At 42.8% G+C, this 72,089-nt stretch overlaps 1 protein-coding gene across 1 annotated transcript; it reads left to right on the forward strand.

Moving 5' to 3' along the window:
- Window positions 1-14,762: 14,762 nt before the first annotated feature.
- LOC126188502 (uncharacterized) lies at window positions 14,763-33,588 on the forward strand. The gene is made up of 3 exons (XM_049930106.1): window positions 14,763-15,122; window positions 25,740-25,900; window positions 31,422-33,588. Exons 1-3 carry the CDS (start codon window positions 14,763-14,765, stop codon window positions 33,586-33,588), a joined length of 2,688 nt encoding a protein of 895 aa, XP_049786063.1.
- Window positions 33,589-72,089: the final 38,501 nt, after the last annotated feature.

Raw genomic sequence — 72,089 nt, forward strand, 5'->3', positions numbered from 1 at the left:
TTCTTCATTGTAGAGCTTGTTATAAAATTGTCTTGACCTACAACAGTGTGACTGTTTTATGTTTCGGGTGCCGAGTTTGTGTTCTAGTACTGTTGCATCAAATGTATTATTCATGTCTTCTGATGTACCATGGTACAAGAGATCTACGACCACAGATGATATTAAATTATAATTCGAAATACGTCTACTTTTTACAGTGTACAATACGGAAACAACATACTATAGGATATAGTTGTAGTGTCTGACTTACATTACAGCTGAAATACGCAATTTCTCACTACATCATATTCACAATAGGGTCTATTTACTACTCAAACACGTGTCAAGGATTTTTAGATACCCTTCGAATTTTTACGGAGAGAGTTTTTGAACAAATTATGTAACTGAACCGTACAGGGTGGATGGAGTTGGAGGAGAGATCAAAGACGTTTTCCTTTAACTATTATGATAGTGTCCATAAGTGGTGTGAAAATATTTACAGAATTTTAAAGGAAATCGTAATTGATACATTTCCTTCTCTAACACATCCTGTACTGTTCAGTTATATGATTTGTTCCAAAACCGACTATCGAGCCTGGAAGGAAGAGATAGCTGAGTGACATCAAATATGCGCCCTACAGCCCATAGTTCTGATTACGCACACTGTTTAGATACTTATTCAGTTGACGTTGTGGAACGGTTCTTTGAATAAGCATTACATCTACACAAGAATGGAAAAACTAAATAAACAAAGGAGCTTTTGTCACAATGTAAAAAAACCGACAGCCCAGGTACAGCACAAAGTAAATCTAACTATGAAAGTGAAAAGCTGTTTGAGGATAAATCTGTCCGTTCAAATCCAGTAACGCTGCTATTCATTTTACTACATAGTGTTATTTAGATTGGATTAGATATGCTTTTTATTCCATAGATACATAATGAGCAGCTAAAACATTTCATAAAACGAGCAAACATACTACGTATGTACAAAAAAATGTCCTAATGTGCTTGCCACATATTGTAAGTGGAATGGTCCTCATGGATTTGGAATAATAGATAAAACTGAAAAAAATTATTTAAGTCGTAATAACAAGCTTGTAACAAAAGATGCAAATGTATAATACATTCCGATGTGTATGATGATTCTTAGGCTATTGTAGCCGCATGTCATCCAACAGAAAATCAGCTGGCAACTTATTTACATTGATCACAGTACTGCACTGAAAATGTGAAGACGCAAGATTTTACGTAATACGTTATTTGATATTTTAGTAATATCTGCATTAACCGATTCTACTAAGGAACTCATCAGTGCAGTGGAAGGAGTTGGACCCAATAAATCTTTTAGGCTCCACTTAAAATAAGCTATATGTACAGTTAAACGTTTTATGGTTGCTGGAAAGTTACTAAAACTGTGTGTTCCTGAAAAATAGGCGCTTTTCTGGACCAAAGTAAGTGATTTTAAATCTTTATGAAGATCATTCTTATTTCCAGTACTGATTTAGTGAAATGAGATTTTGGTTTGGAAAAGAGATACATTATTAACGACAAATTTCTTGTATTCGGAAGCAGTAGTTAGTGTCTCCAGTTCGTTGAACAGGACTCTGCAAGACGTTCTTGAGTTCATACCACAAAATAATTTGTATTACACATTTTTGGAATCATTAAAGTTTTGACTGGTTCTTGTATGACATAGAATGAAAGTAAGCGAAACATGGTAGCTTTTTTTCTTTTTATATCATCTGTATCTGACAACGTCCGCACGGCAAATAAAGATTTGTTCAGGCGCTTCAACAATTCTGTGGTATACTTGTCACAGCTGAATTAGTATCAAGTTGTAATCCCTAGAATTTAACACTGTCGACTTCTTATATCTGCTTCTTATCATATGTTGGGCACTTACAGGGAAGGGGAAACACACCTTCTACAAATGGCTGGTTGCTTTTTTTACTTTTTTTTGGTAAGAATTCACTTGTATTCTTGAACGGACACAGTCTCAAAAAATGTTCAAATGGCTCTGAGTACTATCGGACTTAGCTGCTCAGGTCATCAGTCCCTTAGAACTTAGAACTATTTAAACCTAACTAACCAAGGACATCACACACATCTATGTCCGAGGCAGGACTCGAACCTGCGACCGTAGCGGTCGCGCGAGTCCAGACTGTAGCGCCTAGAATCGCTCGGCCACTGCGGCCGGCGACACAGTCTCACCACGTCAATTTTGGACGAATTAACACGCTATTTAACACTTGTAGTAAATTTTCCGAGACCAGAGAAAGGAAGTGCGTATGCTTGTTAAGCATTTCGCCAGGGGCCAGAGCGCTGCTGCAGCCAAGTGGTGCCGCGTTCGACACCCGGGCGAGACCTGTCCGGGGTGCTCGGCTTTCCCCCGGGCTCGCGGCCGCGGCTCTGCGGTTCCCGTTGCTTACGGTGCCGGCGAGTAGGGGGTGGCCCTATATAAACTGCCCCGGCGCTGCTGATGACCACAGGGACTGCTGCACACAGCAAACGTGAGTATACGCTCGAGCGCGCGCTGCCGCATTCGCACCTTATTCATTCTCCTCCAGTCACCTAAGCACCAATTTGGTGTTTCGTACGATGTCGGCACACTTTTGAAATCGCATAATCTGATACTACCACTGTTCCAAGCCTTCCGACCGTCTTAACGTTCAACGTTTGTTCTGGTGTTCTACGCGAGTTCATATGCAGTTCGTACGGAAATTAAACTAGTAGTGCTACTTGCATGAACAATCATTTTATCTTGAAACTCTTCCATTGGTCCGTATCTGCACAAAAATAACAATGGGGACTGTGGATCTGCCTTGATGCAAAACATTTTTGTTTTATTCGTTTTCTACTCAAACTTGTTGCACCTACAATATCGCCATCATCGATGCCTTTTTTTCCTTTTTTCTAAAACATACAAAATTAGCATCGTTGTAGCGGTACAAAACATTATTACATGTGTACTATTTGGTTCCAAATATTGGTTTCAGTGTATTGTAAAACTACATTCAGAGTATTATAAAACTATGCACTGAATACAGTTTTTGGACCCAAAAAGTTCACATGTAATTACGTTTTCAAATGTTTATAAAGATGCTAATTTCGCATGTTTTGGAATAAAGATGGTGATATTGTCACTGAAACTAGTTTGCGAAGAAAATAAATAAAGGAAAATTGTTTTGCATCAAGGCTGACCCACAATTCCCATTGCTTACTTGACTGAAATTTAGATGGTACGCGTGTCCTGCTTCGAAGCGAAATCTATTTATTTTTTGTATTTTTTGCTGCTTGATAGTTTACGCACTGAACTGAAATGTATACGATATGGTATGACGAAAAGAGAGAAACACGAACCTTACCAATACAGAGCTAAAAAATTTAAACTAGGTCCATGCATAGATTCTGAATAGCAGACGAAAGGATTAAATCATCCACTACAATATATAAAAGACTCTGTCTTCCAAGCTAATCAGCTGTGAATTAAACGCATTGCGGACAACTTCCTGACTGAAAGGGCGCACATCAAAACTACGCAAAATTGTCCATTTGAATTTAGCGCGGCCACAAAACGCAGGTTTTCTCGGCTAATTTCAGTGATGAATTCTTCTTGGGAAATCAGTAGAGTAATATCATCGTGTTCGAGAGACGTTTCGGCAAGTTTTTAACTAGTCATCTTCTGGCAAAGCACGCCACCGTGACAGATTTCTTTCCGGGTATTTTTAATGGTTGTTTATTCTGTTATTTGCAATGGCAGTGTCGTAACGGATGTAGTTAGTTATCAGTTCTTTTTTATTGTGTCTCATCCGGCAGGAAGTTTACCAATGATTTAAACTAACTCACTACTTTAAATATTACGTAAACGCGGGTAGACCGAAGTGGATGTGATACTAGTGTTAGAGTACGTTTTTGCCTAGTTAGAAAATAAATCTTGTGTTATTAGATGACAGAATTAAAGCTCACTCTTAGAATGAGAAAGGTTAGAAAACGAAATAGTTGTGTCCGTGTCAAAGGAACTATACCGCCGTTTGCCTTAAACTGTTTTGGCAAACCACGGAAAACTTAAGTCCAACAGGCCGGACGGGGATTTGTATTGTTATGATTCCGAATGGGAGTCCAGCGTTTGAGCACTGCGCGACCTCCCGCAGTCTCATTGCAATGAATGTCAAATTTTGAATGCAACAGACCTGCACAGACCTACATCTGTGTGACCTGCACAGAATGCAGCGGACAATTTAGTTTACATATTCGATGACGTATAGCAGCCATACCTGCACATAAACTCGTTCGTGGCATTTGTGGTAATTTAGAACATATCTCTGTAAAGTGTTACTTACTTATGCACTCGTATATTATTGCATGTCTTTTTCTTCATTTTCTTTAAAAAGGTACACATTACGAAGTAGCTCGTTCTTACAGCATACTTGGCGCACATGGACACACGGAAGCCGAGAAAAATAATAAAGCAACAGTGCTGATTTGAGCTGATTCTCATAAGCGACTTCTAATCAAATTTCGTGTCAGTGGAGTATCGTCTCAGTTGGTACCACTGGTTTCGTGATTTCCTGTCAAAAAGACCGCAGTTCGTACTCACTGACGGAAAATTATCCAGTAAGGCAGAAGAAATATCTGGTGTTCTCCAAGGAAGTAGTATAGGCCATCTGATGTCCCTGATCTACGTACACGATTTATATTAGAGCAGCCCTCTCAGATTTTTTATAGATGATGCTGTCATTTATCATCTTGTAAACCCACCAGATGATCGAAACGAATTACAAAACGATTTAGACTAGGTATCTGTGTGCTGCGAAAGTGGCAGTTGAATCTAAATAATGAAATGTGTGACGTCATCCACATGAGTACTAAAGTGAATCCGCTAAATTTCGGTTACAAGATAAATCACACAAAAACTAAAGGCTGTAAATTAAGCTAAATGCTTAGAGATTACAGCTACGAATAACTTAAATTGGAACGATCACATAGATAATTTTGTGGGAAAAGCGAACCAAAGCCTGCGATTTATTGGCGGAACACTCAGAGAATGTAAGTACTTCTAGAGGGCTGCTTACACTACGCTTGTCCACCCGGTTCTGGAGTATTGCTGTGCGGTCTGGGATTCGCATCAGATAGAACTGATGGAGGCCATCGAAAATTTTCAAAGAAGGGAAGCTCCTCTTGTATTACCGCGAAATAGGGGAAAGAGTCCCACGGATATGATACATGAATTGCTGTGGAAGTCATTAAACAAAGGCGTTTTTCATTGCGCTAGGGCCTTCTCGTGAAATTTCAGTCACCGTCTTTCGTTGACGGTCAACTACATAGAGAGAAATAATCATAATTTTAATAAGAGAAATCAGAGCTCGCACGGAAAGATTTATGTGTTCGTTTTTGCCATCCGCTGTTCGACAATGGAACGGTAGAGAAGTGACTTGAACGTGGTTCGACGAACCCTCTGTCAGGTACTTAACTGCGAATTTTAGAGTAATCATGTAGATCTGGATGTAGATGTAGATTTTAAGGACGCTGTAGGACTTGTTAAAACAGAGTACATCCAAATAGTTCTTCAACCATAACTAGTGGTTCAACAATTCCAATATATTTTAGTCATGTGCAGAGTAATAGTTACGGGAGCAGGCTGAAAAAAAGTGAGATTTTAAGCAGAATATGGCAGAATCTATTTAGAAGTAAACACCCAGCTGAACTAAATACTTGACTTTGATAAAACATGGGCTATTGTCTGCGGTTGTAAATTTATTAATTCTGTTTCATTTATGATTGCGTTGAACTGACTGATTAATCTGCTTTCTATGAGAACCGAATAAGTGAGCTGAGTTAAGGAATCATCGATTTCCTGGTCGAAATTGCGGTCAGGTTCGTTTTTTCATTCCTGTAACTGCATAATTCTGCAACATCAATATTCAGTTTCTATTTCCAAATTATGACAATAGCTAAATGTCTAGCAACAAGTTTTATTACCTTTTCTTTGATTGTTAAAAGTGTCATGATTTTATTTCTTCTGCATGTGCCTGATACATCTTACAGTATATGTGTGTGTGTGAAGTATGTGTAAGGAGAACTGTATTAATGGGGGTTTCAGACTATTCGCAAAACTATTTTGTTCTATGTAGAACGTGGAAAAATGGTGATAATTTAGTATCGTTTACTTGCTGGCTAGTAAACTTATGGAAATTACATAGTGAATCCTTAATATGTATTTCTTACTTTGCTTTGATGCCACTGTGAATTGTTTGCAGTCACTATGTGTGGAAAGACAACAACACTTTTTCTACGATATCAACGAAACATGTCCCTCTGTTTGTAATTAGTACGACTCTTAATTATTACAGTTCGTAAAGCTATTTCCACATCTTCATTGCCGGCCGGGGTGGCCTAGCGGTTCTAGGCGCTACAGTCTGGAACCGAGTGACCGCTACGGTCGCAGGTTCGAATCCTGCCTCGGGCATGGATGTGTGTCATGTCCTTAGTTTAGTTGGGTTTAAGTAGTTATAAGTTCTAGGGGACTGATGACCTCAGATGGTAAGTCCCATAGTGCTCAGAACTTTTGAACCATTTTTTGAACATCTTCATTTCCAGATTTTTTCTGTCCCTTAACGTATTTATAAGACAAATTCATACGAGAGCAGAGAACGCAAAGACCTAAAGACTTCTGTCACTTTAGTGTACATGGGGTTAAGATTATTTGGGACGCTGTGGGCTCTACATAAGCCATTAGCTTGAAGTAAAGTAGGAAAACCGCAGATATACGATGGGCGATTTTCTGTACAGCTATGCAGTGTGATTCCATAATGATGTTACAAATTTTCAGGGATGATGGAAAGGCGTAAACGTATCAATTTGAGGCAAGGGACCCAGATCCGGAAAGGACAGACTGAAAAGTTATAAGCGAAAAGAGCTCTTGTTCGTCTTCGCTACTGTGAAATATCTTCTACTGAACAAGTCCTCACGGCTCTCGAGGCATGCATTTTAGTGCACATGTTTACTAGCCATTTTTTTGGTTTGCTCCATACTACTTCCTCGATAAATGGAAGGCAAAGAGCTTGGAGCAGATGAGGTCCATTGTAAGAGGTATCAGAACTATTTTCTTGTATAGCTTTAGGCTCGGTTGTTTCCGGACCAGAGTCCCTCACCTCAGACTAATACATTTACGCTTCTCCATCATCCCTGAAAGTTCGTAACACCATCACGGTATCAATGGACAGAAAATCATCCATCGTATGTCTGCGGTTTCCTCACTTTACTTGAAGCCCGTTACGGCCGTAGCGCGCACTACTGCACTAGGCTCGCTCCACAGTGTCCCAACCAATCAGAACCACAAATACACTGAGGTGACAAAAGTCATGGGAACCTCCTGATGTGGTGTTGGACCTCCTTTTGCCCTGTGTAGTTCTGCAACTCGACGTGGCTTAGACTCAACAAGTCGTTGGACGTCCCCTGCAGAAATGCTGAGCCGTGCTGCCTCTATAGCCGCCCACAATTACGAAAGTGTTGTCGGTGCAGGATTTTGAGCACGAACTATCCTGTCGATTACCTTCCGTGAATGTTCGATAGGATTCATGTCGGGTGATATGGATGTCAACCCACTTGTTCGGACTGTCCAGAATGTTTTTCAAACCAATCGCGACAAATTGTGGCCCTGTGACATGGCGCGTTGTCATGCATAAAAATTCCATCCTTGTTTGGGAACATGAAGTCCATGAATGGATAAGAAATGGTCTCCAAGTTGCCGAACATAGCCATTTGCAGTCAATGGTCAGCTTAGGAACCACACCATTCCAGGTAAACACAGACCACAGACGATTATGGAGCCATCACCAGCTTGCACAGTGCCTTGTTGAAAGTCTGGTTCCATGGCTTAGTGTGGTCGGCGCCACACTCGAATGCTAGTATCAGCTCTTACCAACTGAAATCGGGATTCATCTGATAAGGCCAGTCGTCTAGGATTCAACCGATATGGTCACGAGCCCAGGACAGGCGCTGCAGGCGGCGACGTGCTGTTAGAAAAGGCACTCGCGTCGTTCGTCTGCTGCCACGAGCCATTAACGCCAAATTTCACCTCACTGTCATGACGGGTACGTCCCACATGGATTTCTGCGGTTATTTCACGCAATGTTGCTTGTCTGTCAGCACTGTAAATTCTATGCAAACGCCTTTGCTCTCCGCCGTTAAGTTAAGTCCGTCGGCCAGTGCGTTGTCCGTGATGATAGGTAAAGTCTGAAATTTGGTATTGTCGGCACACTCCTGACACTGTCTCAACAATGCCCGACGTACGATACAAAACATGACTTTTCTACCAGCTGGATGCAATATCAGCAAAGCCAACAAACAGTTTCTTACTCCGAGAAGAGTTGCCCACAGATGTTGTAAGACATGAGTGAATGAAAATGAAAAGTAAGTCAACTTTTTTACGTTTTCATCTTCAAAATCTTAGACGTTTGAGAATGACTGTAACATGTAACTTCCAGTTCGCGTTATTATCAGAGTAAACACCTAAGAATTTAGAATGTTGTGTTTTATTTACTGATTATTTCTAACAGTGTGGTCAGGACTTTCGCAGTAAAGAATTGCGCGAACTGTGTTCTAATTAAATTTAGCGACATCCATTTGCAGATAATCTGTTATTAACTTTCAATAAAATTCTGTTTACATTTTCAAGTGTTGAAGTTCTTCCTTTGGTCCTTATAGAGTACTGAATAGCCTTTGGTCCCAAAATCTTTTCATTAATTTTATTACTGGTTTCGATTTATACCATCATTATCGCCGCGCGGTCTTGGGCGCCTAGCCACGGTTCGCGCGGCTCCCCTTCCCCCTCCCCTCTCCCCCGCCGGAGGTTTGACACCACCCTTGGGCATGGGTGTGTATGTTGTCCTTACCTTAAGTTTGTTTAAGTTACATTAACTAGTGTGTAAGCCAAGGGACCGGTGACCTCAGCAGTTTGGTCCCAGAGGATCTTACCACAAATTTCCAATTTCCATCATCATGAAACATATTTTTCATTCTAAACTATTACATAAAACATCACCGTCAACAGATATAATGACAGACTAAAATAGTAATAAATTGATAATGAGTCTATTTATTTATTGACAGTGCCTATTTTGACTATACTGCTTTTTATGTTTGCTGTTATAGTTTAGAATGAAAGACATACCTGATGATGATAGTATAGATCGAAACCGATAATAAAATAAAGGAAAAAAAAATGAGGCCAAAGACTGTGTCGCTTTTGTCCTTCAGTGTGATGAAGTCACATTTAATAATTTCTCCGTTAGGCTTATAATAGTTGTTTCATCAGCAAAGCGAACTATTTCTGCTACTTGGATGTATGATGGAAGATCATTTATACATAATACAAGAACAAGAGCGGACCCACTATCGATGCCTGTGGTATATTTGTAGTGATTATTCGCCATTCTGAAGGTGCTGTTTAGTTGCGTAAACTCTCTGGGTTTTGTAACGTGGCACTCTACATCCTTTTATTTAGACAGGTATATAAAAAGAACAATAGCGGTTCTAACATCGATCACTGTGACTCACTTGTAGCGATTATTCCCATTCTGAAGATACCGCTTTTTGGTGTACACTCCCTGGGTTTCATAATGCGATACACTGAATCCTTTTAGTGAAATAAGATGTAAACCAGTTACCAGCAAGGTAATCAATATTTGAGCTTTTCTAGAAGAACGGTGTGAACTGCAGAATCCAATGCTTCTGAGAAGTGAGAGAAAATATTTCGTCTAATCATTAATATCTGCAGGTACGTTTGCATAACTACTCTGCAGTTCAAGTGACTGGCTGCGGATTCATCGAACCACTTTCAGTTCCACTCTCGAAAAGTACGTCGAAGAAACGTTCATTTAAATCTTACCGTGCAAACTCTTATTTCTCTTATTTTATCACAGTAGTAATTCCTCCCTATGTAAGTAGGAGTCAACAAAATATTTACACATTCGGAGGAGAAAGTTGGATGAAATTTCGTAAAAAGATCTCACGACAACGAAAAACGCCTTTGTTTTAATAACCAGCACCCCTACTCGCGTATGATGTCCGACAATCTCTTCCCTTTTTCACGAAAACACAAAACAAGCTGCCTTTCTTTGAACATTTTCGATGTGCTCCATCAGTTCCATTTGGTGAAGATCCCAGACGCGCAGTTGTGGTCCAGAAGAAGACGTACAAGCGAAGTGTAAACAGTCTCTTTAGCAGATTTGTTTCATCTTTGAAGTGTTCTTCAAATTGTACGTAGTATTTGGCTTGCCTTCCCCAGAACATTTTCTATGTGAACGTTGCACTTTAAGTTGTTCGTAATTGTAATCCGTAAGTATTTAGTTGAACCGATAACCTTCATATTTGTGAAATTTATCCAGTAGTCTAAATTTAACGGATCCCTTTTAGCACTTATGTGGGCGACTTCACATTTTTTATTGTTTCGAGGAGTTCTCACTTTTCGCGCGCTACAGATATCTTGAGTAAACCATTTTGTAATCAGTACTGATATTCTGATGACTTTATTATACGGTAAATGAGAGCATCGTCTGGAAACAATGTGCTCTTGAGACAGCAGAGGGCCTATAACACTTTCTTGGGAAATGTCAGGTATCACTTCTGTTTCACTCGATGACTATCCGTCGATTACTACGTACAATGACCTTCTTGACAGGCCATCACGAATCCAATCCCACAACTGAAACGATACTCCATAGACACGCAATTTGATTATTTATAAATGTAGAAATACGGTATCAGTTTGAGACCCCGTCGATATATCTCATTACTTCCAGTGAATAAAGAACCACTTGTGTTTTACAAGCATATATTTTCCGAATCCGTGTTTCGTGTCAATAGATCTTTTCCTTCGAGGTAATTCGTATTGTTCGAACACAATACATTTTACAAAATCCTACTGCAAATCAACATCAATGACTCTGACGTCGACGTCGGGCTTGTGTAATTAAGCGGATTATTTCTCTTTCCTTTATTGTGGATTGCTATGATCTCTGCAACTATTCAGCCGTTAGGTATGGACCTTTCGTCGAGCAAGCGGTAGTATGTGATTGGTAAATATGGAACTATTACATCAGTATACTCCCAAAGGAACATGATTGGTATACTGTGTGGACCGGAAGACTTGCCTTTATTTAGGAAATATACCAGGGTGACGTTCAATTTTGAAACCGATATTCTTGATTTTCTTCAATAAACAAACAAAAAATTTCAAAACTGACTTTAGATCGTTATTGTACACCCTTATGAACGTATTATGTACATTTTTTATGTACAAAACTTGCACCCAGAGGACACAACACGACATCGACCAAAGGCCTTAGCAGAGTGCGAAGCTGGTTGGTGGGAGCTCCGAAAACCATGATTTTCAACCTAGAACAAAATTTCAAAATCTGCTTTGAACTGACGATATTGTGTAAAGTAGTACTCACGAATATTTATCAAATGTGGTTTTTAACAAAATGGCGGCTGTTTGGCTGAAAAGTCAATGTTTTCGACTAAGAAAGTGTCTTACAAAAAAGGCGCATCAAAAAATTAATTTAAAGTGTACAAAAGTACAAAAATGTATAATGTAATTGCACATATATTTCATGAGTTAAAATTCCAACCAAATTAAAAACCGTTGATTAACTGGCTTCCGATTACAAATCGAAGTGTTATTTGCACGACTGGGATGATGTTTCAGGTCTTTTATATCCGTATACCGGTAAATACCTTTGTCTGTCATTTTCAAGCACTCAGGTTTTTTTTTAATGGCACACAACGCCTCTTTAGTGTTTTATTGTTTATTAAAGTACAACCCAGGTTTGGGCATTTTATGCCAATTTCATGTATTTAATTTTATATCTTTAACATATACTGCAGGATACTTAACATGTTGTCAAGCTCAAAGTTGACCATAAATTAAGAAACTTTGAGCTTGACAACTTGTTAAATGTTAAAGATATAAATTTAAATACTTGGAAATTACATAGGAGGCCGAAACCTAGGTTGTACTTAAATAAACAATAAAACGGTAAAATGACGATGTGTTCCTTTAAAAAAAACTGTACGACTGTTGCTCAGCAACAACAAACATTGTTTACTCAAGTTTCGCTTCGTATAAAAAACAAACGAAATAACAAGTTAAGCAGACGCGAGACAAGCACATGCTTTCAGACTATTTACCATAAACGTATCGTGTTACGGAGAGCAATAATGTTGAAAATAGTATTTCAGTAGATACTAATGCTCTCTGTGGTACATTAGAAATTAACGGGACCTCTATTCCGTCGGTAACTATTACAGTAGTACATCAGCTGCGTTCGAGTGCTCTGATGCGCCAGACCCTCATCCACTAAATCGTGGTTATAACATATTTTAATATTTATAGCACACTTTACATGGATAATCTTAAATATAAACTGTCTAGGAATGATTTTAGCCGATAAAGAAACTAACCTAAAAGAATTTCTGCCCTGTACTTTTACTCCCTTAACTTATTTACAGACGAATGGAAAAAAGGGTAGAAGCCGACTTAGGGGAAGATCAGTTTGGATTCCATAGAAATATTGGAACACGTGAGACAATACTGACCCTAAGACTTATCTTAGAAGATAGATTAAGGAAAAGCAAACCTACGTTTCTAGCATTTGTAGACTTAGAGAAAGCTTTTGACAATGTTGACTGGAATACTCTCTTTCAAATTCTGAAGGTGGCAGGGGTAAAGTACAGGGAGCGAAAGGCTATTTACAATTTGTACAGAAACCAGATGGCAGTTATAAGAGTCGAGGGGCATGAAAGGGAAGCAGTGGTTGGAAAGGGAGTGAGACAGTGTTGTAGCCTCTCCCCGATGTTATTCAATCTGTATATTGAGCAAGCAGTAAAGGAAACAAAGGAAAAATTCGGAGTAGGTATTAAAATTCATGGAGAAGAAGTAAAAACTTTGAGGTTCGCCTATGACATTGTAATTCTGTCAGAGACAGCAAAGAACCTCGAAGAGCAGTTGAACGGAATGGACAGTGTCTTGAAAGGAGGATATAAGATGAACATCAACAAAAGCAATACGAGGATAATGGAATGTAGTCGAATTAAGTCGGGTGATGCTGAGGGAATTAGATTAGGAAATGAGACACTTAAAGTAGTAATGGAGGTTTGCTATTTGTGGAGCAAAATAACTGATGATGGCCGAAGTAGAGAGGATTTAAAATGTAGACTGGCAATGGCAAGAAAAGCGTTCCTGAAGAAGAGAAATTTGTTAATATCGAGTACAGATGTAAGTGTCAGGAAGTCGTTGCTGAAAGTATGTGTATGGAGTGTAGCCATGTATGGAAGTGAAACATGGACGATAAATAGTTTGGACAAGAAGAGAATAGAGGCTTTCGAAATGTGGTGCTACAGAAGAATGCTGAAGATTAGATTGAGATCACATAACTGACGAGGAGGTATTGAATAGAATTGGGGAGGAGTTTGTGGCACAACTTGACTAGAAGAAGGGACCGGTTGGCAGGACATGTTCTGGGGCATCAAGGGATCACCAATTTAGTACTGGAGGGCAGCGTGGAGGGTAAAACTCGTAGAGGGAGACAAAGAGATGAATACACCAAGCAGATTCGAAAGGATGTAGGTTGCAGTAGGTACTGGGAGATGAAGAAGCTTGCACAGGATAGAGTTGCATGGAGATCTGCTTACAATACCACCACTTGCAAAGTAGGTTAGAAATCAGATTAATAATGTTGCTCACGCAGCATATGTTCGCTTTATCGGGCAACAACAAAGTTATTGTCTGTGGATGGTATCGTCAGAATGGAAATAATGAAGTCACTGTAAAAAAGTCATTAATTTTGGCACATATCTTGAATGGATTCCCACATAGATTTCATCGAAGTTGTTATGGCTCATCTTGTTGATTCTAGGGTGATTCCACTTTGACTGCTAGAAGGTCCAGATCTGTATTTTAGTAATATTTGAAGACCTAACAGATGCATTTTTCAGGAAATTCTTAATGATCAAATAATCCCAGATCAGAACAATGGTATCGTAGAAATAATTTTTGACTTCATGTTCGCGATCCGCGTTTTTATTAAACTTCTTGTAAATTCACATATACTTCTTCTTAATTGTCACATCATCAAGAAAACAGTTTTGTATCAATATTCATATATTTCATTTCCACTTTAACGAAACACAAGACTTGACTGTTCTTTTACAAAGCGAAATAACAACTTGACTTCTGCAAAGTGAAACAAAGACTGCTCTGTGCGCATTGGCGCCAAAAGGCTTACAAGTAAGTCAAAGATTATGACAGTCTCACAGAAATGAATACACACAAGAACCATATCACTGTAATATATCGATACATCGGAGTACCTATACATTAATAAAACCAAATGTGAATATTGTCACAAAAATATGTCTGTTACTTCGCAGAAAAGTAGTACAATATTACTGGTATCGAGAACTGGGGTTGGAGGGCCGTAATGGTCACGTAAATAAAGAACCATTACTAGCTGCATCAAACCAGTCTCAGGACTGACGACCACAAGAACAACAACAACAACAACAACAATGTTTAGTAACTCCGCTTTAGTGGCTCTGTAGTCGATAATTTTAGTATCGCTATCACACTGCGAAGGTTTTGTGTATCTCCTGCTGTTGGTGTATTTTACACATTACTGTAGTTGACTGTAAAGTGTGGCTGCAGGGTAACACCGTGTTCTGAGAAGTGAAGCGGTAGAAGGACGCAGGTAGGGAGTACAGTGTGGGCGTTTTCCTCCAGGATGAAGGTGTGGTGCGGCCTGCTGGTGGTGGCCGTGGTGCTGGAGTCGGCCCTGGCCTTGGACCTGGGCCTGAGCAGCCTGTTCGGCGGCAGCAGTGATGCCGGGAAGGAGGCTGTAGCTGAGGCGGCAGAGGGCGCGGACGTCAGCCCCAGCGCCGGCGCGGCCGCCGACTCCGCGGAGGGCAAGCAGACTATGGCGCCGCCGCTGCAGCTGCCGGGCCTGCCGCCGCTGCCGGGCATCCCGGGCCTGCCGGCGCTGCCCACGCTGCCGCCGCTGCCCGTCACGCTGCCCTCGCTACCTGGCATGCCGCCCATACACCGCACCGAGACCGTCTACGCCACGCGCACCGTCTTCGTCGAGGTGCGTAGCCCACCTCAGCGAAATTCGCATTTGCGCTAGTCTACCGTACCTGTCTCACAATCTCTGACATAGTCGCGAATAGAACAGTGATCCAGTAAGTGTAGAATCGGTTTCTTCTGTTCCAGTCTGTGATCAAAAGATTTCTCGCTCCTTAGATTGCCGATTTTGGCAGCGATGGTAATCGTTAGGCCACTTTTCAAAGAGCACTGAGGATGGTCATCGCTGAGCGAAGCCGCTGGGGTAGGACTAAAACATATTGTGATCATACACTGCTGAACATTAAAATTGATACACCACGAACATGACGTGCTACAGACGCGGAAGATGCTGTGAATATACAAATGATTAGCTTTTCAGAGCATTCACAAAAGGTTGGCGCCGGTGGCGACACCTACAATGTGCTGTCATGAGGAATGTTTCTGACAGATTTCTCATACACAAACAGCAGTTGACCGGCGTAGCCTGGTGAAACGTTGTTGTGATGCCTCGTGTAAGGAGGAGAAATGCGTACTATCACTTTTCCGACTTTGATAAAGGTCGCATTGTAGATTGCGGTTTATCGTATCGCGACATAGCTGCTCGTGTTGGTCGAGATCCAATGACTGTTAGCAAAATATGGAATCGGTGGGTTCAGGGTGGTTATACGCAACGCCGTGCTGGATCCCAACGGCCTCGTATCACTAGCAGTCGAGATGACAGGCATCTTATCCGCATGGCTGTAACGGATCGTGCAGCCACGTCTCGACCCCTCAGTCAACAGATGGGGACGTTTGCAAGACAACAACCATCTGCACGAACAGTTTGACGACGTTTGCAGCAGAATGGACTATCAGCTCGGAGACCGTGGCTGCGGTTACCCTTGACGCTGCATCACAAAAAAAAAAAAGGCTCTGAGCACTATGGGACTTAACACCATAGGGTCATCAGTCCCCTAGAACTTAGAACTACTTAAACCTAACTAACCTAAGGACAGCACAAAACACCCAGCCATCACGAGGCAGAGAAAATCCCTGACCCCGCCGGGAATCGAACCCGGGAACCCGGGCGTGGGAAGCGAGAACGCTACCGCACGACCACGAGATGCGGGCGCGCTGCATCACAGGCAGGAGCGCCTCCGATGGTGTACTCAACGACTAGACCTGGGTGCACGAATGGCAAAACGTTATTTTTCCGGATGAATCCAGATTCTGTTTACAGCATCATGATGGTCGCATCCGTGTTTGGCGACATCACGGTGAACGCACATTGGAAGCGTGTATTCGTCATCGCCGTACTGGCGTATCACCCGCCGTGATAGTATGGGGTTCCATTGGTTACACGTCTCCGTCACCTCTTGCTCGCACTCACGGAACTTTGAACAGTGGACGTTACATTTCAGATGTTTTACGACCCTTGGCTCTACCCTTCATTCGATCTCTGCGAAACCCTACATTTCAGCAGGATAATGTACGACCTCATGTTGCGGGTCCTGTACGGGCCTTTCTGGATACAGAAAATGTTCGACTTCTGCCCTGGCCAGCACATTCTCCAGATCTCTCAGCAATTGAAAACGTCTGGTCAATGGTGGTTCAGCAACTGGCTCGTCGCAATACGCCAGTCACTACTCTTGATGAACTGTGGTATCGTGTTGAAGCTGCATGGGCAGCTGTACTTGTACACGCCATCCAAGCTCTGTTTGACTCAATGGCCAGGCGTATCAAGGCCGTTATTACGGCCAGAGGTGGTTGTTCTGCGTACTGATTTCTCAGGATCTATGCACTCAAACTGCGTGAAAATGAAATCACATGTCAGTTCTAGTGTAATATATTTGTCCAATGAATACCCATTTAACATCTACATTTCTCCTTGGTGCAGCAATTTTAATGGCCAGTTGTGTAGATGGAAGTGAAGGCGAGTTATTCTACGACACATGTTATGGGGAGCCATACGATGCTGTTGTGGTCTTCAACCCGAAGACTGTATGTATCGTCGATAAGGAACTTCGTTATTTTCTCGATAAGCGTTTCGAATCCTCAGGTGCAGAATTGCGTAATTAAATTCCTGGTGTTAGTGTAGTGCACAGACGCCTTTCCACTGGAGCAGACGATGTCTAAGGCACGTCGCATTTAGTCTTTTGTTAAAGTCAAAAAACATGAATTACTACCAGTAAATTGTATTTACGAGGGATTTTAACTACACAGCCCTCCACCTGAGATGATGTTCACCATCGAAACGCTTAGAGGTAAAATGAAGAAGTCATTGACACAGTAAACTGTTTCATGTATTCCAGAATGAAATTTCCACTCTGCAGTGGAGTTTGCGGTCATATGAAACTTCCAGACAGATTGAAACTTTGTGCTGGACCGAGACCCGAACTCGGGACGTTTGCTTTTCGGAGGCAAATGTTCTACCCACTTTTTTCCTCTTCACTTTGTTCGTCATCGTTCTCATCGTTCGATCTTGGCGGACGTCACATGACACCCCTTCAAGTTCATCACTGATTACCGCACTCAGTTCTCTGAGCTATCGTGCCGGCGTGACTGAACTACCCAAGAATGTCTCACGTCCCTTCCTCAGAGCATTACTTCCGCCAATACCTTATTTCACACCTTCCAAACTTCACAGAACGTCCTCCAGGCTGGGGCTAAGCCGTGCTTCCGTAAGGCGTTCAAAAATGTTCAAATGTGTGAAATCGTATGGGACTTAACTGATAAGGTCATCAGTCCCTAAGCTTACACACTACTTAACCTAAATTATCCTAAGGACAAACACACACACACAAACACACACACCCATGCCCGAGGGAGGACTCGAACCTCCGCCGGGACGAGCCACACAGTCCATGACTGCAGCGCCCTAGACCGCTCGGCTAATCCCGCGCGGCTTTTCTTTCAGGAGTACTTGTCCTGTAAGTTTCGTAGGAGGAGTTATGTGAAGCGTGCAGTGTAGGAGGTACTGACTGAAGTAAAGCTATGAGGACTGCTGGTGAGTCGTGCTTGGGTAGCTCTGTTGGTAGAGCATTTTTCATCAAAAGGCAAACCTCCCGAGCACGTGTCTTGGTCCCAAAAACAATTTTACACCAAGGTGACAAAAGTCATGGCATACCTCCTAATATCGTGTCGGACCTCCTTTTGCCCGGCATAGTGCAGCAGCCCGACGTGGCATGGACTCAACAAGTCGTTCGAAGTTCCCTGCAGAAATTCTGAGCCATGCTGCCGCTATAGCCATCCATAATAGTGAAAGCGTTGACGGCGCAGGAATTTGGTCGCTTCTTTGTTATGTCCCACGAATGTTCGATGCGATTCATGTCTGGCGATGCGGGTGGCCGAATCATTCGCTCGAATTGTCAGAATGTTCTTCAAACCAATTTCGCGAAAAACTGGGGTCCTGTGGCATGGGGCATTATCACGGGCACATGAAGTCCATGAATGGCTGCAAGTGGTCTCCAGGTAGTCGAACATAATCGTGTAAACGCACCCCACACTAATAGACTATGTAGCCACCAACACCTCGCACAGTGCCTGTTGACAACTTGGGTCCATCGCTTCATGGGGTCTCTGCCACACTCGAACCCTAGCATCAGCTAGTGCCAACTAAAATAGGGACTCATCTGACCAGGCCACGGTTTTCCAGTCGTCTATTGGCAAACCGATACGGGCACGAGGCCTGGAGAGGCGCTGCAGACGATGTCGTGCTGTTAGCAAAAGCACTCGCTCGGTCGTCTGCTACCACAGCCAATTAACGACAAATTTCGCCCCTCTGTCTTTGGTTTTCTCGCCACACTCTTGACACTGTGGATCTCGGAATACCGAATTCCCTAACGATTTCCGAAACGGAGAGTCCCATGCGTCTAGCTCCATTTCGCATTCAAAATCTGTTAATTCCCTGCGAGCGGCCATAATCACGTCGGAAACCCTTTCACATGAATCACCTGAGAAAAAATGACAGATCCGCTAATGCTCTGCCCTTTTATACCTTGCGTACGCGACGCTGCCGCCGACTTTATATGTATGTGCATGTCGCTATCCCGTGACTTTTGTCGCTTAGTGTAATCTACCAGGAAGTTTGTTGTTTTATTTATTGTCGGAAGACTGGTGTCGGTCGGCTCTCCATGCTGTGCCCTCGGAAATCTCTTCATCTCTCCACTACTACACTCTACATCCATTTGAGCCCACTCACTGCAGCCAAGCTTTTGCAACGTAGTCCCAACCCACATTCTCTTCCACTACGAAACTGACGATTCCTTGTAGTACCAGTACGTGTGCCAGGCAGCCGAACCCTTCTTATATTCAGGTTGAAGAGTATTTTGTCGCGCGGGTTTAGCCGAGCGGTCTCAGGGCGCTACAGTCATGGACTGTGCGGCTGGTCCCGGCGGAGGTTCGAGTCCTCCCTCGGGCATGGGTGTGTGTGTTTGTCCTTAGGATATTTTAGGTTAAGTAGTGTGTAAGGTTAGGGACTGATGACCGTAGCAGTTAAGTCCCATAAGATTTCACACACATTTGAACATTTTTTTAATAGTATTTTTTTCTCTCCAATTCTCTTCAGTACCTCCTCATTAGTAATTCGATCTACTCATCTAATCTGACACATTTTTCTTTAGTTACCTGTTGTGAAGTCATAGCATAAAGATTATGACGCAGCAGTTGACCAAAGGTGTTATTTATTTAACTGAAAAACACAACATGTTTCTGGAAGACAGGATCCCATTATCAAATTGCATAAACAAGGTAAACAGAAATCATCATTTCTCATTATTTCATGTACTAACATACATACAACGGACTGATTTTCGTTATTCCGTTACGGGCGTCTTCGTATGTGAAATAATGACTTAAGTTTTCCTTGTTTGTGGAACCTGATAATGGGATCGTGTCTTCTAGAAACACCCTCTGTTATTAAATTAAATATGTTACACACTTAGGCAACTGGTGCCTCATAATCTCAGTACTGACGCTCCTGTAGCACCACAGTTCGAAAGCTTATGTTTTCTCCTTGTGTGATCCGTTTATCGCCCACGTTTTACCTCCGTACAGCGTTACGCTCCAGGCATGTTCAGCAAAGATTTTCTTTGAAGTCTGATTCGCAGTTGTCGTTAATTCCTTATATCAGTCAATGCCACCCTCATTTATCAATTTTTAGTTCACTGTTGCAGTATTGCACAATTTCGGCCTTAGGCAAGTTTGAAGTGCCTTGTACTGTTGGTACATGTTGTAAATGAAGCTTGCCACGCGACATTTGCTCTAAGAAGTGCTAGGCTAAGTGGTGGTCTTCATGTACAACAAGAACAACAGGCCACTGTTGCAAAATTTTCCGTCGAAGATTTGTGATGAACGGACAGCCAAAGAATGTAAAGTACCGCACAAAGCGTAATATGTGTACTGATTTGTCACTGTATTGTAAATCTCATAGTGCTTTTGTAAGAAAGTTGTCGACAGGGCAACAGCAAAAGGCCTTCGGCCGAAATTCTACAATAGTGCGGAATTAAACTAAAAATTAACAGCCTCAGAAAAGACCTCCTAAGTCTTAGATTTTCTAGAAACGATTTTCTTGCTATTGTTAGGCTGTATTTTATCGCTATTTCGGCCACTATTGGTTACTTTGTTGCCAGAATAGTAAAACTAATCTACTACTTTTAGCGTCAAGTGTACAAAACTAATTCCCTCAGCAAAGCCTGACTTAAGTCGATTACACCCCGTTGCCCTTATTATTTCCTACTCAAGTCAGTAATTGTGCAGTCTTGATGACAGAATGTTGTCATTTGGAACATTATAATTATGGTGAATTTTGATGACTTGAAATGTTCGTCTTCACCCAAACATTTATCCGTAGCTTCATTGCTTTTTTCATAAATCAGTTCTTGAGGTCACATCTGCAAACTGTTTTATGTACCAGTCACTCCCTTTGTGTTTAGTTGCACTGCAGTTTCGCTGATGCATTGTTTGACGTCGATGTAGACGTTTATTGTCACAGTAGGTAGCCCCTGAGCATGGTGTTGTAATCCTCCGATGTCGTTCACAGTCTAAATTGTCGCCAATGAAGTGCAGCTAAAAAGAAAGGAAGTTGAGATGTGTGAAACTTGGGCAGGGGGAAAAATCTGTTCCCCCACAGTTACATTAAAAAGTCGAATTTAGTGCACAACTTCTCACTGTACTTACTTGTAAAATATGATTCAAACAATTATTTTCGGTTAAGATTCTTCATTTCAACTTGAGCAGTTGATTCGCCTACAGATATATGGACGGTATAGTGCCATATTTGATACTGATGCCATGCAGTATGCAAATTACCTCTAGGACGACGGTATCTTTCTCAGTATTCAACGGATTGACGATTCCATTTCGATGAGTATTGTTGTTGTGTCTACCAGGTGCTGCAGTTTTTTATGCCTGCTCACTACGCCTCAGAAATAATGCTAAAACACTCCTTGAAATATTTACGCACAGATATGGAATTATCAACTGGTTGGATAAGCGGAAATATACCCACGCTGAGCGACAGTTAGAGATCAGTAAGTCGAATTAGCTATCGAACACTGTGTACTGCTGTAATCAGACTGCTTCTAAGTTCAGATACTATTGGAAGAATAAAAGAATTATTCTCCCGACAGACGTTAGAGCGGTATCCGAGCGTAAAAAGCTGTAAGATTGTGGGTACTTTGCATATTAGAGGGTATTAGTAATAAATACACCTGTGTCTTGTTTCGTAAGTAACATCTTAAAAGCTGTAACCTGTTTCCAGGCCAACGCTCATACCCATCTCAAAATGTCATGATATTTTGGACAGGCCACAATATATTCTGTGAGTCTGTAGATGATTTCAATCTTTAGATGATTTCAATCTTAAAGTTGAAACTGCTAATGTTTAATGTAAAATTATGTGACTCGTAGAACATTTTAAAATGAAATTATAATGTATTACAGCCGATGAAAAGTATTGTTGGTATTAGCTTTCGAAACATACAACTTCTTCTTTACAAAAGTAGAGGGAGGAGCAAGCATCAACACCATTGTCAGACATTTGACATCAACTGCTAGATAAAAGACTACCCCCGACTTTTGCACGCCTTGCGGTCTGCAGATATACGCAATCATCGTTCCTGCGCGATTTATAATGTCATTTAAGCACCTTCCACTGGGTATTGAGCCTGGTATTTTCTTATATCTTGGAATCCAGCAAAGAATCTCCTTTGTCCATCAGTCAATCACTTGCCTGGCTGCATGACCCATCCACCTCCATTTCATTTTCTTTGAGGCTGCAGCCCATCAGTTTTTGGGTGGTTTTCCATTTAAAAGCATTTTTCTCATTGCGATAAGCCAAAGCTGGTTATCCACACTTATTGTAAACTTTTCTCTTCGGGCACATTGGAAACTTTGTTTTGAAACTTCACTTTAGTTTCTCTAAAGCAAACCACGTTAATTTACCTTCTGTTTATGTATCTGTATGTCCATATGGATATTGTTTACAATTGTCCTAAATATAAAAACGTATCCACTGCTTTTACGACTTGGTTGTTAATTTATACTATTTTAGTTTCAATATGTTGACTATACATAATGTTTATCTTATTGATTTTCAAACTTGTTCTGTTAATCCATTCTATCGGTTGGTGAAATTTGTCTGGACTGCAGGCAGCAAATAGAAAGTTGTCAACAAAAACGAAAATGGTTCACATATTTTCCATTACTGCCTATTTTATCTTCGTTTTTCCATTTAAAGATCCAAAAACTTCTAAGTTTCCGAGTATAGCTTTGCATCGCTCCTCTTTCAGATCTAAATCTGCTATTGTTCCGAAAAAATCTAATCTAAGCTGTAGAAGTAACATATTCGTTGATTTAACGTCATATTTCTCAATGGTTGTACAGATTTTGTTGTAACTGAGATAAAATCTTTTAGAAACCTATGAGTCCCGGCAAAGTTGCAGTTCATACTAACTGCATCGTTCTATAATTTATTTAGCGGCTTGTGCTATGAACACTGCTGAAACCAGCTTGTTCCTTTGCCTGATTAAAATCCAATGTTATTTTTTATACACTTGGTGATAATTTTAAAAATATCTTGTACATTACGGTGAGGGGGTTGGTAAGTCTAACTTTTTATGTGCTTTTTCGGTTCCTTTTTTTAAGGAGAATAATTACAGCATTTTTCCAGGTTAGGACATTGTCTTCTTCCTTATTAATTATGTATTATATACGGGCAGGAAATAATTGTGGGAAAACCGGAACAGAAGAGAATCGAAGCATTTAAGATGTGGTGCTACAAAACAAACGAATGTTGAAAATTATTTGGGAGTGGTAAGGTAAGGAATGAGAAGGTTCTGCGCAGACTCGGAGAGGAACGGAATATGTGGAAAACACTGGCAAGGAGAAGGGAAACGATGACAGGACACCTGTAACGACATCAGGGAATGACTTCCACGGTACTAGAGGGAGCTGTGGAGGGCAGAAACTGTGTAGGAAGACAGAGACTGGAGTACATCAAGCAAATAACTGAGGACGGAAGTTACAAGTGCTACTCTGAGATGAAGAGGTTGGCACAAGAGAGGAATTCGTGGCGGGCCGCATCAAACCAGTCAGAAGACCGATGATTTAAAAAAAAAAAAAAAAACCGTCCAGGCATATCATTTCATCATTTCTACAGCGCCAACTCATGACGAATTTCACGTTAACTGTATGGTGAGATGCATGTATACAGGCGTTGACTACGCACATTTTACTCACTGCCCTCGTGGACGAAGAAGGCGCATTTTTCCGTTTTTGAATGGGTACGATCATGGGAAAGGGGAGGAAGAGCAGTATTTCTGAAACGATGAATATGATTAGGTCACTGGCCAAATAAACCAATGAAAAAGAGAGTAATATCTTTAAAAAAAATAGCGACCCTTGCTGCGTTTTGGTTGCCGAAGCAGTGGGTAATATCGAAGCTGCTGTCAGTTGGTTTGGCAAATGGTCTTCGACGAGCATGTTGGAGAAGAAACCTGATTCAACAACTGCTACCAGAACTCAGTGCTGTGATATCAGCGTTGTGATTTAAAACGACTCGTGATCTTCGCTAGAACTGTACATCTACATAAAGGCACTGTCTACAAATTTAGTTACAATGCCGTTCTCAAGTTCTCTGGCACGTTATTATTGTCGTGTCTGGTACGGATGAGGTACATGAGAAAGACAGCGTGTATGTATATATGGATAGAAGTGTCGAAAACTAGCCAGGATACATAATGAAGACACCAACGTAGCTTTATGGCGGCCAAAGTTTCCGGATCGTAACCCAATTGAACATCTGGGGAACAATATTATTGTTGGATTCACTGTGTTAATCTTTCGATATACACCTCGCAACGGCCGTGGGAACTCATCAGATAGAATAGTTCAAGAGATATGGGGAGATCTATCAGTACGCGAATCTTAAGCCGATCATTTTTATCTGCAGTTACATCCGCATCTACATCTATATACTCCGCAAGACTCCTTACGGTCTGTGGCGGACGATACTTCTTGTACCGCTACCATTTCTCCAGTCGCGAATGAGCGTGGGAAGATAGGCTGTGTGTAAGTCTCCATATAAACTGTAATTTCTCTTATGTTTCCCGTCATGGTCATTTAGTGAGATGTTTGTAATAGTAAGTAATGCGTTTCCTGCTTCTTTTCGGAAAGTACGCTCTCGGTATTTCTCAGTAATCCTCTCCGTGATGCACAATACCTTTGTTGTAGCATCTGCTCCTGGAGTTTGGTGGACATCACTGAAACGATGACGAAACGCAGTGCTGCTCTTATAGACTGCTCTATCTCCTCTATAAATCTTACCTGCTGAGGATCTCAAACTGACGAGCATTACTCAAGAATCAATGTTTTATAAGTCACTTCTTTCGTGATCATTTACGTTTCCTTGGCATTTTTTCAATGAATCTCAGCCTGCCTTACATACGACTAGTTTTATGTGATCATACCACTTTAGGTCGCTGCGGATGGATACTGCTAGATATTTTACAGTCGTTAGGCTTTCCAGGTTTTATTTGTAGTAGCGTAATCGAAGGGTAATGAGTCAGCCAGCTTATTTGTGCGTAACGGGCTAAATTTGTTTACTCGTTTTTGAAATATCGATCCTACATATGCCACCTTACATTTGTTTACGGCTTCTGGAGTTGCAACTTTCCCACAATCAACGGCATCGACTGTGTGTGATGGATACTCCGAATGTTAACAGGGCATTATAGAAAAATGATTCCACAGTGTGTAGGAAATTCCGATCGCCCTGGGAACTAATCTGTTTTCTTATGATTGATGAAATGAACCTGGCCCCGCCGCGCGGGATTAGCCTAGCGGTCTGAGGCGCTGCATTCATGGACTGTGCGGCGGTTCGAGTCCTCCCTCGGGCATGGGTGTGTGTGTTTGTCCTTAGGATAATTCAGGTTAAGCAGTGTGAAAGCTTAAGGACTGATGACATTACCAGTTAAGTCTCATAAGATTTCACACACATTTGTACATTTTTTTTTAACCTGGCCCTCTGTGTTTGTTAATATCAATGATTCTATAACTGGAGTAATATGCTATCAATGCTTCTTTGATTACCTTTATAAGAGCTGTAGTTCGTCACTAGTCTCTATCGTGAGAATTAACCGGAAAATTTCGCTTGTTGCAGGTAACGAAGAAGGTGACGGAGCACCCAGTGTGTGTGACTATGTACGGCGTCAAGCCGCCCTGCTTCGGACCGCACGAGCACGGCAAGTACCGCGAGAACGAAGACGACGAAGACGACTACCCGGAGGAGGGGCTCTACATCAGCCCGTCTTCCGCCAAGAGGTCAGTGCCACTGCTTGCTGCAGTCGTGAAACTCTTCCATTTTCTATTGGCGTCTAGTGCAAGGTCAGATCGCAGTACGATTATTTAACTACTGTGCGCAGATGGGAGAGTTAGGAAGCTTTTTACAATTTTCAGGAATCCAGTGAAATTGAGTTTCTTTCGGAAAATAAAAGAATCTCGAATGGGGCAAGCCTATCAGTCTTAACTCTCATTAGTATTTTTCTTTTCCTTCCCGCTGTTAGTCCAACTTTTGACAAGGTCCGCCTTTTTGCATTCATACCCTCCACTTTCCTCGGGAATGCTATGACTTTCACTTTCTCCATCTCATGTTTCACCGGTCCTCCTCGAAGTTGCATGCTCTTTTTTTGATCCATTCTACCACCACTCAAAATATGGAAAGCAAAGAACTTTCAGTAGAAGAGATGTTTCTCGTACTAGTGAAGATAAACAAGTACTCATAACTCTTACGGTATGTATTCTAGAGCACAGGGTTACTAGACTTTTTTTTGTTGTTTCGGTCCATACTACCACCTCCGAAAGTTTGTCGGTGGATTTCTGGTTCAAGCTGTGTACGTAAAAGGCTGCAGATATTCCCAGATAACTCGCTGAAAATCGAATATCGACATTTAGTAAATTTCACTTATATTCCAAGCTTACTAACCAAAAACCGAGCCTTGGAATTACGTATTCTTTACGAGAATATTGTTGAAGAATATCACTACTAAACGTTGTAGAACGTTGACCGTGATGGGTTTCCTGAGTGCAACAAATCCTTGACTGTTTTTGTTACCAATTATGTGTACGCTCACGTTCCCCTCTTCACATTAATGTCAGTTCGCAATCCATACGACAGGATGGAAATGGGAATGAGCGTTTGAGTCATTGGCCCCTTGCGGGGCAGGTCCGGCTGCCTTGGTGCAGGCCTTATTACATTCGACGCCACATTGGGCGACCTGCGCGCCGGATGGGGATGAAATGATGATGAAAACAACACAACACCCAGTCCCTGAGCCGAGAAAATCCCTGACCTAGCCGGGAATCGAACCCGGGCCCGTAGGACGGTAATCCGTCACGCTGACCACTCACCTATCAGGCCGGACACACGACAGTGGATCCCGGTTTAATTTTTCACTCTGTACCAGCGAGAGTGCTGGTTTGAAACTCCCTGACAGAGTAGAGCTGTGTGCAATACCGGGAGTTAGCATCGCAGTGCCAACGCAGAAAGAAATAGTTATAGGCAATATTGCCTGCTAAGTTATTAATATTTGGAAGAAGTCAGTGGGTGTATAAAAACTTCTTGAAGGATATCCGATGTGGTCTCTGCGTTCGTTGATGACTGTCTAGGATTTCGATAGCGCATTGTTTCCTGTATGTTCATTACTTCTCAAATGAACAAGATGAATACTAAATCGAACACGATATTCCAAATGAAAATGCTTAGTTTAGTATCTTTCCAGACATCTAAAAAAAGTTTATTTTTTACGGTTAGAGTATTATTTCTGAAGAGTACCTTTTGAGTTTAGTATTATAAATGTTTTCGAATCCTGTGCTTATTACCCTCGGATAATTCTCACTGCACTCAACATGGCTCCATTATTAACAATAATTTTTTTCCGGATCCCTTCAATAGAAACATTTTCTTTATGATAGCAAGACTACATGTAGCCCTTCTCATTGAGTTTTTACCTACTCTTAGGGAATAAGTACAGAGAATATACATCTTACATACGCACATGTATCTCTTGAACTTCATTTCATCATTTTTTCTCAAAAAATAGCTCCTTCAATAGGTTTCATGCCTTCTAGCCAACAAAAATTATTTAAGTTACTTTGTTTTGAACCTTGGTTTCAGATTGAATGATATTACCTATGTATCTGAAGTCCTAGTGTAATTACAGAAACATGTCACGAATGAGAACTTCCTTTTTAGATCTTGCGCACTACCAGAAACTATATCTGAGCAGATCAAAGCTCCTTTCGTCTAGAATGCAGTCAGAAACATTTTTTCCTAAATTACACATCTTTGCAACTGGAGTATTGCCTTTGTTCCGGTTTTATGCGATTTTTATGCCATGAACTGAATTGATGTAATCGATGCGACATCAATACTGTAATTAATACTTAAGTTAATTTCACTCCACATGTACCTTACTTAGAGATTTTTATTTGTCATAATGCAACACAAGTGATAAGTCAACTTAATTTTGCACAGGTTTACATTAATTATTTTTGTGCTAAGTTGTACACGATAACGACCGATAGCCCGCAAAAGAGGACAATGTTTAATTTCCAAATTTATCCTGTAGCCCTTCAAGAAAGGGCAGTCGCTACGCTTTGCAGTTGGGGCAGTTTAGCAGTTGTATGCCCACCCTTCATTTGACGAGAAACACTTAGAATATAACAGGGTAGGAAACGAGGTACTCATTTTCGGGAGTAGAAATCTACACCTACTGCTGTACTTCACAAGCCACGTTAGGCTGTGGGGCAGAAGGTGCTTTCAGTACTGCTGTTAATTCCTCCCCCCCCCCCACCCCCTCGCCCCTTCTTCCAGTTCTGTTTGCGAATGGTGAGTGGGAAAAACGACTGTTGATAAACCTTTGTATAAATTCCATCTTCTCTGATTTTCTCGTCACGGTCAGTACGAGACGTATCCAGCAGGATCTGATACCTCGGAACTTCAACAGTAGACCTCTCCGTGATATACAACGCCTTTCTTGTAGCGTCTGCCACAGGAGTTTGATGAGCACTTCCGTAAAGCTCTCGTGGTTACTGACTGATTTCGTGGCGAAATGTTCCGCTCTTCATTGGGTCTTCTCTATCTCTGCTATTAATCCAACCTCATAAGGGAACCAGGATGACGAGAAAAACTCAAGTGCGCCTGTTACAAATATTTTACAAGCCACTTCCTTTGTGGAAGAATTACATTTCAGAGTGGTCTGAGGCGCTGCAGTCATAGACTGTGCGGCTGGTCCCGGCGGAGGTTCGAGTCCTCCATCGGGCATGGGTGTGTGTGTTTGTCCTTAGGATAATTTACGTTAAGTAGTGTGTAAGCTTAGGGACTGATGACCTTAGCAGTTATGTCCCATAAGATTTCACACAGATTTGAACATTTTTTTGTTGAATGCAAGCGTGCCGGATGTCAGTTTGTGCGACGGAGTTCCATGCCTTTTGCCATGTCCGTCAATACAGGGACGGTTAATGCTGTTTGTGGATGACGCTCGAGTTGTCATGTGATGATGACCCATACGTGCTGGACTAGAAACAGCTCTAATGATCGAGCAGGCCAAGGCAACATGTCGACACTCTGTGGAGCATGTTGGGCTACAACAGCAGTAGGTGGGCGAGCATTATCCTGTTGGCAAGCACTCCCTAGAATGCTTTTCATGAACGGCAACAAAACAGATTGAACCACCAGATTGACGCACAAATTTGCAGTCAGCGTACGTGGGATAACCACGAGAGTTCTCCTGCTGTCGTACGAAATCGGACCCCAGAACATGACTCCAGGTGTAGGTCCACTGTGTCTAGCACGCAGGCAGTTTGGTTGCAGGCCCTCAACTGGCCTACTTCCAACCAACACACGGCCGTCACTGCCACTGGGACAGAACAAGCTTTAATGGGGAACATCAGACCTTCATCGTACTCTGCAATGACGTCTCGTCTGACACCACTAACGCCACAGATAACAGTGCTTTTGGATCAATAAAATGCATACTACAGGGCGTCTGACTCTCCTTCCAGTAACCGATTTGTAACAGTTCGTTGTGTCACTGTGGTGCCAACTGCTGCTTAAGCTGCTGCTGCAGACGCAGTACAATGCGCCAGAGCCATACGCCGAACGCGATAGTCTTCCCTCTCGGTAGTGCCACGTGGCCGTCCGGAAACTGGTCTACTTGCGACCGTACATTCCCGTGACCACCATGCCAGCCATCAAGTACGAGGTGCGTTTCAAAAGTCCTTACGTGTTCGGGGTAAATCTTTTTTATTTTTCGATATAGTCTCCTTTTAGACTTATACACTTCGTCCAACGCTGTTCTAATTTGTTGATCCCTTCCTAATAATAGGAATTGTCCAAGTCTGCAAAATAGCTATTAGTTGCTGCAATCACCTCCGCATTTGAATAAAATCTCTGTCCCGCCAGCCATTTCTTCAAATTGGGGAACAAATAGTAGTCCGAGGGAGCCAAGTCTGGAGAATAGGGGGGACACAACTGCTGAGGTATGTGCTGGTGCATTGTCGTGATGAAAGAGGACTTTTTTGCCGTCCAATCGCCGGTAGTTTTCTTGCAGCTCGGTTTTAAAACAGTCCAGTAACGACGAATAATATGCACCTGTAATAGTTTTACCCCTTGCCAGGTAGTCGATGAGGATTATCCCGTGCGAATCCCAAAAGACAGTCGCCATAATCTTTCCGGCCGAAGGAATGGTCTTCGCCTTTTTTGGTGCAGATTCTCCCTTGGTAACCCATTGTTTAGATTGTTCTTTGGTCTCAGGAGTGTAGCAATGGATCCATGTTTCATCCACGACGCTTAAAGTCCTGCGGATTCTTCCTGAACAGCTGCAAACCATCCTTGCAACACTTCATACGATTCCGTTTTTGGTCAAGCGTGAGCAATCGAGGAACCCATCTTGCGGATAGCTTTCTCATGTCCAAATGTTTATGCAAAATATTATGTACCCGTTCATTCGAGATGCCCACAGCAGTAGCAATCTCACGCATCTTAACTCTTCTGTCATCCATCACCATATCATGGATTTTATCAATGACTTCTGGAGTCTACAAGGCGTCCAGAACGTTCAGCATCACTTGTGTCCATATAGTCACTCCGAAAATTTTGAAACCACTTATAAACTGTTCTAATCGAATGTGCAGAGTCACCGTAATGTTTATCAAGCTTGTCTTTAGTCTCCTGAGGCGTTTTGCCTTTCATAAAGTAATGTTTAATCACCACACCAAATTCTTTTTCATCCCTTTTTTGACAATCACTCGACTTCCGTCATTCATATGAATGCCAAACAAGAAATAGACCAATGTGGCTGAAACTTGGTGTGCGTTCTTTCCCAAGATGCTACTAACTAAACATGACCCCGATACGCACCGGTAGTTCCATCTCTCGGACGTTGCACGGACTTTTCAAACACCCCTCGTACAATGACTACATTCCTCACGAGTCTCTCTGCAGTGTCGCAGAAGTCAAATCCAACTTCTCATGGCCCTATTACTCGATTTATTTCAAACTCAGTGGGCTACTGGTTATGGCGTCTTAAATGCATCAACTCACCACGTCCAGTAAAGGTAACTAACACTTTTGACAGTTACAGTTTGGTCTAAACAAACCCGATTTACATCCTCATAGTGGCGCTACTGACGCCACTCTTCTGCGACTGCCGCGAAAATGGAATAGATACGCTCCTACCAAATTTAGTTTATGTCGTACAACTCCTTATTGGGGTTGCGATTTCTAATTCCATTAGTCTATTATCCTCTGCGTTTTATACAACGGTATGTCCGTGGCCTCCAGGATCACCGCCACAGCCGCTCCCGACTCTGGTCTGCATTTCGAGTACCGCGAGGGTCGCAGTTCCGAACTGGACAGCACCGCGCTGGAGGGGAGCACCTCGCTGGAGGCGTCCGCGGGAGACGCCGAGAGCGAGCGCGAAGCGCGCTACCTGGAGTTCCGCCGCGCCACGCCGGCGCCCGAAGAGGTGGCCACGGCTCTGGAGGAGACAGCCCTCGCCCTGCCCTCCGAGAAGCAGCAGCGCGTGTTCAACAACCTGCTGCCCGCCGTCATCGTCACGAGGATACTCACTAAGACGCTCTGGGTGACCAAAGTGGAAAAGATCATCGACAAACACGTGACAGCCACTATGGAAATCAAAAACTGCGTACCTCCTGATAGCAAGATCCCGTTCTGCAAAAAGAGTGACAAGCCCAAACCGCCGCCACCTGTTCACAAACCCGATCACTATGACTATGACCACTACGACCACAATCCCAGTCATGATGATCACAAACCTGACTACTATGATGACAAACCTGACCACTACGATCACAAACCAGGTCCTTATAACCATAAACCAGCACCATATGATCACAAAGCACCTTCTCATCCTCCTCCAAAACCGGATTACTATGAGCACAAACCGCATCACCCTCCTCCTCCTCCACCAAAACCGGATTACTACGATCACAAACCAGACTATCCTCCTCCTCCCCCTCCAAAGCCAGATTACTATGATCACAAACCAGACCATCCTCCTCCTCCCCCTCCAAAGCCAGATTACTACGATCACAAACCAGACTATCCTCCTCCTCCCCCTCCAAAGCCAGATTACTATGACCACAAACCGCACCATCATGCTCCACCTCCTCCTCCCTCAAAGCCAGATTACTATGACCACAAACCGCATCCTCCTCCTCCTCCTCCTCCAGCAAAACCAGATTACTATGACCACAAACCCGACCATCCTCCCCCTCCTCCTCCAAAGCCAGATTACTATGACCACAAACCGCATCCTCCTCCTCCTCCTCCAGCAAAACCAGATTACTATGACCACAAACCCGACCATCCTCCCCCTCCTCCTCCAAAGCCAGATTACTATGACCACAAACCGCATCCTCCTCCTCCTCCTCCAGCAAAACCAGATTACTATGACCACAAACCCGACCATCCTCCCCCTCCTCCTCCAAAGCCAGATTACTATGACCACAAACCGCATCCTCCTCCTCCTCCTCCAGCAAAGCCAGATTACTATGACCACAAACCAGACCATCCCCCACCTCCTCCTCCTCCAAAGCCAGATTACTATGACGACAAACCGCATCCTCCTCCGCCTCCTCCTCCTCCTCCGCCTCCAAAGCCAGATTACTATGACCACAAACCAGACCATCCTCCACCTCCTCCTCCTCCTTCTCCAAAGCCAGATTACTATGACCACAAACCAGACCATGCTCCCCCTCCTCCTCCTCCTCCAAAGCCAGACTACTATGACCATAAACCGCATCATCCTCCTCCTCCTCCTCCACCAAAGCCAGATCACTATGACCACAAACCAAAGCCCCACCCCCCTCCACCTAAGCCAGATTACTCTCCTCACCCACCTAAGCCAGACTACCTTCCAGCCCACTATGACTACAAACCAGACCACCCTCCCCCTGCGCCTAAGCCAGACTATCCTCCACATCCTCCCAAGCCAGACTACCCTCCAAAACCAGCCCACTATGATCACAAACCTGCGTCCTCACCTCATCCAGTCCCTCCACCTAAACCAGACCACTATAAGCCAGTACATGAAACGAAACCCGAACACTTTGATTACAAGCCAGATCATCACGAATACGACTATCCTGAACCTTCACCAAAGCCTGTTCACGTTAAGCCTGTTTACGATGACCATGATTATGATTATGACCACAAACCAGCACATCCTGACAGCAAGCCCGCTCATCCTCAATATGATCTTGAACATGACTACAAGCCTGGCCACTACAAACATTCTTATCATCACTTCATTAATGGAGACAACGAAACTGAAAAGCCAGAGCCGGTCTCGACACCACCAAATGAGCATGACGACGAAGAATCACCACATAAGCCACCACTGACAGAGGCCATTCCTCCTCCTCCTACGACACCATCTCCTTCAACTCCTCCAGTGAAAGCACCCTCTTCAGCCAAAGTGCAATGAGCATGACGACGAACAATCACCACATAAGCCGCCACTGACAGAGGCCATTCCTCCTCCTCCTATGCCACCATCCCCTATAACTCCTCCAGTGAAAGCACCCTCTTCAGCCAAAGTACCGCCTCCATCAATATCACCACCACTACATTCTCCCCCTGACTACACCAAAAAACCACCTCAGCATTCTCATTAGGTTGATAATCTCTTCAGTGAGCTATATCGAGATGCAGAGAAGAGACTTAACGTGACAGAATCATCCAGGTTTACATAGTCCATGTGGTCTAATGATACTGTGTAGAAAACGCATAGAACTCGAATATTCTGCTTTCATTCACCACGGACATATTTATATTAAATAATTTATTTTTAATTTATATTGTACGGACTTGTGTCGCTGAGACAAGAGAATAAATTAAATGTGAGTAACAAGCGTCTGCTACAGTTCTTTTCTTTCCTGTTTTACCGTGTACAAACATGATGTCAGTATTTCTCATGTTTTCTACAATGAATGAAATTTTCAAGTTTTTGTCCTCAGTTTTTGCTGTGTACTTACGGATTACAGTCAATGACTATTTCTTAAATGTAATCGTCACCGGACATGACTGCAGTTGTGAAACATTTTAAGTTTTGGTAAGCAAGCACATCCAAGCTAAAGAGGTACACCGGTGTATAAGACGGCTGGTGAGAAAACACATGTATTGGGCATGACTTTTGTGTTATGATGTGAAGCAGTTTCTGAACCTGACTGAAATACTCCGTTAAGACATAAAAGTTCGTACAGTGTTCCAAGTGATCTCATGATGTACTCTTCTATTACGGTTTGCAGCATGCTTAGTACATAACTAATTTTCTAATGGGAACTTTAGGTGGAATATTTTTTTTTTTGGGGGGGGGGGGAGGGGGAGCTGATATATTACTAGACGAAGTGCGAGTAAAGCTAACCTATTACTTTGAGGATCAGATGTTGGAATGAATACTGTGGAGAAACTTTAAAGTTGAAGAGGGAGATGAGCAGATTGATGTTAGACATTAAAGAGATTAAAGTAATGAAATTACTAGCATATAGTTGATTGTATGATAAAACCACATCATCAGTTAATTGTGCAGAATATACTAGAAATGTAATGGATAAAAAACTGTGAGTGGGGTGACTTACTAAGAGTAATTTTTCCCAGAACCAAATTGAAGGCAGAATAAACTGATATTTTCAGCTTCACTTTCTATAAAATGTAAGATACATACTCCACTAACTTGCAATTAGGCAAAGATTTAAGAACTAGATATAGGCCTGCAGAAATGCCAATTGCAGATATGTTTTCAGACCATAACTTAGTAATAACAAAACATTGATTGGCTGGAATTTAATAAATGCAGACCTAATCTGCTAAGACGAAATAAGAACACCATACCAGGAAGTGGATCATCTACAAATGAAGGTAACAACTTGATTTGATTTCTAGAGGCACACACCAGCAGGTACTCGCAAACGGAAACGCAAACGCAAACTGCCATTTCAGTTCTCCACGAATGGGCTGGCTGGTGACGCAAAAAATCGCACTTTAACCCAAGGTTATACAATTGTAAAAGAAGTTTTAAACATAAAAAAACATATGAAAATAATGATTTTTAAAAGCACTTAGTGGACAATTTTCATTATTTTTAAAAACGTAAGAATATTATACAATACTGGCCATTAAAACTGCTACATCACGAAGATGAGGTGCTACAAGAAGCGAAATTTAACCGACAGGAAGAATATGCTAAGATATGCAAATGATTAGCTTTTCAGGGCATTCACACAAGGTTGGCGCCGGTGGCGACACCTACAACGTGCTGACATGAGGAAAGTTTCCAACCGATTTCTCATACACAAACAGCAGTTGACCGGCGTTGCCTGTTGAAACGTCGTTGTGATGCCTCATGTAAGGAGGAGAAATGAGTACCATCACGTTTCCGACTTTGATAAAGGACGGATTGTAGCCTATCGCGATAGCGGTTTAACGTATCGCGACATTGCTACTCGCGTTGGTCGAGATCCAATGACTGTTAGTAGAATATGGAATCGGTGGGTTCAGGAGGGTAATACGGAACGCCATGCTGGATCCCAAAGGTCTCGTGTCACTAGCAGTCGAGATGACAGGCATTTTATCCGCATGGCTGTAACAGATCGTGCAGCCACGTCTCGATCCCTGAGTCAACAGATGGGGACGTTTGCAAGACAGCAACCGTCTTCACGAACAGTTCGACGACGTTTGCAGCAGCATGGACTATCAGCTCGGAGACCATGGCTGCGGTTACCCTTGACGCTGCATCCCACACAGTAGCGCCTGCGATGGAGTACTCAACGACAAACCTAGGTGCACGAATGGCAAAACGGCATTTTTTCGGATGAATCCTGGTGATGTTTACAGCATCATGATGGTCGCATCCGTGTTTGGCGACATCGCGGTGAACGCACATTGGAAGCGTGTATTCGTTATCGCCATACTGGCGGATCACCGGGCGTGATGGTATGGGGTGCCATTGGTTACACGTCTCGGTCACCTCTTGTTCGCATTGACGGCACTTTGAACAGTGGACGTTACATTTCAGATGTGTTACGAGCCTTGGCTCTACCCTTCATTAGATACCTGCGAAACCCTACATTTCATCAGGATAATGCACGACTGCATGTTGCAGGTCCTGTCCGGGCCTTTCTGGACACAGAAAATGTTCGACTGCTGCCCTGGCCAGCACATCTCCAGATCTCTCACCAATTGAAAACGTCTGGTCAATGGTGGCCTAGCAACTGGCTCGTGACAATACTGTTGATGAACTGTGGTATCGCGTTGAAGCTGAAGATATGTGTCGAGAGGCCAGTATCAGAGCTCCCACACATTGGGCATGAACCACATATTGTTCGTGATCTACCATCGAAGAGCTTCTTCTTTGCCACTCAGAGAGCTACTACTCTTGTATTGTCTCTTTCGTTTTCATTTTGACTTTGGTGATAGGCAATAGATGAAACCTTTAAATTACATACTTGAATAAATATGCGGTATATACTGAACATCTGATACAAATTATAAAATACGAGGGGTGTTTGAAAAGTTCGTGCAAAAATAAAAACTACTTACGTGTTTGGGGTAAACCTTTTTTATTTTTCGACATAGTCTCCTTTTAGACTTAAACACTTCGTCCAACGCTGTTCTAATTTGTTGATCCCTTCCCAATAATAGGAATTGTCGAAGTCTGCAACATAGCTATTAGTTGCTGCAATCACCTCCTCGTTTGAATAAAATCTTTGTCCCGCCGGCCATTTCTTCAAATTGGGGAACAAATGGTAGTCCGAGGGAGCCAAGGCTGGAGAATAGGGGGGAATCCTATTTCCATTAATTTTATTGACACAACTGCTGAGGTGTGTGGTTGTGCATTGTCGTGATGGAAAAGGACTTTTTTTGCTGTCCAATTGCCGGCGTTTTTCTTGCAGCTCGGTTTTCAAACGGTCCAACAACGATGAATAATATTCACCTGTAATAGTTTTACCCTTTTCCAGATAGTCGATGAGGATTATCCCGTGCGAATCCTAAAAGACAATCGCCATAACCTTTATGGCTGAAGGAATGGCCTTCGCCTTTTTGGTGTAGATTCTCCCTTGGTAACCCATTGTTTAGATTGTTGTTTGGTCTCAGGAGTATAGTAATGTATCCACGTTTCATCCATAGTAACGAAACGTAACTTAAAGTCCTTCCGATTCTTCCTGAACAGCTGCAAACCATCCTTACAACACTTCACACAGTTCCAATCTTGGTCAAGCTTGAGTAATCACAGGACCCATCTTGCGGATAGCTGTCTTATGTCCAAATGTTTATGCAAAAATTATGTACCCATTCATTCGAGATGCCCACAGCGCTGGCAATCTCACGCACCTTAACTCTTCATTCATTCATCATCATATCATGGATTTTATCAATGATTTATAAACTGTTCTAATCGAAGGTGCAGAGTCACCGTAATGTTTATCAAGCTTGTCTTTAGTCTCCTGAGGCGTTTTGCCTTTTGTAAAGTAATGTTTAATCACCACACGAAATTCTTTTTTGTCAATTTTTTGACAACCACTCGACTGCCTTGATTCTCACGAAGGCCAAACACAAAGAAATAGACCAATATGGCTGAAACTTGGTGTGCGTTTTTTCCAAAGATGCTACTAACTAAACATGACATCGATACGATCCGGTTGTGCCGTCTCTCGGATGTTGCACGGACTTTTCAAACGCCCCTCGTATCTTAGAACTTGGTGATGGGTGAACTGTGCGTGATAACTTTTACTGCAAATTCCATTATTATTCTGATGACAGCGACGGATGAAACGCTTTAAATTGCGTAATGTGGGCAGTTAAATCTTTCGGAATAGACTGGACAGTGGTTACACATCATATTACAAATGAGAGGTACGAATATGTTTTGTGTGTATTGGGCAACTACAGTGATTTGCTGTTATGCAAACTCGACGGTTATCCGATCATTTTATTACAGTACGATGGTTGACAGGAATACGCAGAATTCATTCATTTGTTGTATTAGATTAGATTAGATTTACTTTCATTCCAAATGATCCGTAGTGAGGAGGTCCTCCAGGATGTGGAACATGTCAGAAAAACAACAATACATGACAAATATTTACAACTAAAACAAATAAGCTAATGTACCATTCCACAGGTCCCAAGTGGAATGATCGTCATTTTTTAATGAACACTAAGAGTCATTTTACAAATACTAATGCACTGAATTTAAAATAAAAAAGTTTTTTATTTATTTATAAGGTAATAAACATGTAATACAACTACTGTAATACTTATTTACAATGAACACATTACTGCACTGAAATGGTGCAGAAGTTAGATTATACTTACACACTTACACACACACACACACACACACACACACACACACACACACACACACACAAATTTTCAGTGAACACATTACTGCACTGAAATTGTGCAGAAGTTATGTTGTACTTATATACAAATCAGTTGGTTTTACCAAGAAATTCATCAATAGAGTAGAAGGAGTTGGCCACCAATAAATCCTTTAGGCTTCTCTTAAACTGAATTTCATTGGTTGTTAAGCTTTTTATGGCTGCTGGCAAGTTATTGAAAATGTGTGTTCCTGAATAATGCACACCTTTTTGTACAAGACTAAGTGACTTTAAATCCTTGTGAAGATTATTCTTATTTCTAGTATTGATTCCATGAATTGAGCTGTTGGTTTGAAAAAGTGATATATTTTTAATGACAAATTTCATTAAGGAATAAATATATTGGGAAGCTGTAGTTAGTATCCCTAGTTCCCTAAACAGGCTTCTGCAGGATGTTCTTGAGTTCACACCACATATAATTCTTACTGCACGTTTTTGTGCCCGGAAAACTTTAGCTTGGCTTGATGAATTACCCCAAAAAATAATCCCATATGACATTATGGAATGAAAGTAAGCATAGTATGCCAGCTTTTTCATTTTTATATCCCCTATGTCTGACAAAATTCGCATTGCAAACAGAGATTTGTTAAGACGCTTCAGCAGTTCTGTGGTGTGCTCCTCCCAGTTGAATTTATTATCAAGCTGTAATCCCAAGAATTTAACACTGTCCACTTCTTCTATCTTCTTGTCATCGTATGTTAGACATATACTCTTGGGACACCCCTTACAAGTTCTGAACTGCATGTAGTGTGTTTTTTCAAAGTTTAGTGACAAAGAATTGGCTAGGAACCAGTGATTAATGTCCACAAATATTTTATTGGCTGATCTTTCTAAGACTACACTTGATTTGCTATTTATTGCAATGTTTGCATCATCAGCAAACAAAACAAACTTGGCATCTGGTAATGTTACTGATGAAAGGTCATTGATATACACAAGAAAAAGTAAGGGCCCCCATAATGGAACCTTGTGGGACCCCACATGTTATTAGTTCCCAGTTGGATGATGCCTGATAGCTTGATACATGTCTCTTTCCTAATAACACCCTTTGTTTCCTGCCAGAGATATAAGATTTGAACCATTTTGCAGCATTTCCTGTTACACTATAATATTCTAGTTTGCTTAAAAGGATATTGTGATTTACACAGTCAAATGCCTTTGACAGATCACAAAATATACCAGTTGCCTGCAATTTTTTGTCTAATGAATTAAGTACATTTTCACTGTAAGTGTAGATAGCCTTCTCAATATCAGAACCTTTTAGAAATCCAAACTGTGACTTTGACAGTATGTTATTTGAGATAAGATGGTTATAAAGACGACTGTACATTACTTTTTCGAAAATTTTTGAGAATGCTGGTAACAGTGAAATTGGACGGAAATTTGATGCTATTTCTTTATCTCCCTTCTTAAACAGTGGCTTAACTTCAGCATATTTCAGCCATTCAGGAAATATTCCACTGATAAACGATTGGTTACACAGATAGCTTAATATGTTACTTAGCTCAGAATCACATTCTTTAATTAACTTTGTTGATATTTCATCATACCCACTAGATGTTTTTGATTTTAAAGATTTTATGATGGACATTATTTCTGTTGGGGTAGTGAGGGTCAAATTCATATTATGGAAGTTACCTGAAATGTCTGGTCTAAGGTAATCCATAGCAGCATCTACCGAACCTGACAACCCCATCTTTTCAGTAACAGTTATAAAATGTTTGTTAAAAAGTTCTGCAACACTATACACATCTGTCACCAATGTATCATTTACTCTTAATGCTATTTGTTCCTCTTCATGTCTGGTTCTACCGGTCTCCTCCTTCACTATATCCCATATTGTCTTTATTTTGTTATCTGATATGACTATCTTTTCCTTGTAATATATTTGCTTTGACATCCGTATTACAGTCTTTAATATTTTGCAGTATTTCTTATAATGTGCTATAGCATCAACATTGGAAATGTTTCGGATTGACAGATACAGTTTTCTTTTTGTTTTACAAGATACCCCTATTCCGCAAGTAATCCATGGCTTCTTTGTAGACTTTGCTCTAACCTTGGTAAGTTTTGGGGGAAAGCAGTGTTCGAATAAGGTAAGCACTTTATTAGCAAAAATGTTATACTTGGAGTTTGTAGACAGCTAGGTAAAAGAGTTTGTTGTATGCCCAGAGCCTGTACACAAGTACAGGGTGTTTCAGAAATGACCGGTATATTTGAAACGGCAATAAAAACTAAACGAGCAGCGATAGAAATACACCGTTTGTTGCAATATGCTTGGGACAACAGTACATTTTCAGGCGGACAAACTTTCGAAATTACAGTAGTTACAATTTTCAACAACAGATGGCGCTGCAAGTGATGTGAAAGATATAGAAGACAACGCAGTCTGTGGGTGCGCCATTCTGTACATCGTCTTTCTGCTGTAAGCGTGTGCTGTTCACAACGTGCAAGTGTGCTGTAGACAACATGGTTTATTCCTTAGAACAGAGGATTTTTCTGGTGTTGGAATTCCACCACCTAGAACACAGTGTTGTTGCAACAAGACGAAGTTTTCAACGGAGGTTTAATGTAACCAAAGGACCGAAAAGCGATACAATAAAGGATCTGTTTGAAAAATTTCAACGGACTGGGAACGTGACGGATGAATGTGCTGGAAAGGTAGGGCGACCGCGTACGGCAACCACAGAGGGCAACGCGCAGCTAGTGCAGCAGGTGATCCAACAGCGGCCTCGGGTTTCCGTTCGCCGTGTTGCAGCTGCGGTCCAAATGACGCCAACGTCCACATATCGTCTCATGCGCCAGAGTTTACACCTCTATCCATACAAAATTCAAATGCGGCAACCCCTCAGCGCCGCTACCATTGCTGCACGAGAGACATTCGCTAACGATATAGTGCACAGGATTGATGACGGCGATATGCATGTGGGCAGCATTTGGTTTACTGACGAAGCTTATTTTTACCTGGACGGCTTCGTCAATAAACAGAACTGGCGCATATGGGGAACCGAAAAGCCCCATGTTGCAGTCCCATCGTCCCTGCATCCGCAAAAAGTACTGGTCTGGGCCGCCATTTCTTCCAAAGGAATCATTGGCCCATTTTTCAGATCCGAAACGATTACTGCATCACGCTATCTGGACATTCTTTGTGAATTTGTGGCGGTACAAACTGCCTTAGACGACACTGCGAACACCTCGTGGTTTATGCAAGATGGTGCCCGGCCACATCGCACGGCCGACGTCTTTAATTTCCTGAATGATTATTTCGATGATCGTGTGATTGCTTTGGGCTATCCGAAACATACAGGAGGTGGCGTGGATTGGCCTCCCTATTCGCCAGACATGAACCCCTGTGACTTCTTTCTGTGGGGACACTTGAAAGACCAGGTGTACCGCCAGAATCCAGAAACAATTGAACAGCTGAAGCAGTAAATCTCATCTGCATGTGAAGCCATTCCGCCAGACACGTTGTCAAAGGTTTCGGGTAATTTCATTCAGAGACTACGCCATATTATTGCTACGCATGGTGGATATGTGGAAAATATTGTACTATAGAGTTTCCCAGACCGCAGCGCCATCTGTTGTTGAAAATTGTAACTACTGTAATTTCGAAAGTTTGTCTGCCTGAAAATGTACTGTTGTCCCAAGCATATTGCAACAAACGGTGTATTTCTATCGCTGCTCGTTTAGTTTTTATTGCCGTTTCAAATATACCGGTCATTTTTGAAAGACCCTGTATGTAAAACAAAACAAACGACATGCTTGCAGTTCTTGTCTATTTTAAATTTTTGGCAAAGCAGATACAGTTAGCTTGTTAAGTGTGAAAGATGTTGGGCTGTTGGTTGGTTGGTTGATTTGGGAGAGGGGTCACCGATCCCTTCGGATTAGGAAAGGATAGGGAAGGAAATCGGCTGTGCCCTTTCAAAGGAACCATCGGGCGTTTAACCGAGATTAGGGAAATCACGGAAAATCCAAATCAGGATGGTCGGAAGCGGGTTTGAGCCGTCGTCCTCCCGAATGTGAGTTCAATGTGCTAACCACTGCTCCACCTCGCTCGGTGTGAAAGATGTGTCAACTTAATGTACATGAATGGATTCTCGTTGTCGAAAGTAAATGTTACATTATTCATAGGAGTCTACTGAGACGTATTAGACGGTTTTATGGACGTGACCAAAAAGTCACTGAAGCAGAATTTGCAGTATTACTTCCGAACTTTCACAGACATGGTGACCAACAGCTTCCACAGGTCGTTCCGAAGGTTATACAAGTTTACAGTTAATTTCTTAGGGATGCATTCAGTTCCACTCAAAAGTTAAATTAAAGAAAGATATAGCTACCTGAGAAATGGGCATAATATTATATCGCAATAAATGCTATAACTAATTTAAACGAATATAAGGCCTTGCCTGTAGATAGATGCGTTTTAACCATATGTATAACCGATGACATGTGATTTGAGGCTTCATGTAATGTCGTACAACGTTTCTGTTAAGGAATCGTTATCACTTTACACCACCCTCAAAAAAATAGAGAAACTACACTACTGGCCATTAAAATTGCTGCACCACGGAGATGACGTGCTACAAAACGCGAAATTTAACCGACAGGAAGAATATGCTGTGATATGCAAATGATTAGCTTTTCAGGGCATTCACACAAGGTTGGCGCCGGTGGCGGCACCTACAACGTGCTGACATGAGGAAAGTTTCCAACCGATTTCTCATACACAAACAGCAGTTGACCGGCGTTGCCTGTTGAAACGTCGTTGTGATGCCTCATGTGAGGAGGAGAAATGAGTACCATCACGTTTCCGACTTTGATAAAGGTCGGATTGTAGCCTATCGCGATTGCGGTTTATCGTATCGCGACATAGCTGCTCGCGTTGGTCGAGATCCAATGACTTTTAGTAGAGTATGGAATCGGTGGGTTCAGGAGGGTAATACGGAACGCCGTGCTGGATCCCAACAGCCTTGTATCACTAGCAGTCAAGATGACAGGCATCTTATCCGCATGGCTGTAACGGATCGTGCAGCCACGTCTCGATCCCTGAGTCAACAGATGGGGACGTTTGCAAGACAGCAACCGTCTTCACGAACAGTTCGACGACGTTTGCAGCAGCATGGACTATCAGCTCGGAGACCATGGCTGCGGTTACCCTTGGCGCTGCATCACAGACAGTAGCGCCTGCGATGGTGTACTCAACGACGAACCTGGGTGCACGAATGGCAAAACGGCATTTTTTCGGATGAATCCTGGTGATGTTTACAGCATCATGATGGTCGCATCCGTGTTTGGCGACATCGCGGTGAACGCCCATTGGAAGCGTGTAATCGTCTTCGCGATACTGGCGTATCACCCGGCTTGATGGTATGGGGTGCCATTGGTTACACGTCTCGGTCACCTCTTGTTCGCATTGACGGCATTTTGAACAGTGGACGTTACATTTCAGATGTGTTACGATCCGTGGCTCTACCCTTCATTCGATCCCTGCGAAACCCTACATTTCACCAGGATAATGCACGACTGCATGTTGCACGTCGTGTCCGGGCCTTTCTGGATACAGAAAATGTTCGACTGCTGCCCCGGCCAGCACATTCTCCAGATCTCTCACCAATTGAAAACGTCTTGTCAATGGTGGCCGAGCAACTGGCTCGTCACAATACGCCAGTCACTACTCTTGATGAACTGTGGTATCGTGTTGAAGCTGCATGGGCAGCTGTACCTGTACTCGCCATCCAAGCTCTGTTTGACTCAATGCCCAGGGGTGTCAAGGCCATTATTACGGCCAGAGGTGGTTGTTCTGAATACTGATTTCTCAGGGTCTATGTACCCGAGTTGCGTGAAAATGTAATCATATGTCAGTTCTAGTATAATATATTTGTCCAATGAATACCCGTTTATCATCTTCATTTCTTCTTGGTGTAGCAATTTTAGTGGCCAGTAGGGTATATTGATTTCTGTATTAGGAAAAAATAAAATTAGCCTAATTATCAGGCTTCTGGAATCGTCGTTGCATTATAGTCAAACGTATCGAACTAGAATGTGTAAGCATACGAAAAACCAGTTTAGATGGTTGAAAGAAAATTGTCAGTCTGCTGTTAGCGACTTGTGACACAGTGCAGTCCTATGGACTTCCGTTTATCCGAATTTCAATATAAGATTTTAGTTTACTGATTGATTATTTGAAATTTACATTGGAACACCGTAGCTGTCTGGGAAGAATATCATTTCGGTCGTGCTGGAGACGTGAGCAATTGGCAGTGTGGTATTTTCAGAGTTTTTGGAAGTGAACTACAGTTTCCTCACTAAATTAGTTGGTAAAGGACGGAAACGGTAAATTCTTGTCGAAATTAAAAATGAATGTGCCGGAACTTAGGCGTGCGCAAGGTGTGGCGTGGGAACGGCGATGAGGGGAAGAGGAAGGGGTGAGCAAGAGAGGGCAGTTGCCCTCTCCTGGAATCTAGGTTAAGGACTTTTCAATTCTTTCAAAATTCTGAGACATTTTTAGAAAGATGGCGATTATTTCTACAGAACGGCAGAATTGACGTCGTCGAGCACGAGGGGAAATGCTACACAATTTTACGTTTGTCACCAAGTTCACGAAAGTTATCTACATCTACATCTGCATCTACATCCATACTCCGCAAGCCACCTGACGGTGTGCGGCGGAGGGTACCTTGTGTACCTCTATCGGTTCTCCCTTCTATTCCAGTCTCGTATTGTTCGTGGAAAGAAGGATTGTCGGTATGCCTCTGTGTGGGCTCTAATCTCTCTGATTTTATCCTCATGGTCTCTTCGCGAGATATACGTAGGAGGGAGAAATATACTGCTTGACTCCTCGGTGAAGGTATGTTCTCGAAACTTCAACAAAAGCCCGTACCCAGCTACTGAGCGTCTCTCCTGCAGAGTCTTCCACTGGAGTTTATCTATCATCTCCGTAACGTTTCGCGATTTCTAAATGATTCTTTATCTCTTCCATCAACCCTATCTGGTACGGATCCCACATTGCTGAGCAGTATTCAAGCAGTGGACGAACAAGCGTACTGTAACCTACTTCCTTTGTTTTCGGATTGCATTTCCTTAGGATTCTTCCAATGAATCTCAGTCTGGCATCTGCTTTACCGACGATCAACTTTATATGATTATTCCGTTTTAAATCACTCCTAATGCGTACTCCCAGATAATTTATAGCATTAACTGCTTCCAGTTGCTGACCTGCTATATTGTAGCTAAATGATAAGGGATTTTTTTTCTATGTATTCGCAGCACATTATACTTGTCTACATTGAGATTCAATTGCCATTCCCTGCACCATGCGTCAATTCGATGCAGATCATCCTGCATTTCAGCACAATTTTCCATTGGTACAACCTCTCGATATACCACAGCATCATCCGCAAAAAGCCTCAGTGAACTTCCGATGTCATCTACAAGGTCATTTATGTATATTGAGGCCCCTTTCCTACCTCCGAGCGGCACATAGACGTGGTTGCAAAACATGTGGCCATCATCTGTACACAAATTCCGCAATTACGCTCCCTTCCCAATGCGGCAAAACCTTATCAGCGATGCAGATTAGTTTTTGTCAATGGACTTGTCAGACATGCAATTGCTTGCTGAGACTACATTCGGTTTTATACGGTAGGGAAATTGTAGCGGATACTGAAAGTCGTCATGTTATTCTATTCGTATGGTCATTTATGCCTCGTCTGTGGGCGCAAGTGAAACAGTCGGAAAGAGCACTATGTGTAGTCATAGAGTTAACAATTCGGTATAGCTGCATAGTAAGGTGTCGCGCTGCGCAAACGGAACTGTCTTGGTTCATTTCTCGGCTGATAAGAGACCAATTTGATGGTGATCTTGAGAGGTGTTCCAAATGTAGGAACAGGAATGCATTTTACATAACAAAGAATGTAGCTCCTTAAAACACATTTGGTTAAGCTTCAACTATGGTAGCTGACATTAAAAAATGGAAAGCATGAAAATAATGTAAGAAATAGGTTAAGGTTTTTGGAAATAAAGCTATATAGGCAAACAGGATGTTGTAGACTTCATCGAAGCTCACTTCCTGATATTCCACTTCCAGTATTAATCAATTACAAGAGCCCCTTCGTCTGTGGCGAAGTCGAATGAGCAGCAATCGTTCCCCACGGCTCACTGTGCACACGGTACGGTCTCACTCACTACCACACCGACGAGCACTCATCGACTGCGAATCCGTGGTGCCTTCGTCCTGGTTCAGGAAACAAGTGCGGTTAGCTGCATCACAGTGGACCGCGAGGCGTTTCTCCTATTCCGATTGCAGCTTCGTGGATAGTGCGCACCAGTACGAGTTCCGCGAGGCTATCAGGCCAGATAATGTCGGTCATTTCGGCAACTTCCGGCAAGACGGGCGAAGTTTATTCATTCTCTCTCAGGTTCACGGCAGTCGCTTGCAGACTAAACGGATGACGCACGCACGTGTAGCGCCCTGATGTTTCCTGTGTACTGTGCTGTCGTCAGTGACATCCGCACCGGGCTGGTTAAGTCAGTACCCATGTCAGGGCAATAACAGCGCATATGTAAATTAGTGGTAAGAAATAAAGACGTATGCAATTAACTGTATTATGGTTATTGGTGTCGAACACTTGATCGACCCTTCATGGCTCCACATCCCGCAACCACTGATCCTGATGGTATTCAGAATGAAATCCCTACACAATGGTTCTATTACGTTATCTGCTTTTTTTGTTATTCTGCAGGATTTTCACAGTTCTGTTTATTTCTCCGATTCCAGATTTCAATTTTCATTGTCAATCTAAGATTATTCTTATGTGTTAAAATGATTTAGGAATACTTTCCTGCTTTATTTCCTAAGTCGTCAAATAGACTAGATTTAATCATATATTTTAATTTAGAATCAATAATAAAAAAGAATGGCATTCATAATAGTGTTAATAAAAGAAAAATATGTACCCGCCAGTAAAATGTTTTTGCCTTTTAGACATCAAATAAATCTCACTCAAAAAAGCAAAAGAGTTTGTACGATTATCACCCTTTTATTTCTAAAAGGAGACAAATCACGACTGATAAATTATTCAGGAGGAAGAAAAAACATTACAAAATTTTGTTTAACAATTTAATGGCGATTTCTTTCTGATAAGTGAAAAATTAATTTTTTCAATGTGTATGTGTAATATTACCAAATTTGAAAAAATATTTATTGTTGCTATGGTGATTTTTATAACACGAAGTTATCCCCTTAAAGTAATAAATTAGGAAGCAAGTGCATTTTAGGCGTTTGTTTCAATTACACGAAAGTAAAAACTTGTATTACATGAGCGACAGTATTTTGAGCGCAAAAAGTCATATATATATATATATATATATATATATATATATATATATATATATATATATATATATATATGTGTGTGTGTGTGTGTGTGTGTGTGTGTGTGTGTGTGTAGCATCCTATTATACAGAAAAATTACCGTAGATTATCATGATATGGTATGATTTAAATGATAACCAAATAACTTATTGTTTCTAAATGGTTTTGAACCTAAACCATTGAGCATGTTTAATATCGCTTTTATAACACTAAATGTTTACAAAACTACCCAAAGTTCATAACAAATGAATACAAAACATGTTATAAATAATGATTAGCCACTTGTTCACAAAACTACATTAAGTTTATACAAAAACTAACACAAAACATGTTACAAAAATGATTGGTTCTCGCCGTTTTTCAGTCAATTTCATCCAATTCTGCTGTAGGCTATGTCTTCAGCTGATTGCAAAAACTTGATACTTTCTGTCTGTAATATACTTCAGAGGTTTCTCATTATCATCTTTCTTCTTGTCGTTTATGGGAACTTTCCCATCATATGCTTCTGTTTCAAGAAGCCCAATATTCTTCTCGGAAAAGTATGTCCTGCTTTCATTAATATAAAGTTATGGACTTCGAGTCATGAGGTATAGGACTTATAACTGATTTTCATTTTTGAACTGTACTTATAGTACATAAATAATTGAAAGCAAATGACACTGTGTCCTTTTTACTAGTGCCTCTACCCGTTGTTTCAATTGAAATGACGACCATTCCATATAAAATGTTTCATAGCGTTTTAAAATTCACTATTTTGTTTGTTTTTTTCTGCATAAACTTTAAAGCGACGAAAGCGGCTGTTTTCGGTTATAAATGGCGTACATTGATCTGAAATAATTACTCAGTCACACATTCGTAACTTCCTCTTGAAACGTCCCCTTAGAACAATTATACACGACTGTGCTTAACAATGCAAACTAGCCACATACTGCACACAGCACAGCCAGTGATTTTCATACAGAGCGCTACGTGGCATTACCAATATAAAAATCTAAACAGCCTACTTACACTCTTCACGACACGTAAGTCGCGGTCAGATGGTAGAAAAGAGTGTTCTCCAATGGAGAAATACTGGTAGGTTTTGACAAATCTACCACTTTCTCTTAAGAACGGTAAGATTCTTATACCGCATGATTGAGATTTTGGCTTTTGCATGCGTTGTTGAACAAGTGGAGTTCCCTTGTGGGGCACAGGGTGCTCAGTGTAATGGTATATAAAGGCGCACGCTTCATTAGGACCTTTCTTAACTTGGTCCTCATGGCAACAATAAAATATACCTCCATTTGTTTTCATATTGTGTACTTCACAATTAAAATGCTATTAGGGCCATTGCAAATTTTGGTGATATACATCTCAGTAAATTAGCTTACCACGCCTATTTTCATTCTCTGCTTTCGTATGGCTTCATATTCTGGGGTAACTCATCATTGAGTAAAAGAATGGTCATTGCACAAAAGCGTGTAATCAGAATAATTGCCGGAGCTCATCCAAGATCATCCTGCAGACACTTATTTAAAAAGCTAGAGATCTTCACTGTAGCCTCACAATATATATATTCACTTATGAAATTTGTTATTAACAATCCGAACGAATTCAAAAGTAATAGCAGTGTACATGTCTACAACACTAGGAGAAAGGATGATCTTCACTACTCGAGGTTAAATCTAACTTTGGCTCAGAAGGGGGTAAATTATGCTGCCACAAAAGTCTTTGGTCACCTACCTAATAGCATCAAAAGTCTGACAGATAGCCATATAGCATTTAAAAGGAAATTAATAGAATTTCTTAAAGGCAATTCCTTCTACTCATTAGATGAATTTTTGGATATAGTAAGTGGGTAATTTCCCCAATCTCCACAAAAATAAATTAAAAATATTAAGTGTCATGTAATATTTTGTGTAATGTAATATCTATAGACACCTTTTATTAACCTGACACGTTGCACATCATTAAGAAGTCTCGTATTCATGATCTATGGAACAAGTACTAATCTAATCTGAAAGCATACTAAAAAGTAATCAAGCTTACCTTGCTTTCGTTTTCTTGTTTCTTTCCACCAGTATTTGAAACTTCAAGCTCTGAGCTGCACAACTTATAATAAGTGGAATAGTTAAAGTTATCAACAACAATCGCCGATTGGTTCAGGATGATTCCAGACCTGCCACAAGTTTATTTCCAAAACGTGACAATTCCTGGAGTTGTCCCCTATTAGAAACAACGGCAGACTTATATCCTCTATTTAGAATCAGCAAGGCAATGACGGCTTTCCATTTTAATTTCAGTCGATGCATCTGTATCTCAAGAAACCGAAACGGACATAATCTGCATTTTCTATTTTTGAGGAGTTACGGCCTTTTACGGGGGGCTTTCAATAAGTAATGCAAGACATTTTTTTCCTGAAATCAGGTTGGTTTTATTCAAAATTCCAATACACAATGTAATTCCACACTCTTTTGGCTACAAAATCCTGTTTTTCAGCGTAAGTTCCGTTCAGTGCGACAGCCTTACGCCACCTCACTGGGAGGCCCTGCACGACCGCATCGTACCACTCTGGAGCCAACGTCTTCCTGGACGAGGGCATCAGCTCGGTAGAGTCCATTTGAGCAGCGAGTTATTCGGTTGTGATATGTCGATCAGCTCGAACAAACGTCCGCAAAATCCAACACTGCAGGAGTCGCGGCAGTGTGAGGTCGGCTGGCACGCGGGAATGAGACAGTTTTGCGCGACCTTGCGATGATGTCTGGCGCCTCGCCTAACGACTCATCATGCTTTTATTGGTTGCCAGGTCTTTGTAGATATTCTGCCAGCGGCTGTGAATATTAGCGATGCTCTGGTTTCCCGTCAAAACAAGCTCAATGACAGCTCTCTGCTTGGAACGGACTTCCGTTACAGATGCAATTTTGAAGGATACGTATAGCGCCGCCACCTATCGGAAATTCATTAAACTATAGAGGCTGAAGCGAAAATATTCCACGATATCCCGCAACAAATTCTGCATTTTTCAACAAAAAAAGTCGCCGAGAAAAGATCTGTTGCATTACTTACTGTTGTGTACATAGTTCCGCGTAGTCAGCGCGTACACAACTTTCTCAATAGCGCGCGCCCCGCTAAGCACAACAGCGCAGGCGCAGCGCTCGTCCGTCTCCGCTCTACGAGATGGCGCTGCCATAAAGACGGACCAAATTCTGCTTCCGCCGATCCGCGTATTAATATGTAACGCAGCCAATGAGATCGCTGCTAACGTAGAACCTTTTCTCCTCGCGGATCACACTCGCCCAGTGATACCTGAACGCTCGAGGTATTATAACGAGTGTACAGACCTCCGATTAGTCTGCATTTGTCTGCACCAGTCTGTACCAGTCTGCATTAGTCTATAGTCAAGTTTCAGTCTACGCCTAATAAGATTATCATATTCCTGTACATAGCCATGAAGAGAAATGTATAGACACTTTGTCAAGTATCAGAGATACGGAGAATAAGATTAACGTACCAAGACCAAAGGAACTTCAGATTGTAAATTGTAAACAGTATCCAGAATCAAGTTACGTAATGTCTATGATTACTATTATTTTAATAAATGTGTGTGAAAATTAATCAAGTTCTGTTTAAGGTTGGTCACCGTCAATCTGCTACTCTAAGCGTGCAAGTGGCATTTCTATCGTCTGACCTAACGGCAGAAGATAAACACGCCACGATAAGACCACGAGATATATTGCTGACACTCGCCTACTTCGTTAGAGCGACAAGTCAAACAATCTGATGGTGTGTGTCCGAAGGTCTTATAGTACGCACACCACACTTACTGAACATCCTCGTAGTAATAAGCGATTTAATTTTTAGAATCTTTCGTCCTCTTGAATACAGTTCTGGATAGGTGGAAATCCAGTTAAGAAAATCAGTAGCTTTCTTTTGGTACTCCTTTATTATTGGAATTAACATTATCAGTCTGCGAATTAATTTATGTCATGTTATATCATTAAATATAGTATTTCACGCTACACACATGCATATCGAGGAAGGCAATCGTGGTGAGATTCTCGTCGCTGGGCGGCTGTTGCACGGGGCGCCTACTTCTCGCCGTCCATCTCCTTGATGATGATGACGTTCTTCGTGGGCGTGCCCTTGGTGGCGGCGGCCTTGGTGGGCCGGTGACCCTCGCAGTAGTCGAGATCGAAGGGCAGGCGCGTGGGCTCGCAGCCGGTGACGGAGAAGGTGACGACGTGCGAGGGGTCGACGTGTGCGCGCGTCGCCGTGTGCAGCAGCGTGCCGCGCAGCGTCACCACGCCGTCCGCCCCCGCAGCCGCCCCCTGCACCACCGCCGCCCCCGCGGCTGGCGCCCGCGGTGCCGCCGGCGCCAGGCCCAGCCACTCGCTCCACGAGTAGCGGTGCGGCTGCTCGCCTTTCTTCACCGCCACCTGCAGCGCCACACAGACCGAGTCGCGTTACGGATGTGCGATTTTGGCAGACCGTCGATGATAATTTCGATCGAAAAAAAGAAAATTGTGTTTTGCGTAACAGACTGACCGTACAGTACCTTTTATGAGTTTGGAAACACTATATTACGTAGTACAACAGAGCGAAATGGGAGTGATCTGCGTGAGATATTGGTCAGAATACAGAAGGGTATGTTAAAATAACGATTAATAATGACACAGTATTTTAAAGATAATTATTGTACATAGAGGATGTTGGAACACGTGAGGCAATACTGACCCTACGACTTATCTTAGAAGCTAGATTAAGGAAAGGCAAACCTACGTTTCTAGCAGTTGTAGACTTAGAGAAAGCTTTTGACAACGTTGACTGGAATACTCTCTTTCAAATTCTGAAGGTGGCAGGGGTAAAATACAGGGAGCGAAAGGCTATTTACAATTCGTACAGAAACCAGATGGCAGTTATAAGAGTCGAGGGACATGAAAGGGAAGCAGTGGTTGGGAAGGGAGTGAGACAGGGTTGTAGCCTCTCCCCGATGTTATTCAATCTGTATATGGAGCAAGCAATAAAGGAAACAAAAGAAAAATTCGGGGTAGGTATTAAAATCCATGGAGAAAAAATAAAAACTTTAAGGTACGCCGATAACACTGTAATTCTGTCAGAGACAGCAAAGGACTTGGAAGAGCAGTTGAACGGAATGGACAGTGTCTTGAAAGGAGGATAAAGATGAACATCAACAAAAGGAAAACGAGGATAATGGAACGTAGTCGAGTTAAGTCGGGTGATGCTGAGGGAATTAGATTAGGAAATGAGACACTTAAATTAGTAAAGGAGTTTTGCTATTTGGGGAGAAAAATAACTGATGATGGTCGAAGTAGAGAGGATATAAAATGTAGACTGGCAATGGCAAGGAAATCGTTTCTGAAGAAGGGAAATTTGTTAACATCGAGTATAGATTTAAGTCTCAGGAAGTCGTTTCTAAAAGTATTTGTATGGAGTGCAGCCACGTATGGAAGTGAAACATGGACGATAAATAGTTTGGACAAGAAACGAATAGAAGCTTTCGAAATGTGGTTCTACAGAAGAACGCTGAAGATTAGATGGGTAGATCACATAACTAATGAGGAGGTATTGAATAGGATTGGGGAGAAGAAGAGTTTGTGGCACGACTTGACTAGAAGAAGGGATCGGTAGGTAGGACATGTTCTGAGGCCTCAAGGGATCACCAATTTAGTATTGGAGGGCAGCGTGGAGGGTAAAAATCGTAGAGGCACGCCAAGAGATGAATACACTAAGCAGATTCAGAAGGATGTAGGCTGCAGTAGGTACTGGGAGATGAAGAAGCTTGCACAGTATAGGGTAGCATGGAGAGCTGCATCAAACCAGTCTCAGGACTGAAGATCACAACAACAACAGAGGGTGTTCGGAAGTCCAGTTATAAACTTCTAGGACTTGTAGAGGGGAGTGAGTACATAATGTTTTGAGCAGGAGCCTATGCCCAGAAATGTCACCCAACGACGCTACAGAGCGTCAAAGTTATAGGCGCCAGCGCCTGCAAATGTGTGTATAGACAGGGTGACTCCGTGATAATGTTACGAACTTCCAAGGATGACGGAGATGGATAAATGCATCAATGTGAGGTAAGGGTTCCTCGTCCGGAAACGAAGGAGTCGAAAGTTACAAACCGAAATCATTCTGATACCTCTGACAATAGACCTGTGCCGTTGCTGCTATGAGTGTAGGGTATTCAACTTTCAGAGGTGGTAGTATGCACCAAGAAAAAAAAAGCCTGGTAAATATGGGCTCTAAATTGCATACCTGAGGAGTTATGATCACTTGTTCATATCGCTAATGTGAAACACATCTCTACTGAACAACTGCTCATAGCTCTGATGGCATGCATTTAGAGCCCGCATTCACTAGATATTTCTTCTTGGTTTCGTCCATACTGATGATGATGATGATGAGGTCCCATACTCCGAGGAGCGTATGGGACGATGCGGGAGACCCGCACCGCCGTATTCGGCAAGGTCCTAGCGGAGATGTTTTGCCATTGCCTTCCTCCGACCGTAATGGGGATGAATGATGATGATGAAGACGACACAACAACACCGAGTCATCTCGAGGCAGGAAAAATCCGTGACCGCGCCGGGAGCCGGCCGTTGTAGCGGAGCGGTTCTAGGCGCTTCAGTCTGGAACCGCGCGACCGCTACGGTCGCAGGTTCTTATCCTGCCTCGGGCATGGATATGTGTGTGATGTCCTTAGGTTAGTTAGGTTTACGTAGTTCTGAGTTCTAGGGGACTGATGACCTCAGATGTTAAGTTCCATAGTGCTCAGAGCCATTTGAACCATTTGAACCCCGCCGGGAATCGAACCCGGGGCCCCGTGCGCGGCAAGCGAAAACGCTACCGCAAGATCACGAGCTGCGGACTTCGTCCGAAAGTTGCGTACCCGCCAGTCTTGGGAGCGATACATGTAACATTGCTAGAGCTATCAGAAAGATTTTTAGGGATCCTTACCTCAAATTGATACATTTATCTGTCTCCAACATCCTTGCCAGTTTATAATATCATGACGAAGTAATCCTGCACATGCTTACATTTACAGGCACAGGCACCTATAATTCTGATGCTCTGTAGCGTCGTTGGATGATGTTTGCGGACGTGGGTTTCCATTCAAAATATTATGTAAGCTACCCACTCCGCTCTGCAAGTCCTAGAACTTTGTAACGGGAATTTCAGAACACTCTGTCTACACACACACTGGTATTGCTCAGTTTCATATAAAATGACTCTACCTGACCAAGCAGTTCCACTAAACTCAAGTGGCGCAGTGGATGGTAAGACTGTGTACAGGTACTTTGTTTACGGTTCGGTTCAGTTGTGGTTCTACATTTACGTACGTACTTCGAAAGCCACCACATGGTGCGTGGCGAAGGGAATCCTGTACCACAATAATCATTTCCTTTCCTGTCCATCTCGCAGATAGGACGAGGGAAAACGACTGTCTATATACCTCCGAATGAGCCCTAATTTCTCGTATCTTACTTTCGTGGTCACTACGCTAAATACACGTTTGCGTCAGTAGGATACTTCTGCAGTCAGCTACAAACGCCGGTTCTCTAAACTTTCTCAGTAGTGTTCTTCGAAATGAATGACTTCTTCCCTCCAGGGATTCAACCGGAACTCCTGAAGCATATCCGTAACACTCGTATGCTGATCGAACCTAACGGTAAAAAATCTAGCAGCTCTAGCAGCTGCAGTTGTATGCCGCGAAAGAAATTAGTACACGCTGAGGAAATCACTGAAAATGGCCCGAAAGTGCAAGATTACTTATGTTAACGGGTAAAGATAATCGTTTTGTACCTGACAAGTATCACGGAAATTGAAGATTTCCATTAGCGGAGTTATAAAGCCCAGACATCGGCATCGAGGACAGACTACTATGATGATCGTCCTCGCTCAAAAGCACCTAGGAAAATATCAGACTGCCAGAAAAAGTATTTTGTAATGACCAGTAAATGTAATACATTCAAAACTGTCCGTGAATTGACTGCTGAATTAAACTCAACTGGGAATACACCATGGAGAGAGTCAACAGTGAGACGGGGCCTGGCAGGAAACAGCTTCCAGAGTTATGTAACAGGAAGAGAACCGTTGTTGCACCCTCTTACTAAGAAGAAAAGGCTTCAGTGGGCTACCACACACCATCGTTGGTGAACAGGTATTTGAGAAAGGGTTTTATGTACTGACGAATCCAGGATCGAAGTATTTGGAAGTAAACGCCGCCAATGCATACACCTTAACCCCATGAACGCTTGAATCCTTTGTGCGTAATTCCAACTGTGAAGCTTCGAGCGTGTTCTGTGATGGTATGGGGATCTTTTGGAGGGAATAAATTCGAGGATTTGGTGAAAGTAGATGAAAAAAAAAGAATCAAAACGATTATCATGCCATTCTCCAGCGACATGCCAAGACATCCTTTTTGCGTCTTATTGTGAAAGGGTTTGTGTTGCAACAAGACAACGACCCGAGACATACATCCCACTTGTGTCAGAACTACGTAAAGTCTGTAGAGGTTAAGAAAATTTTGAAAAATAGGAAATGGCCTCTCCAGCCCCCTAATTGTAACCCAGTCACGCTGCTATGGAATGAGTTGTCAGGAAATTCCGAAAACGGGGAATCGTGAAAGGGACACACTCGTAGGAGGCCCTGCAGCAAGAATTGAGACTAATTCCAACTGAAAACCTGGCAAAATTGACCCATCGCATGCTGAGAGCGCGCAAGGCGGTGATTAAAACACAGGGTAGCTACTCTGAGGAATCTAAAATTTAATAGCTACGTTTACCTATGTATTGTTTGAACTTAATCAACATCTAGAAAACAATAAAATTCTATTTTATAATGTATTTCCTTTCCATTGTGCATAATCACTTGGTGTTTGCAAACTTATGGAAGGCAGTGTATATCCAATACGTTTTACCGCAAATACAGGAGCTGCAAGTCCAAAAGTTAAATAATTCATTGTTGACATACTGATGACCGATATTAATCCATCCCGAAACAACGATGTTAAATGATGAATATACAGAACTGTGTAAAATGCAGCATAAAAATACATCTAATACTGTACTTATTAACCGATAAACACAGCAATAATTTTTTTTAAATGGTTTGTCTAAAAGTAATAAGTGAAATAAACTAAGGAAACATTTGATGCGTCTTTGAATAATGCTCGTTATCACGTACAGCAGCTGAAATACTCATACCCCAATGATGTCAGGAGACCTCTGAGTCAAATTCCAGAAGAAAAATAACCTCTAGCACTCTTTAAAAATGTAAGATACTTAGTAAAACTTTTACCTTTTAAATTGGCACTTAATTTGGTGTACATGATTTCGAGCATAATTCAAATGTGTGTTAAATGCTTGTGTACTCTGTCTTATTTCTTACTTTTACACAAACCATTTCACAAAACATTTGTCCATTTTTCAATTCTTTTTTTTTAATTTTAAAGTTTTGTTCAGAAAACTTTGTACCATACTGTATTTAAATGTCGACCGGTAGTCTATTATTAAGAGTATATATATCAAGAGAAAGCAGAGAAATTTAGGTTGTGTTTCGATATTTTTTTGTACCGCGTTTATACAGCTAGCAGCAGCTATGCTTGAAATATTTCAATTTTCCCTCTAATCACTTATTGCGTTTTTCTTAATTACGCTGATTACATTCAAGCAATTAATTTTTTTTTCTCTACTAGAGCTCACGCTCGGCGATTTGGTACCCCATTTGTCCATTTTCCATCCTTCGTTAGGCTATGAAAATTCAGACGACAATATATTGCTTAGTTTTTTGGGATTCCCGTTTTCGATCCGCTCAAACATGATGAATATACAGCATGACCTAAAGAGCAGCATAGAAATAAATGTATTACCGTTTTTATTAATAATTAAGTACAACAGTAATTAATATTACATAGCCCACGACCTTTTGTCTGCAGACTACAATGCTTTTTTATTACTTGTTGGTACTTCTAGTGAAGATCCAGGTGTAAACTGACGGAACACAGACACCTGAAAAACCTTAATTGTGGATTGGCTATTTATTTGAGTATAAATATGCAATTAGTCGATTTTTTTGGTTTTTTGATACGAATTATTATACAATTAACTAGTTTTCGAAACACTGTAGGCTCTTCATCAGATGGAAGTTTTATAGGAACATTATATCGAGTACCAGATATTGCTACACGCTGTGGTAATGGTTCTGGCGAAAATGTCGGAAATTTAGTCATATGTAACGAAACGTTTATGGAAAGAAAAAGTTGTTCTACTAAAATCCGAAAAAGCGACCGGTTGTTTATTTCTACCCAAATAAATTGCCAGTTTAAATCACAGATGCAGTTAGTCATCCTTAATGGATATACTGAAACTTAATTGTGGATATGTTCGTTTCCTGTATACAAATACTCATTTCCACATGGATCAAGTGTAACCATACGCATTCAAAACAAAATACGTATTTACGCAATTCGAAATATCATTTTTAGCAATTAAAAAAAATTCCGAACAATATAGGCACAAATTACTTTACACTACGAATGCATGACCTGAATGAGCAACGAAGCGCATAGTCCATACTTAGGTAAAGCAATAGCCAATGAGCCCTCCTCTTTCCCCGCCACGACTATGATCACGTTTACAAGTCTCACTAGTGTCGTTAAGAGACATGATCACAAGTAAAATTTTAAACGAAAAAACAGTTATTCAAGATGGCAACAAGTAGTCTTGTTTTTATGCCATTAAAGTCGATGTTTTGTCTTTAACATCGATATTACGATGTTTCAAAGACATCGTTATCGATATTGAAAAATTGATCTTTGAATTCCCAATATCTCTAATTTGTAAATATTAATGATCACTGAATTCTCCAAATTGACCCACCCAGATAGCAGTGCGAATTAAAGCATTTTTTTCTTTTGGGATAGGCAGGTGTATTGGCCTCGGATTGGATCCGCCTGACGGATTAAGGACGGTGGCCGGTGCGTCGGCCAGCATAGGTGTGGCTGTTAGGCGGTTTCCCACACTTGGACACTTGGAAGTACTCAAATTCATCAAGCACAATGCGGCTGCCTAAAAGCAGTGCGGACAGTTATCTGTTATCCCAATAGTACTAAATTTAGAATTGGCATTATTGTTTAATTGTTAGAATTATCGCGCTTTTATACTAGGGCGTTTTTATTAGTGGACCCACTCACACAGTAGATGGTCAACATTGCAACTTTTGAACAACCGACGACAAATTGTTTCGTCGTGTGTAATGCGAGTAACAGGTGATTCGCTTTGCAGCTGGCAAGTCAACTACAGAGCCGAAGCACTGCCTGGCGCGCGCGCTAGTCTGAACGCTCTCATTTGAATCAGTGTATTGTGGATCGCCTCAGTTAACTGCAGCCGGCCCGCGTTCCCTAGCGCGAAAGACCCAAAGCTGCATTCAACTGATTTGGTAAAATAAATAAATCATACTTGATGTTACAGATGATTAATTTAATGAAACCAAAGAAAGGACGTTATAATAACAGTACTTGTGACAACATAGTACGAGGTGCATTCAAGTTCTAAGGCCTCCGATTTTTTTTCTCCGGACTGGAAAGAGATAGAAACATGCGCATTGTTTTAAAATGAGGCCGCGTTCATTGTCAATACGTCCCAGAGATGGCAGCACCGTACAGCAGATGGAATTTTACCGCCAGCGGCGAGAATGAGAACTGTTTTAAATACTTAAAATGGCGACGTTTTCCTCACTTGAACAGCGTGCAATCATTCGTTTTCTGATATTGCGTGGTGTGAAACCAATTGAAATTCATCGACAGTTGAAGGAGACATGTGGTGATGGAGTTATGGATGTGTCGAAAGTGTGTTCGTGGGTGCGACAGTTTAATGAAGGCAGAACATCGTGTGACAACAAACCGAAACAACCTCGGGCTCGCACAAGCCAGTCGGACGACATGATCGAGAAAGTGGAGAGAACTGTTTTGGGGGATCGCCGAATGACTGTTGAACAGATCGCCTCCAGAGTTGGCATTTCTGTGGGTTCTGTGCACACAATCCTGCATGACGACCTGAAAATGCAAAAAGTGTCATCCAGGTGGGTGCCACGAATGCTGACGGACGACCACATGGTTGCCCGTGTGGCATGTTGCCAAGCAATGTTGACACACAACGACAGCATGAATGGGACTTTCTTTTGTCGGTTGTGACAATGGATGAGACGTGGACGCCATTTTTCAATCCAGAAACAAAGCGCCAGTCAGCTCAATGGAAGCACACAGATTCACCGCCACCAAAAAAATTTCGGGTAACTGCCAGTGCTGAAAAAATGATGGTGTCCATGTTCTGGGACAGCGCGGGCATAATCCTTACCCATTGCATTCCAAAGGGCACTAAGGTAACAAGTGCATCCTACGAAAATTTTTTGAAGAACAAATTCCTTCCTGCACTGCAACAAAAACGTCCGGGAAGGGCTGCGTGTGTGCTGTTTCACCAAGACAACGCACCCGCACATCGATCTAACGTTACGCAACAGTTTCTTCGTGATAACAACTTTGAAGTGGTTCTTCATGCTCCCTACTCACCTGACCTGGCTCCTAGTGACTTTTGGCTTTTTCCAACAATGAAAGACACTCTCCGTGGCCGCACATTCACCAGCCGTGCTGCTATTGCCTCAGCGATTTTCCAGTGGTCAAAACAGACTCCTAAAGAAGCCTTCGCCGCTGCCAAGGAATCATGGCATCAGCGTTGTGAAAAATGGGTACGTCTGCAGGGCGATTACGTCGAGAAGTAACGCCAGTTTCATCGATTTCGGGTGAGTAGTTAATTAGAAAAAATATCGGAGGCCTTAGAACTTGAATGCACCTCGTACATCACAGAGCTACTTTGTATGAGACACAAAATTAAATATTTAAATATGTTGAAATGCAGAGTTACGGTTGTGTACAACAAGCAGAATTCCATTTTAACTTTTCTGGCTCTTTTAAAAATGGTATTTATTGGATTTCTGAACTTGAGAGAGAAGATTCTGCCGCTGAATGATGTAATCATAAACGTCAGAGCAGTTCATTTTATAACTAAAAACACATTTTACTGTTGACTCAACTATCTATGCTTGTAACCTATTTCGTTCCTCAGTCCACTGAACATTGATGAGAGAGAACACGCTTCCCATGTTAGCACTGTGCTGGGACACTAAAGATGAATTCGCACAGGTTTAGTTCTTTCGAATACTGCCCCATGCGTCCACATTATTGAAAGAAACTCGTCCATTTCTCCATAGCCGGCCGCGGTGGTCTAGCGGTTCTGGCGCTGCTGTCCGGAACCGCGGGACTGCTACGGTCGCAGGTTCGAATCCTGCCTCGGGCATGGGTGTGTGGGGTGTCCTTAGGTTAGTTAGGTTTAAGTAGTTCTAAGTTCTAGGGGACTTATGACCTAAGATGTTGAGTCCCATAGTGCTCAGAGCCATTTCTCCATATTCTATTTACGAGGTCAGTTATCACGGCCCACTTGGCTTCTGGTACGAAAAATGCAGAAGTAATATTGCAAGACAGGGGAAAGGAATTTAACAACTATTCTTGATTTTGTGGACCACTCGACTGTGACTTCAGTTGCTTTTTTGATAGGGCATTGCCATGTAGAGTTGTTGCCATGTCGTGATAGAATATTCCGTACAGACAGGCTCGTGGTTTTCTGACAAGATTCAACATAACCACGGCAGAGGCTCTTGATCCGGAGTTGTCAGTTCGTAATCAGTAGAGACGAATATTGTCATCACTGAGATTCGACGATGAATCAAGCATAGGTGACTGCGAAAGCTTTCTCATTACCAGACTTTGCTTTATCTCTAATTCAGCCAAAACCTCGGCTCTGTCTCAGGCGACGAGGACATATGACAGCGTTAATGGTGATCCATCCGTGAGATAGGAATAATCAAGTCTGCAGCCTCTTAAAGTATGAGGTATGCCACAACTGACATCAACAACAGAAACACAGAACTACGTGTCCCTCTCTTTTACATTTAAGGCATAACACGCTCTCATTTTGTGAAGGAAAAGGGCAAGCACGTGCAAAATAACCTTTCCAAGTATATGATTCCTCCTGACATTCGGGGCCCACGAGCCAAAATGAAAATGTACTTTAGGGTTTAGTTATGTAATTTGACCACTGGGTGTTCCTCATATTAATCTTAAGTACACGGGTGTTGCACGCGCACCTTCACTGCAAGAAAGAATGGTAACTGTGTACGTGTTTTCATGGGACTGAATTAAATACAGAATAAAAACAAATATCGCAAAAATGTTTACGACGTAACCAACCGACGGTAATGAGTTGGTTTTCCACTTGTGACTGTATGTTGGTTAAGTGCAAGATGTAAAGAACTGGGATGGAATTTCTGAAATTAATCAGCGTTTGGTTCGTCGAAACGGACTCGTTAATTGATGAACCTTCTGGACTAAAGAATTAAAGGATAACGGTGGTATGGTCGCTTCTAAATGATTATTGATGAGTTTGGTTGACGTCATAGAAACAGCTATCGAAGTTATAATACGAGAAAAATATTCACTGTAAACGTGGGTGCTTTCAGTACGACCCAGACTTCATGCAGAGCTTTGGAAAGTCTGGTGATTTCATAGTTATTATTTCTATGAAAGTACTATCATATTGTTCAATCAATCAGAAACCTAAGAATCTGTGACTGATGCAAGATACAACGATAGGGACTCATCAGTCTTCCAACAGGAAGGTCACAATAAACTAGAACTACTGACTGACCAGCAGAGTTTCTCTCGTCCACATTTACAATGGCTTCATTTGAGCAGTTCTGCAGAATGTGAGTATTACGCGGATTTCCGTTCCACGAAAATTTCATGACTCTCACAGAATTCTTGAACACCAGGCACTCAGCCTTGAAACTGCATGTGTTTTACATTAAATCCTAAATAAACTCACGAAACTTTCCAGTCTCCTCTTCGTCTTTGAACAATGCTGATATCCTACATTTATTGTAAACTAATAACATCTCATTGCTGCCATAGTGATCTCTGATCCTAGAGTTCTGCAGCACCTAGTCCACTAAGTCCCTCTACCCTTACAAGCTCTCCACATCAGATCCCACCTAAATTTTAGCCACGTCCCTCTACACTGTCTAATCAAAAGTGTTCCTGTAAGCCGTGTGTAATGAAGAATTGACAACTACATGTGACTAGAGGTGGACACGCCAGTATTAAAGGAGAAGGAGAGTATTGTATTGTCAGCAGACAAGCAGTAACACGAGATGAGTCACTCAGAACAGTGCAGTGGCATCGAACGTAGACTAGTCACTGGATGTCACTTGTGTGACAAATCCGTCAGGCACATTTCAACCCTTCTAAAGCTGCCCAGGTCGAATGCTGGTGGTGCGATTATGAAGTGGAAACGAGAAAAAATAATCACAGCAAAATCACTACCGCATGGACATCATATACCGACCGTCGAGCTTTGCGGATTGTACTTATGCAAAATTGTAAGGAATCAGCAGCAGAAATCACTCGTGAGTTCTAAAGCGCTTCCAGCACTCCATCTAGCATAATAACTGTGCATAGGGAGCTAAAAAGAATGGTGTAAGTGGTCGAGCAGCTCCTCATAAGCCACACATTTCTGTAGTCGATACCAAGCGACGCTTGAGACGGTGGAAAAAGAGATGAAAGTGGACAGTGGATGACTCGAAACGAGTGATTTGGAATGATGAATCACGCTGTACCGTGTGACAATCGGATAGAAAGTTTTACATCTGGCCAATACCTTGAGAACGTTACCTGCCATTGTGTGCAGTACCAACCATGATCTGTGCAGGAAGTAGCATTACGATATTGGGGTGTTTTACGCGCTTGGGGTGTACGCCCCTTATTGCGCTTAGCAAAATGTTAAATGTGGAAGGATATGAACATACACTCCTGGAAATGGAAAAAAGAACACATTGACACCGGTGTGTCAGACCCACCATACTTGCTCCGGACACTGCGAGAGGGCTGTACAAGCAATGATCACACGCACGGCACAGCGGACACACCAGGAACCGCGGTGTTGGCCGTCGAATGGCGCTAGCTGCGCAGCATTTGTGCACCGCCGCCGTCAGTGTCAGCCAGTTTGCCGTGGCATACGGAGCTCCATCGCAGTCTTTAACACTGGTAGCATGCCGCGACAGCGTGGACGTGAACCGTATGTGCAGTTGACGGACTTAGAGCGAGGGCCTATAGTGGGCATGCGGGAGGCCGGGTGGACGTACCGCCGAATTGCTCAACACGTGGGGCGTGAGGTCTCCACAGTACATCGATGTTGTCGCCAGTGGTCGGCGGAAGGTGCACGTGCCCGTCGACCTGGGACCGGACCGCAGCGACGCACGGATGCACGCCAAGACCGTAGGATCCTACGCAGTGCCGTAGGGGACCGCACCGCCACTTCCCAGCAAATTAGGGACACTGTTGCTCCTGGGGTATCGGCGAGGACCATTCGCAACCGTCTCCATGAAGCTGGGCTACGGTCCCGCACACCGTTAGGCCGTCTTCCGCTCACGCCCCAACATCGTGCAGCCCGCCTCCAGTGGTGTCGCGACAGGCGTGAATGGAGGGACGAATGGAGACGTGTCGTCTTCAGCGATGAGAGTCGCTTCTGCCTTGGTGGCAATGATGGTCGTATGCGTGTTTGGCGCAGTGCAGGTGAGCGCCACAATCAGGACTGCATACGACCGAGGCACACAGGGCCAACACGCGGCATCATGCTGTGGGGAGCGATCTCCTACACTGGCCGTACACCACTGGTGATCGTCGAGGGGACACTGAATAGTGCACGGTACATCCAAACCGTCATCAAACCCATCGTTCTACCATTCCTAGACCGGCAAGGGAACTTGCTGTTCCAACAGGACAATGCACGTCTGCATGTATCCCGTGCCACCCAACGTGCTCTAGAAGGTGTAAGTCAACTACCCTGGCCAGCAAGATCTCCGGATCTGTCCCCCATTGAGCATGTTTGGGACTGGATGAAGCGTCGTCTCACGCGGTCTGCACGTCCAGCACGAACGCTGGTCCAACTGAGGCGCCAGGTGGAAATGGCATGGCAAGCCGTTCCACAGGACTACATCCAGCATCTCTACGATCGTCTCCATGGGAGAATAGGAGCCTGCATTGCTGCGAAAGGTGGATATACACTGTACTAGTGCCGACATTGTGCATGCTCTGTTGCCTGTGTCTATGTGCCTGTGGTTCTGTCAGTGTGATTATGTGATGTATCTGACCCCAGGAATGTGTCAATAAAGTTTTCCCTTCCTGGGACAAGGAATTCACGGTGTTCTTATTTCAATTTCCAGGAGTGTATTTTACAGAATTGTGTACTGTGTACAGTAGAGGAACAGTTCGGAGACGCTGACAGTATCAGCACGACAATGCAATCTGTCATAAAGCAGGATCTGTTGTAAGTAGGCTGTTTAGTTTTTTATGTTGGTAACGCCTCGTAGCGCTCTGTATGAAAATCACTGACTGTGCTGTTTGCAGTCTGTGGCTGATTTGCATTGTTGGAATATTTGCTATTGTAGTGTTGGGCAGTTGGGTGTGAACAGCGAGTAGCGTTGTGCAGTTGTAGGAGAGCCGCGAGCAGTAGTGGATGTGGGGAGAGAGATGGCGGAGTTTTGAGAGCTGATGATCTGGACGTGCGTCCGTGAGAAAAAGGAAATTTGTAAGACTGGGTGTCATGAACTGATATATATATATATATATATATATATATATATATATATATATATATATATATATATATATATATATATATATATAATTCAGCTGGCAGTATTGGCGCACCCTGTATTGCAATAGTTTGAGTAACGAAGATTTTTGTGAGTGATTCATGACAGGTATAGGTTATTGTTAGTCAGGGCCATTCTTTTGTAGGGATTATTGAAAGTCAGATTGCGTTGCGCTAAAAAAGTATTGTGTGCCAGTTTAGTGATGATCAGAATAAGTAAGGAGAGAAATGTCTCAGTACGTTGAGTTTTGCTCAGCTGTTTGAAAATCAAATAACGTAGAGGTTTTCCAGCAATGTCATTTATAAAATTTTTCTAAGGGGATGTTTCACTGTGAGGTTATAGTTTTTAGACAATAACATCTCTGGAATGGACTCACACGACTTGAACCCAATAGAACACCTTTGGGACCAGGAACGTTGACTCAAGTTCAAACCCTAGCATCCGTCACTAGCTTATCTGGTTTCGGCTCTTGAGGAAGAAAGGGCTACCACTCTTCCACAGACATTCCAGACACCTCATTGAGGCCCCTCCCGCCGGAGGTTAGAGTCCTCCCTCGGGCATGGGTGTGTGTGTTGTTATTAGCGTAAGTTAGTTTAAGTAGTGTGTAAGTCTAGGGACTGATGACCTCAGCATTTTGGTCCCTTAGGAATACACACACATTTGAACACACCTCATTGAAAGTGTCAGTCCCCAACAGAGTTCAAGCTGTCGTAAAGATAAAGTGTGGAAACACATAGTATTGCTGTCCACTAATACGTGTCTGGATACTTTCGGTCACATAGTATACATGACCATGGTATCCCCAGATAGAAGGTGTACTGGACATTGGGTAAGAACTGTTATACAGAAAATTTGTGGAGTTGTAACAACTTGGCCGGGCTGAAAGATTAATAAGTTGTGATTAAAGAGTAAGGATCGAGAACGCACCACTTGCTGCTGGGGTTCGGCGCCCTGTAGCAAGATGGTGGTGCCGTGGATGGCGGACTGATCCTCGGCGCCGGCGATGACGACTTTCTGCAGGGGTCTCTGCGGCTGCTCCACCAGGAAGAGGCCGCCGGCGTCCTCGGCGCCGGTGACCACGATGTGGTGCGTAGACGCGCTGGCGGGCTGGGCCGCCCCCTCGAGCACCAGCGTGTGCGTGACGGGCGAGAGCTGCTGGGTGGGCGCCGCCACCACCAGGGTGCGCAGCGGGGGCCGCTGCTCCTGCACCAGCACCGCCCCGCCGGCGCCGCCCACCACCTCCTCGTGCAGCACCAGCGCCGGCGTCGGCCCGGACACCACCTGCGGCGCCGGAGCCGCCTCCGTCGTCGAGCCGCCGCGGAACCACCCGAAAGTGCGGCCCTCCGCCGCGCCTTCTGCCTCGTCCAGCGTCGCCTCTCGCGTCGGCTCGATTCTGCGCAGTCCACATTACAGTAAGCATCTGCACACGTACTCTCCACGACACTATAAAGTCGTCAGACACACATCTACATCTACATCTACATACATACTCCGCAATCCACCATACGTTGCGTGGTGGAGGGTACCTCGTACCACAACTAGCATCTTCTCTCCCTGTTCCACTCCCAAACAGAATTAGGGAAAAATGACTACCTATATGCCTCTGTAGGATCCCTAATCTCTCTTATCTTATCTTTGTGGTCTTTCCGCGAAATATAAGTTGGCGGCAGTAAAATTGTACTGCAGTCAGCCTCAAATGCTGGTTCTCTAAATTTCCTCAGTAGCGATTCACGAAAAGAACGCCACCTTTCCTCTACAGACTCCCACCCGAGTTCCTGAAGCATTTCCTTAACACTCGCGTGATGATCAAACTTAACAGTAACAAATCTAGCAGCCCGCCTCTGAATTGCTTCTATGGCCTCCATCAATCCTACCTGATATGGATCCCAAACGCTCGAGCAGTACTCAAGAATAGGTCGCACCAGCGTTCTATAAGCGGTCTCCTTTACAGATGAACCACATCTTCCCAAAATTCTACCAATGAACCGAAGACGACCATCCACCTTCCCCACAACTGCCATTACATGCTTGTCCCACTTCATATCGCTCTGCAGTGTTACGCCCCAATATTTAATCGACGTGACTGTGCCAAGCGCTACACTACTAATGGAGTATTCAAACATTACAGGATTCTTTTTCCTATTCATCTGCATTAATTTACATTTACCTATATTTAGAGTTAGCTACCATTCTTTACACCAATCACAAATCCTGTCCAAGTCATCTTGTATTCTCCTACAATCACTCAACGACGACACCTTCCCGTACACCACAGCTTCATTAGCAAACAGCCGCACATTGCTACACACCCTATCCAAAAGATCATTTATGTAGATAGAAAACAACAGCGGACCTACCACACTTCCCTGGGGCACTCCAGATGATACCCTTACCTCCGATGAACACTCACCTTCGAGGACAACGTTCTGGGTTCTATTACTTAAGAAGTCTTCGAGCCACTCACATACTTGGGAACCAATCCCATATGCTCATACCTTAGTTAGGAGTCTACAGTGGGGCACCGATTCAAACGCTTTCCAGAAGTCAAGGAATATGGCATCCGTCTGATACCCTTCATCCATGGTTCGCAAGATATCATGTGAAGAAAGGAGCGATGCTTTCTACAGCCGTGCTGATGCATGGACAGCAACTTCTCTGTCTCAAGGAAATTCATTATATTCGAACTGAGAATATGTTCGAGAATCCTGCATCAAACCGATGTTAAGGATACTGGTCTGTAATTTTGAGGATCCGTCCTTCTACCCTTCTTGTATACAGGCGTCACCTGCGTTTTTTCCAGTCGCTCGGGACTTTACGTTGGGCAAGAGATTCGCGATAAATGCAAGCTAAGTAAGGAGCCAATGCAGTAGAGTACTCTCTGCAAAACCGAATTGGAATACCATTAGGACCTGGCGATTTATTTATTTTCAATCCATTCAGCTGCTTCACAACCCCAGGGATGTCTATCACTATGTCCTCCATACGGGAATCTGTACGAGACTCGAACGGCGGTATGTTTGTACGATCCTCCTGCACATATGGGGGTTGGACAAAAATATGGAAACAGAGTGAGAAATGCATGCTCGGACATACATGCAGGTGCTAGCCGAGCCTGCAGGATGTGCTGCTGTATCTGGACGCTATCGGCACCTGTGCAATGTATTCAATATGTTGCAAGTGTCAGTCGTGGTCAGAACAGTGTTCGGTGTAGTTGGGAGAGCATTACGTCGGAGATAAGAGAACTCGAACGTGGGGAAATTGTTGATACTTGTATGGAGGGTGCTTCCGTAATCAAGGAAACCAAACTGTTTGATGTATGAAGAGGAACCTGTAACACCATACCTCTAATGCTCTACTGATTTATTTTGTCTTTTGTTCTATTTAATGTTAAGTCGTTGAGCTTCTGTAAATGTTGTTTGATTGAATCAATAACACAAAATTGTATACTCCTTTCTTTGTAAAAAACACTTTGATGTCTTGGTTTGATTCTATGCAATGTAGTGTATCTGTCATTTAAATTCTTTGTCCCATTTGGAGGGAACAAGACTTACTGTATATAATTGTAATATCTGTGTGAATAAATTTTTGTAGAAATACCAATATATGCAAATGTTCTGTTTTAATTAATATGCTTGGCTGTTGTTATGTAATTGCTGATCCTCACTTAGGGTTATTAATTATTTTGTATGTAAAAGGTGTTGCGGTTCCCCTCGAGAACGGAAGCATGCAGCGCGCGCATATAGTGGTTGGCCTAGGTAGAAAAGGTGGAATTGAGAGTCAGTCGGCGACGGGCTACCAAACTATCAACTGCTCATGTAAAAGTTGTGTATTTTACTGGTCGCGAGAGAGGCTTTTCCTGACGCTTTCCAATGCCTCGGATGGATGGATAAAGAGCTGGAAATATTCTGAAATTGGTATCTATCATCGCCACCAAGAAATGATAGAGTCCAGCAATTCTACCTGCAAATTCACCTAGCAACTTGCAATCGCCACCACCTTGCGCAATCACTGTAACGGAACACTATAGTAATGTACAGTGAAGGATCAACTTATTGGATGTGAAACTTCCTGGCAGATTAAAACTGTGTGCCGGACCGAGACTCGAAATCGGGACCTTTGCCTTTCGCGGGCAAGTGCTCTACCAACTCACGCCCCGTCCTCACAGCTTTACTTCCGCCAGTACCTCGCCTCCTACCTTGCAAACTTTACAGAAGCTCTCCTGCGAACCTTGCAGAACTAGCACTCCTGAAAGAAAGGATATTGCGGAGACAAGGCTTAGCCACTGCCTGGGGGATGTTTCTATTGGATGTGTTAGTGTGCTCAACTATAAGGTAATATATAACTGAATCTATGTACCTACCTTGATTTTTTTTCTTATCATAACACCACTCAGGTTCCTCTCCGTTTGAACTAAAGCGATTACCGAATGTCCTTAATGAAAGAACATTAAAGCCCAGTGTTTTACTAATTAATGCGTCTTGAACATAGTAAAAAGAAAGTTAAAGATAATGTGGCAAGAGGGTGAGTTAAAGTAAATGATGCTTGCTGAAAATAATTTTCCTATTAAAACTGCTTATTAATATGTTGTTGCCAACTTCAGAATTAAAAGTTCTTAAAACTGAGGCTTATAAATTTTTGCTTAGTAAATGATCACATTGTTGCCTGTTGTAAATCGCAAAAGGTGAGTCAGTATCTTACAAATATGTCAATTTTGTGTCTCACAGTAGTAAAAGTTGAAAACTGCAATTGTGGAAAGTTATACACACTCCTGGAAATGGAAAAAAGAACACATTGACACCGGTGTGTCAGACCCTCCATACTTGCTCCGGACACTGCGAGAGGGCTGTACAAGCAATGATCACACGCACGGCACAGCGGACACGCCAGGAACCGCGGTGTTGGCCGTCGAATGGCGCTAGCTGCGCAGCATTTGTGCACCGCCGCCGTCAGTGTCAGCCAGTTTGCCGTGGCATACGGAGCTCCATCGCAGTCTTTAACACTGGTAGCATGCCGCGACAGCGTGGACGTGAACCGTATGTGCAGTTGACGGACTTTGAGCGAGGGCGTATAGCGGGCATGCGGGAGGCCAGGTGGTCATACCGCCGAATTGCTCAACACGTGGGGCGTGAGGCAACAGTACATCGATGTTGTCGCCAGTGGTCGGCGGAAGGTGCACGTGCCCGTCGACCTGGGACCGGACCGCAGCGACGCACGGATGCACGCCAAGACCGTAGGATCCTACGCAGTGCCGTAGGGGACCGCACCGCCACTTCCCAGCAAATTAGGGACACTGTTGCTCCTGGGGTATCGGCGAGGACCATTCGCAACCGTCTCCATGAAGCTGGGCTACGGTCCCGCACACCGTTAGGCCGTCTTCCGCTCACGCCCCAACATCGTGCAGCCCGCCTCCAGTGGTGTCGCGACAGGCGTGAATGGAGGGACGAATGGAGACGTGTCGTCTTCAGCGATGAGAGTCGCTTCTGCCTTGGTGCCAATGATGGTCGTATGCGTGTTTGGCGCCGTGCAGGTGAGCGCCACAATCAGGACTGCATACGACCGAGGCACACAGGGCCAACACCCGGCATCATGGTGTGGGGAGCGATCTCCTACACTGGCCGTACACCACTGGTGATCGTCGAGGGGACACTGAATAGTGCACGGTACATCCAAACCGTCATCGAACCCATCATTCTACCATTCCTAGACCGGCAAGGGAACTTGCTGTTCCAACAGGACAATGCACGTCCGCATGTATCCCGTGCCACCCAACGTGCTCTAGAAGGTGTAAGTCAACTACCCTGGCCAGCAAGATCTCCGGATCTGTCCCCCATTGAGAATGTTTGGGACTGGATGAAGCGTCGTCTCACGCGGTCTGCACGTCCAGCACGAACGCTGGTCCAACTGAGGCGCCAGGTGGAAATGGCATGGCAAGCCGTTCCACAGGACTACATCCAGCATCTCTACGATCGTCTCCATGGGAGAATAGCAGCCTGCATTGCCGCGAAAGGTGGATATACACTTTACTAGTGCCGACATTGTGCATGCTCTGTTGCCTGTGTCTATGTGCCTGTGGTTCTGTCAGTGTGATCATGTGATGTATCTGACCCCAGGAATGTGTCAATAAAGTTTCCCCTTCCTGGGACAATGAATTCACGGTGTTGTTATTTCAATTTCCAGGAGTGTACTTATGCTTGCTAAGCACTTGTTTCTCTTGTGTATTGAAAGTGTGTTTAGTATGCTCTGCTGCAGTGGTCAAGATTAAGGGCCCTCTCCATTGAAAGTAATTCAAATGCACAAAGTTACTTAATTGTAGAAAGTTTTAATTACTTTTGCTATTCAAGTCAAATTTTGTACAATATTGGGCTCCTCTTATGTATTAAAAGTGCATATTAATGACGTAACAGGACCAAC

Source organism: Schistocerca cancellata, chromosome 5 (genome assembly GCF_023864275.1).
Source record: "Schistocerca cancellata isolate TAMUIC-IGC-003103 chromosome 5, iqSchCanc2.1, whole genome shotgun sequence".
Lineage (NCBI taxonomy): Eukaryota > Metazoa > Arthropoda > Insecta > Orthoptera > Acrididae > Schistocerca > Schistocerca cancellata.

What these genes read in the sequence shown, in the direction of transcription:
- LOC126188502 (XM_049930106.1), top strand. Translation starts at nt 14,763, where the DNA reads ATGAAGGTGTGGTGCGGCCTGCTGGTGGTGGCCGTGGTGCTGGAGTCG. An exon ending in CGCGCACCGTCTTCGTCGAG is followed by an intron (nt 15,123 to 25,739) that starts GTGCGTAGCCCA and finishes CGCTTGTTGCAG; the next exon opens with GTAACGAAGAAGGTGACGGA. An exon ending in AGCCCGTCTTCCGCCAAGAG is followed by an intron (nt 25,901 to 31,421) that starts GTCAGTGCCACT and finishes CGTGGCCTCCAG; the next exon opens with GATCACCGCCACAGCCGCTC.